The 72,089-nt window shown below is 48.0% G+C and overlaps 2 protein-coding genes across 3 annotated transcripts; one reads left to right on the forward strand and one right to left on the reverse strand.

The window, feature by feature from the left end:
- Positions 1 to 2,615: 2,615 nt before the first annotated feature.
- SVBP (small vasohibin binding protein) lies at positions 2,616 to 21,528 on the reverse strand. 2 transcript variants are annotated; one of them, XM_061568113.1, is made up of 3 exons: positions 21,348 to 21,528; positions 11,486 to 11,632; positions 2,616 to 7,660 (listed from the first exon to the last, which is right to left on the reverse strand). In XM_061568113.1, exons 1-3 carry the CDS (start codon positions 21,360 to 21,362, stop codon positions 7,514 to 7,516), a joined length of 309 nt encoding a protein of 102 aa, XP_061424097.1. In that variant the 5' UTR covers positions 21,363 to 21,528; the 3' UTR covers positions 2,616 to 7,513. The 2 variants fall into 2 exon arrangements, with proteins under 2 accessions (XP_061424097.1, XP_061424096.1); XM_061568112.1 differs by having other exon boundaries at positions 11,486 to 11,638.
- Positions 21,529 to 24,215: 2,687 nt separating this feature from the next.
- On the forward strand, positions 24,216 to 36,856 carry LOC133352429 (uncharacterized). The gene is made up of 8 exons (XM_061568070.1): positions 24,216 to 24,321; positions 25,022 to 25,102; positions 26,908 to 27,017; positions 28,345 to 28,944; positions 29,640 to 29,808; positions 30,858 to 31,016; positions 34,844 to 35,012; positions 36,337 to 36,856. Exons 2-7 carry the CDS (start codon positions 25,044 to 25,046, stop codon positions 34,995 to 34,997), a joined length of 1,251 nt encoding a protein of 416 aa, XP_061424054.1. The 5' UTR covers positions 24,216 to 24,321; positions 25,022 to 25,043; the 3' UTR covers positions 34,998 to 35,012; positions 36,337 to 36,856.
- The last annotated feature ends 35,233 nt before the right edge of the window (positions 36,857 to 72,089 follow it).

Raw genomic sequence — 72,089 nt, forward strand, 5'->3', positions numbered from 1 at the left:
ATGCTCATCTCTCACATTAACATAGCCACCTCCACGCATTAACATGCATCTCTCACATTAACTAGCCACCTCCACGCATTAACATGCTAATCTCTCACATTAACGAGCCACCTCCACGCATTAACATGCTCATCTCTCACATTAACATAGCCACCTCCACGCATTAACATGCATCTCTCACATTAACAGAGCCCTCCACGCATTAACATGCTCATCTCTCACATTAACATAGCCACCTCCACGCATTAACATGCATCTCTCACATTAACAGAGCCACCTCCACGCATTAACATGCTCATCTCTCACATTAACATAGCCACCTCCACGCATTAACATGCTAATCTCTCACATTAACAGAGCCACCTCCACGCATTAACATGCTAATCTCTCACATTAACATAGCCACCTCCACGCATTAACATGCTCATCTCTCACATTAACATAGCCACCTCCACGCATTAACATGCTCATCTCTCACATTAACATAGCCACCTCCACGCATTAACATGCTCATCTCTCACATTAACATAGCCACCTCCACGCATTAACATGCTAATCTCTCACATTAACATAGCCACCTCCACGCATTAACATGCTCATCTCTCACATTAACATAGCCACCTCCATGCATTAACATGCTCATCTCTCACATTAACATAGCCACCTCCACGCATTAACATGATAATCTCTCACATTAACAGAGCCACCTCCACGCATTAACATGCTCATCTTTCACATTAACATAGCCACCTCCACGCATTAACATGCGCATCTCTCACATTAACAGAGCACCTCCACGCATTAACATGCTAATCTCTCACATTAACAGAGCCACCTCCACGCATTAACATGCTCATCTCTCACATTAACATAGCCATCTCCACGCCCAATTGGAGGCCCCTCTCTGATCTTACATCAACATGCTAATCTCTCACATTAACATAGCCACCTCCACGCATTAACATGCTCATCTCTCACATTAACATAGCCACCTCCACGCATTAACATGCTAATCTCTCACATTAACAGAGCCACCTCCACGCATTAACATGCTCATCTCTCACATTAACAGAGCCACCTCCACGCATTAACATGCTCATCTCTCACATTAACAAAACCACCTCCACGCATTAACATGCTCATCTCTCACATTAACAGAGCCACCTCCACGCATTAACATGCTCATCTCTCACATTAACAGAGCCACCTCCACGCATTAACATGCTCATCTCTCACATTAACAGAGCCACCTCCACGCATTAACATGCTCATCTCTCACATTAACAGAGCCACCTCCACGCATTAAGATGCTCATCTCTCACATTAACAGAGCCACCTCCACGCATTAACATGCTCATCTCTCACATTAACATAGCCACCTCCACGCATTAACATGCTAATCTCTCACATTAACTGAGCCACCTCCACGCATTAACACGCTAATCTCTCACATTAACAGAGCCACCTCCACGCATTAACATGCTAATCTCTCACATTAACATAGCCACCTCCACGCATTAACATGCTCATCTCTCACATTAACATAGCCACCTCCACGCATTAACATGCTAATCTCTCACATTAACAGAGCCACCTCCACGCATTAACATGCTCATCTCTCACATTAACTGAGCCACCTCCATGCATTAACATGCTAATCTCTCACATTAACTGAGCCACCTCCACGCATTAACATGCTAATCTCTCACATTAACTGAGCCACCTCCACGCATTAACATGCTAATCTCTCACATTAACAGAGCCACCTCCACGCATTAACATGCTCATCTCTCACATTAACTGAGCCACCTCCACGCATTAACATGCTAATCTCTCACATTAACATAGCCACCTCCACGCATTAACATGCTAATCTCTCACATTAACATAGCCACCTCCACGCATTAACATGCTAATCTCTCACATTAACATAGCCACCTCCACGCATTAACATGCTAATGTATCACATTAACATGCTAATTTCTCACAATAACATCACTCGCCCCGCCCACTTCGCTTATGACCCTTGGGCTACACCCATTTTGAACCTTTCAAAACATTCTGTCTCAGCAGCTGGCCCTCTCTAGGTCGGCGCACGAATGTGGCTGTGTTGGTGTGAGAAATTTAAGCTGTTAATGTAAAAGCGTAGAGCCGAAAATAACTTCGCAAGGTGGCAGGATGGGACAAACTTAGCAATCATTGGAAGGACGTGATCAACCAGTTTAAGTCATAACTAGCTGGGCTACGCCCATTTTAAACCTTTATAAAGAGTTTGCCTTTAGAGGCTAACCCCCCTTTTTCTGATGACGAACGCTTGTGTTGCGATCAAAAAGTCGTGGTTTTTATTTATTTTGTTATTTTCTTTGAACCTATCCACGTGACTTCACCGAAAAACCTTAAATATTATAATTATCATCCAGCTTTCTATTGGAGTAAGAGGATCAAATTATATGATAAAAAATGGTACATTTTTGGACTGCTCCCCCGTCATGATACTGTGGAATTTCCATGCGTGGTTCTGGACCGACCCAAATAGATCACTCCAATATTTATTTGTGTGCACACTCTGACCTCTGGATATTTCATGGAATTAAAAACAAAAACGCATGAATGTATTTATAAACAGTTCAAGATTGTCATTTGTTTTATTTAAACCGTTACAATTGAGATTTAAACAGAAACAGTTCAGTTCAAGACTCGTGTCAATACAGAAGTCACACGCAGTGGGTTGCTGCACGAGTGGTAGGATAAAAAGAGACACAAACACCCCTATTCCAAATGGTACGCACCAAACTCACGCAGGCGCTTGGGTAACTAACTATGGATCGGTACATTTTACCTCATTTAGAGGAGGTGCTTTTTTTGCTTTTATCAATGTTTCACGACAACGAAGTTATCTTAAAAACAGGCAATACAAAAAATCGGGCACTTCCTTTTTAGAAACGAAATGTTTTTTTGATACAGTAGTGGAAGTTATTATTTAGTGTTACAGCTTGCACGTAAACAGTGGCAATGTCAGTACATGTGTATCGCCAACAAAACAACAAGACAACACAACCAACAATATATGCTTGGTAATAGAAACATTAACAAATGCCGATGGCTGCGAGTAGCGTCTTCTTCAGCGACAGCACTTTGATCGTTTGTTGATTATTTAGCGGCAGTAAGTAGCAAACAGCCCCTTTGTGTCTCACGCTAGAACAAAACAATGTCCTCGAAGTTAGATCCGAGATTGAAATCTTGCAAGAAATACTACGAGGCACAGTGGTAGGAGAGGGTTTTAACTAACTATAAACATTTTTTTGTTATTTTACCAAGTAAAAACCCACTGAGCTGTATAGCTCTTTTTCAAAAGAGAGCTGGACACAAATGATAGCTCAACGAAGCGGCTTATCATGCGGACATTTAAAGCAGGAGCCAAATACTCGAAAATGCACGTTTCCACTTCAAATCCCAGTCGGGGGTCAACACGGCCTCTCATCCCTTGGGGCGGGGTCAATACAATTAATACCATGAGAGATTAAGTAAACAGTGGTTGTCTTTCGATTTAAAGCTTTCGTGATTGCAGGGATTAATCTTCTTGGTTCTTTCGGTAAAGTCACGTAGAAGGGAAGTAATAAAATAATAAAAATAAAACATAATAAAATTATTCTCACGACGTTTCGGCCACAACGCAAGCAGCCGTCCTCAGGTGAAGAACAGGTCTGTCGGGAAGACAGCGTCTGAATGAAACACCACCAGGCTTAGAGCGTGTATTTAGGCTGGGTTGGAGGGGGAAGAGCGCCTTGACAAAATAATTTGCATATCAAGAGAAATTTACCATATTTATGGGAAATGCAGATATGCGATTAGTCACTACTTGTGAAATGCGTAGGTGGGCGGGGGGTTTTAAAGGCTGCTTGCGTTGTGGCCGAAACGTCGTGAGAATGATTTTATTGTTTTATTTTTATTATTTTATTATTTCCCTTCTACGTCACTTTACCGAAAGAACCAAGAAGATGAAAAAGTGGTTGTCTTAACAAGACTCACCACCACCCTGGCCCACACCTCGCCACAGAAATGTTGAATTTCCACCACTGGCTGAGGAATGCGAGCGGGCGACGACCTACCGCCCCGTGCTGAAATCGGGTGTGGAAAGCACTTTTAACTTTGCGAATTACGTTTCACGCCCTTGGGAAACTTTTAAACAACTACAATTATTTGCCTCACTCTGGACGAGCGAGAGAACGACCCGGAGATGCGAGGATGAGGAACCACCGACGATCGGCGAAGGCGGCGGCGGCGGCAGCAGCAGCCACCAACAATTGCCTAAGCTCTGCGGTCCTCTACTTAGCAAAACGTTACCGGCAAACGAATGAGTGTTTATACATGTGGGAGCAAACCGGAGAGCCCGGAGAAAACCCATGAATCAAGGGGGGGGGGGGGGGTTCGACAACACTATCCCACACAGATGGAACAGGTGGAGTCCGCATTTGCTGCATCTTATTCTCCGACGTCAATTCCTCGAAGCTCGCGGGGAAGCCGCGCACCATTTGCGCGGGGATCCGACCCTTGCTGCCGCCTCTAACGGACGCTGGCTTGAAGAGCCTTGAATAGGAGCCACCAACAGCTACGACGAATCGACGCGCCAACTGCGTGCAAAGCTGATAGGTCGGCGGCCGAGGAGGGAGAAGAGACCGGAGGCCAGATGGCGTCACAGTCACCAACTCCGTCCCTTGGAGACGGCGTGGTGACTGTGCAACAGCTGTGGATCTGCCAGCAGGAAGTGATGGCGAGTTGTGGCGATGTAAACAGCGCTGGCCACGACGGTGCCCTCTTAACCTTGCCGCCTTTGATTGTCGAGTCTTTAAAAATGCATCCAAGTTTTTTTTAATGAATCCCATTGAGTAATGTTGCTACTGTAGAACCCTATACTGGGTATCCAGGGGCGTTGGGGCTCCGCGGTGGCGAGATGTTCACTACCTCGCCCGGTATACAGGAGGTCGTGGGTTCCATCCCGACCCCGACACATGTTGTATACTTGGAGTTTGGATGTTCTCCCCGTGGTCGCGTAGATTTTCCTCCGGCTCCTCCGGCTTTTCCCACCATATTTTTAATCAACATCACGCGTTTAAGAGTATTTTGCTGCTGTAAATGTTTCACTTCGTTGAGCTATCATTTGTGCCCAGGTCGCCTTACGTGGTGAAAAATTTAATACGATAAAAAATAGCTTATCCGACGAAAACCTGTGATCAAATCATTCAAAATCTGAATCTAAACTGCACCCGCACAAATGGTGGCGGCTGATGCGGCGAGCTGATGATGCGCAAATGGCAATTAAAAAACTCCCCATAATATACGTTTTTTGGGTTATATAGCGAAAACAAACCTATATTATGGATGATATTGGTTGCAAAAACCTACGTGTTAAACTGAAAAACTCCTCGCTGTGCGACTGTGGTCACCACCCAGAAATTGAACCGTGGGAACGTACCCCTGACTCGATTCCAGATTCACAACAAATAAGTATAACCCGTAAAAACAAAGTTTTTCACTCTAAATCCTTTATATGCGTGGCGGCTAGAGTCCTCTCGTCCTCTGGCTTGAGATGGCTGCCACCTATGGGTCAGATGATTGCAGTATTAAACAATTGGTAATTAAATATTTAATTTGTTTTCCCTAAACAGTGTAAAATTTTGGAATTTTTTTTCACGAACATTAATTGTCACGCACAACGAGTCTGTGTGCAAAATGTCAGCTCGATTGGATCACGGGAAGTGGGTTAAAAAACGACCGAAAGGTTTGCACGGTCGTAAGCAAGCAAGCAAGCACGCAAGCACGCAAGCAAGCAAGCAAGCACGCAAGCGAACTTAATATAAAGGATTAAAAAACGAAGGAGACGGCATCGTCAGAAGCGACGATGCACCACTCCGCGACTCCCGACGCGATTATCTGACTCAACAACCACCACCTCATGTTTTCATCAGCTGAGTGGTTCGTGGGCCTAACAAGTTTGAGAAACACCACTCCTTACATCAATGTGTCAGCCGTACGAAGATGAAACTTGACATCTGCCCGATCAGATTTAGCAAGCCAAGCAGGGTTTTTTTTAAAGCCTGGATAGTGCTTTGATGAGTGGTCGCCATGCATAACAGGTGTTATAGGTTACATGGTGGGCAGCAGAAGGCAGTGCAGCAAAATTCATGGTTGGGCTGTGCGTGTAAAATATACACGGGACGGCAACAACTATTCGAAACATTTTCTACGCGACTTAACTGAAAGAACCAAAGAATATAACTCTTCGAAAGCGGACTAAATATTGCGTAGTGCTGTTTCATCGTGCAACTCACGACCTTAACGATGCGATATCGAATCCCATTGAGGTGTTACAACTGAGGCCATCATCCACCCTGTAGATTTTAAAAATAATAGCCACCACTAAAGATGAAAGTGGTCAACAAAGCAGGCATTCTTCTGTGCACTGACTGGCTCATCATCACCCCATTGTAGCTTGGAATTTTTCCGTGACATTGACTCAGGGCCGCGGGTTGATATGAGCACCACCGCCCATGGATCGTTGACTTTTTTAGCTCAAAGACATGGACACAGTTCCAACAAAAAGTGGGTGGCCAAGTTACCCGTCAAAAGGTAAACAACCACGATACAATAAGGAAATGGATACGAGCGATCGTTAAGAATAACGGCCATGACCAGCGCAACGGATGACAAGGCCGCTTTGTATTCACGCAGCAATCTAGAAGCCCTCTCTTACCGCGTTGCAGTCGGTCGCAACGTCACGGCACGATTTCCGCGTCGAGGATCGATCCGCTTCCCGCCTCTGTTGTACCCTCATTATTTTTAACAGTGCGTGTCGATTGTTCCAATCACACAATTGGGATTGTACATAATAGCAAATATCACCGTGCCACCCCTCCACCAACGGTACTGGCAGACTGATGCCCCAAGGTGACTCTTGCAAATGAGACTCATCCTGGCCTCTTGCGTTCTCACCTGGTTAAATTTGAATAAACCTGGAAGCTTGAAATTTGTTCCGTCTCGTTTGTTCCAATGGCTTCGACGTGTGTCCGTGTATAATTTGCATCGACCGATTACCCTGCACATAATCCGATTGCCGTATTACGGAGCTTAAGAAAAATTGGGTAGAACGAAGTGTAAAGTCGTCGATCAATACCGATTATTCGACCCGCTATGAATGCATGAGATCGCGCGTGTAACAACCAATGCTTTTTTTGCTTCGCGCCAAGTTCTGCACGACAGGCTCACGTCACCCCAGCAGCAGCAGCAGCAGCCACTGGAGGCGCTACCATTTGACATCAAAAGAACAATCTCGCAAATCGAACCGCGTCCGTGAATTGCGCCGATTGTTCTGACGCCAAGTTAAGAATCTCGATTTCGACCGCCGGGTCGCTTGCACGTGGCTCTCGGTGAGGGCGATAGTGGGGGGGGAGGAGGGAAGTGGGGGGCGGGGGGGGTGTGAGAGGTGTAAGGGGTTGCTCTTTCTTGGTGGCCGCAATCAGACGCGGCACGCGGCGATGATGTCGCCGTCGTGCGCCTCCGTGCCGCCTTCCTCCCCGTTGGCGATCTGCTGGTGCATCTGGCGGCAGAACTCCTCAAACTGCTGCTGCTCCAGTTCTGTCATCACCTTGTTGAGCGCGTAGATCTGTGTGCCCGCACCGCGCCAGCGCAAGCAGCAATCGGCAGGGGCCAGCGATGAGTTTCGAAAGTAAACATTTACGATTTTTTGGATTCTCATATTTTGGAGGAAATTTTTTGACTTTCTATGCATGCTTCATTTACGCGCGATGAAGGGGTCATTGCCCAAAACGTCACCAAGTATATATTTTATTTTAACGCCGCAGCGTTGGTGACGGACGTGTTGTGTTTTTTTTTCGTCAATTGTGCTTGTGCACCACTGCCAATGCAGCAACACCATCACCAAATCGTTTGTTCAGATTTTTTCATAATTTGCATTACCTCATCACTTAATGTCTTCGTGCCAACAATAGTGACATCACTCAATGCCGAGCGGCAGGCAAAGTGTGGAAGTGATATCATGAAAGCGACGTCAATTCCCGTGACTTCACCACAGCAACACCACTTCCTGTGTCGTTCATTTGTTTAGATCAATCCGAGCACATTTATTTCTACGGATCATGCGGCGTTTCATATCGAGGCTCGATTTTCGGATTGAATGTGTGTAAGTTGAACTTCTCTCGCACCGTACGTAGCCAAACCGTGCTAATTGGAGGTGTGGGGGAAGGACAAAAAAAACAAAAAATTATGCCAAAATCAGGAACACGTCCATAGCTGTCAACCCATACGGTTCACCCATATTCTTGTACAGGGAAATTTAATTTTCAGGTCCATACGGCGTACAGACGTTTCAATACGGGCACATTTGTTTTGCCTATTTGTTTGTGTTTCTCCCTTGTGATGGGACTTTGTTGGATGAACGTTGAGATTTATAAGGGCACAGAGTGACCAATAAGGTCTGAATTGGTCTGTAATGAAGGAAGGCACGGATAAGGGATTGACAGGTACGCACATCCTGAGCGGAGACCGCCGCGTCAGAGCTGTCGAGGGCGCATGCCTCTATATCTGCGGCGGGCGCTTTCGAAGCAGGGGTTGATGGGATTATTATTTACAATAATCCATCACAACTCGTACCAATAGGGCACGTTGTGGCGGCATTTCTGTTTCCTGTCGCTGCAGGGAGTAATGAGCGTTTGCTTGCGATATTTATTAATCCGTGATACGCGCCCCACCAGCGCCCCCAGAAAAGCTGCTTAACTGACGTGCGTGGTGGCACATTAGAAAGCTATGAATTATGCATGAAATTTTAATTTCACGTGGGATAATACGGAGAGCAATTTTACCGCACAGCTTGAGTTTGCATGGCAGCTTTCCAAAGATCCCCCTGGAGAAACTTTGTTGGGTTGTAAGACCAAGTTAATGCAAAAAAGTAGCGGATTTTTTTTTCCCAGTTGCTCAAAGTAGCATTGCATACCCAAGGTCATAGTCATTAAACGTTGCACAGCATTCTGCGAAACTGCTCAGTCGCGATTCACAAAGCAGAAGGCAGTGTGGGAAAATCCATCGTTGTATTGTTCTTCTATGCATCCACATCTATTGACAGACAACCAAAAAAACCTGGAAAATATACACCAATAAAACTGTCTTAAATGAAATATAAATACAACAGCCCAAGTTTCGGACAATGAGGCCTTCTTTGTGGCACTATGAGAAAGTCCCCAGAAGGGTTATAGCCCAAAACGTCGCTTATGTATTTCAATTTTTTTAAGGCCACACTGTTTATTTTGTTAATTGGGCTTGTGCATCACTACCAACGCTGCAGCAGCATCAACAATTAGTTCCACATCCTTAAACCTGCCACACACACATACAGCTGATCAGTGAGGTTTCTTGAGTAAACAAAACTGGCTAATTAGTTACAATGGTGTGTTGGAGAATAAATCCACATTTACAATTCGAGTACGACGTTTCGCTGGTGATTACAACCAGCCTGGTCAGGCGACAACCAGAATTTCTGTGATCTAAGCCAAAAAAAAACCTTTATTATGGATACGATTGGTCGTGAAAGCCTACGTGTTAAACTGACTAACATCTACGCTCACCTCGCCAACCTCTGCATTGACCAGCTTGGTGAAGTATGCTCAAACGACCCTCGCAACCCATGCAGGCATCAAGGAGGCCATCATCCAGCAGTGGATTGACAATAAGGATGCACAGGCAAACGTAATATTGTAGGTATGATTAACGTGAGTTGTATCTGTGGTGATTGTTACATTGGGGAAACGAAACGTCATATCTCTGATCGTGTCCGCGAGCACAAGTCAGATCTGAAACGCGGCAAAATTGAGTCTTCCGCCGTTGCCGATCATTGCTACAACGCTGTGGGCTCTCATGATATTGTCTTTTCCGAGACCAAGGTGCTCTGCAAACCTTCTGGCTACCATCAAAAGTTTGTACACGAAGCCATCCAGATATACAAACACAGACATAACTTCAACCGTGATGATGGGTACAAACTGAGTAATCATTGGAAAGATGTTATTAACCATGTAAAAAAGATTTAACTACACATATTTGTACCATCTTATCTGACAGGTACTATTCTACTTTACCGAGTGTTGACATCCCCAGCGTTTAACAGTACTGCTTTCTTTTTTTATTTTGATTATCAGCCAACACCGGCCACAACCCCGAGTCGAGGTGCACCAATTGTTCTCTTTTAGTCCCGTCCCCCCCACCATTCCATTCCCTGGCTACCACATTCAGATAAGCCCCTCCCCCCCTCCCCCTTAACTTGTATTTAAGAGCTTGTCTCTTGGATTTTTTCCTCACTTGATACAGTAAATTTAGCTGTGACGGTCCCACCTAATGACGGAGACTTGTGTTGCCTCCGAAACGTCGGGATTTATTATATTATTTTTTATAATTTATTTTTATTTTTCATTAATTTTTTACCTACGTGACTTTACCGAAAAAACCTAAGAGTATGAATCCTTGCAGTCACGAAAGCTTCAAATCTAGAATGATTAACGTGCTCTATGTGGCCGTGCAACCCAAACGGTGGTGGCCATATCGCAAGCCACGCCACCGTAGTCTGTTGTTCCTTCAGCGGAGGAGGAGCAAAATTACACGGCCTCTAAGACTGCTGAAAGCCTTATCGTGGCTATCAGACCTTGCCATTGGCAAATTAGCTCCTGGACGTGTTGTCCATAGACAAGACAAATCATAGAATGTGGTCCGAAGAAGGGTGACTGTCTGGAACGTCTATTATATTTGTTCATTTAGAAAACTAAACTATTTTTTATGTTACCAGGTAAGGCCCACTGAGCTGTATAGGCACTTTTCCAGAAGCGACCAGGCCACAAATCAAAGCTGAATGAAGTGGCTTATCATGTGGAAATGTATAGCAGCCAAATACTCTAAACACATGTTGATTCTAAATGTGGAGGGGAAAACTGGAGGGCCTTGAGAAAAATCCACATGACCACCACGAGGAGAGACCCATTCAAACTGCAAATATACATGAGTCAGGGTCAGGATTGAACCTACGACCTTCTGTATACCTGGCGAGGTAGTTAGCATCTCTTCTAGATTTTAAGCTTTCGTGACTGCAAGGATTCATATTCTTAGGTTTTTTCGGTAAAGTCACGTAGGTAAAAAATGAAAATTAATAAAAGTAAAATAAAATAAAAATAAAATAAAAATCACGAAGTTTCGGAGGCAACACAATCTTCCGTCTTCAGGTGGAACCGTCACAGCACGCTTGCTGAAGACGGAAGCTTGTGTTGCCTCCGAAACGTCGTGATTTTAATTTTTTATTTTACTTTTATTAATTTAAATTTAAATTTTTTACCTACTTGACTTTACCGAAAAAAAAACCTAAGAATATAGTTAGCATCGCGCCACCGTGTCGAGATTGTGCCGTACGGGAGCGGATGTAGAGAAAACTAACCTCGGCTCTCTGCCGCGCCTTGGTCTCCTGCAGTGCCGTCTTTTGCTGCTTGTTTTTGTCCAATTTGTTGCCGGCCTCTTTCGGGGTCCTCGGCTTGTCCCTCTTGGTGGCCGAGTCCAGTGAGCCGGGCTTCGGTTTACTCGCCGACTGGTTCTTGAAAGGAACGCGACGGGGTGGAGGAGGAGGGGGGGGGGACGCACACCACGAGGCTGCCATTTTACTACAAAGCGTTAAAAAATTTACCCGTAAAAACAAAGTTTTTCACTATAAATCCTTTATATGCGTGGCGGCTAGAGTCCTCTCGTCGTCTGGCTTGAGATGGCTGCCACCTATGGGTCAGATGATTGCCTGCCACCATTAAGCAATTGGTATTTTCGTATTTTCACGAAAATACATTGTCACGCACAACGAGTCTGTGTGCAAAATGTCAGCTCGATTGGATCACGGGAAGTGGGTTAAAAAACGACCGAAAGATTTGCACGGTCATAAGCAAGCAAGCACGCAAGTGAACTGAATATAAAGGATTTAAAAACAAAACGAAATTGCCAGGTAAGGCTGACTGAAGTGACCTGGCCAAAAATGATAGCTCAACGAAGTGGCTTATCACGTGGAAATGTATAGCAGCCACTCTAAACATATGTTGATTCTAAGTGTGGAGGGAAAAACCGGAAGACCTGGAGAAAAATTCACGCGACCACGGGGAGAGAGACATGCAAACTCCAAATATACAGGTGTCAGGGATGGGGATCGAACCCAAGATCTCCTGCATACCAGGTGAGGTAGTTAACATCTTGCCACTGTGGCGCCCTTGCACTGAAACCATTGCATAGCAATGGATAAAACCAACAACAGCAATTGGTGATATCTATGGGTTCCTTTTTTGTCAGTATCTAATTGATGAGGACACAACATAAGAATAGGCTTTACCCTTTCTGGCAATACAAGAAAAAAGGTCCAATAGATAGATCGCCTCAACCCGAGCCATTAATACTTTAATACTTGCTTTGCCTTTGTACTGTTCATCTTTTGGCGTTCTCAGGTCTAACACTGGTGAAACAAGGTAATGCAATAAGGCTTTCTCTGGTGTGCGTCAATCGGTTTCAATGACAATGCCGTTTATTATAATCGGAGCGTGTTTGTTTGCATGATTTCCCACAAGTATGTGTCGCTAATGCAGGTGTGATGCCTTGCAATAGTTGTCAGTATTTGGTGTTTGAGAATCTTAACACATCCTGTTTCATTGCCAGAAAGGGTAAAGCCTATTCTTATGTTTTGTTGTACGGTTCCAAAGAAGTTCAACATATACACGCACACGTACAGAAGCTGCATTGGTATTTGCACCGTGACGTAGCAACGGTTTGGGGAGGCGTTCATCGAGCAGTGGGTCGATCATGGCTCACGACGATTGATATTTCCAGTTGCGAGGGGTGGAGTTTCAAAGAACCAGACTCAATATTGAAAGCCCAAAATAAAAAAATCAACATCATTATCTCCTCAGTGTCTGTTGATCTTCTTCCGCACCGTTCATAGCCGGCCGTGCAAATTGGAAGTGCGGGAAAAGAGTGCTAGGGAGGGAATGGACCCTGCCATAGGAATGAGGAGTTTTCCCCAACGTTACATTGTCTTCGACAGAAATAATAAAGATGACGCAATTTGTGACGCACACAATATATTTCACGGGCATAAATGATCGTGGCCCCTGGGAGGCACGGAGCCAAGCTCGGCGTCGATCAAAATCTGGACTTATTAAGTGTCTTTAAAAAGTCGGTGAAGATTGAATGTTGCTGCAAATATGCAGTGTGACGGTGATGGCCGGCTTCTGACGGAAAAACGACGCTTGGCAGGGACGGTCCTTAGGATAGAGCGTAGGAGGTTGTGAGTCGCGATATTGAGAGTTCTACCATGAGTTGTAGTGCAGGGGGACAGGAGCGGAGAGATATACCGGTGCTGCCACGCAGAGAAACGACGCCTGGCAGTGACGGTCCTTGGTGTCGAGCGGAGGAGGTTGTGACTCGCGCTATTGCGGAGACTTCTCCCGTGAGCTGTAGTGCGAAGTGACGGGCATGATGATACGGTGGACGATCGAAAGTCTAGGCTCGGCGAGTGCTGCGCAATGGCCATTTGAGCAGGGAGACACGTTTGACTCATTGTCATCATCATCATATTTTACTGTTATTACCAAGGGTCATTATTAAGATCAGGGACCTCCTCGCATATAACTACTCTTTCTAATCTATTTAAGCATGGCACAAGGGCTGGATTTATAGCCGAAGGGACATACCCTCGAGGGGATCGATATTCGGAATTCCCAAGTGCGGTTTAATTAACTTAATGACCATAAATATCATGATTGATCTCTCTCATTATCAGTAACAAGTAGTTCAATCAACATTCGAGATGATCGCACATATACGCGTGGGTGGACCCGCATATTGAGTGGCGTTCAATGACCAGGCAGCCTGCCACCGAACCACATAAGCGAAGGTTCAATTCCCGATAGAGGCATGTGGGGGTTCAATTACAGCAGCTGTGATATAGCATTTAGGAGCCGGGGTTGGTGGGTCATGTAGTGATATTTTAAATCGGTGTCAAGACTTTCAACAACTCAGCAGAGCAGAGGCTAGTAGATAGCAGCAGAGCAAGCAGGGTGCTGACATCAGTATCGACCTTTGGGTGTTATACCCGTGTGTGTGAGATTTCTCTCGGTACTCTGGTTTCCTATCACATGCCAACAAAGAAACTGGCCCAACATTTCAAAACAGTATCCTATTGAAAATGGTTATTTTTGGCTCACCGAGACTTTTCTCTGAGTAGGAAATCACTCTTTAGAGTGAAAATACTTTTCAGACGTTTGTCAATCCGCTGCTGGATGCAGTCCTCCCCATTATGCTGTGTTGGTCATTGTGGCCATACTCCATCATACTGGTCGGTCTTCGTCTTTCTCTCGTAGGGATTAACAGCAGAAGATTACAGATGTACTAATAGGGGTTTTCCCCTTTTTTTCTGGCAACAAAACTGACACCTTTTGCAAGGAATCGTGCTTACATTAACCACAATACTTGCAGTCAGATGCAAACAAAAAACAATACTATGATAATTTATGCATTGTCTTTGAAACTGATTAGTCCTTTTGGCGTCATCTGGTCGAACACCATGAGACTAGGCTCTAAAGAAAGCTGTCTCTGGTGTGGACCAATCAGTTTCAAAGACAATGCATAAATTATCAGAGTATTGTTTTTTGTTTGCATTTGACTGCAAGTATTGTGGTTAATGTAAGCATGATTCCTTGCAAAAGGTGTCAGTTTTGTTGCCAGAAAAAAGGGGAAAAACCCTATTAGTATATTTTGGTACTGGCAAAGGAGGTCCCATGATGTAGCTGCTCACCCCGAGCTCTCATTACTCTGGTAGTGCGTTGTCTTTGAACTGTGCGCCTCTTGGCGTCATCTGGTCGAACACCATATGAGACTAGGCTCTAAAGAAATCTGTCTCTGGTGTGGACCAATCAGTTTCAAAGACAATGCATACATTATCAGAGTATTGTTTTTTGTTTGCATTTGACTGCAAGTATTGTGGTTAATGTAAGCATGACTCCTTGCAAAAGGTGTCAGTTTTGTTGCCAGAAAAAAGGGGAAATACCCTATTAGTATATTTTGGTACTGGAAAAGGAGGTCCCATGATGATTACAGATGTAATTTAGATTTGTTATCCACTCAATTGTCTGCTCAAACGCAGAGTGGATTTCGTCCATTCCTCCTTTAAAGGAGTGAAAACAGCAGCAACAGCAGCGGAGTGTTTACGATGCGGTCCATGCTTTGGCATTCGTGGCCGCACTCACAGGTTCGCCGAATCTTTGATGCACCACTTGTGCATCAGGTGGCCGCATCGGCCACGTGGCCCGGTCCCGATTCGGTTGATGCTCGACCATTGGTGGCGTGGAAGGTTGGAACTGGTCCGTGTGGCTTGACGATGTTTCAGGTTTCATTTGTGTAACCGGGTGGCGAGAACTCAAAGAGACCAGGCCGAGTCTCATTCGCAAGAGTGACCTGGGTCACCACTGTGAATGAGTTTCTTGCATCAACTTATTTATTTAGAACTGCTTACTTGTCTTTAGTTTGCTGTGGTCCCTCCCCCACCCACAACTCCGATTAGCGCAACTGGCTATGTACGGTGCTGCTAAAGAAGTTCAACGTACTTATATTTATAACAGGTTCCCATGTTGACCTAAGATTTAGGGGTTTCGCAGCCAATTAGGATTCAAAATTTGATACATTTGAACAATCACAGTCTCCGACGCTAAACACTTGTAAACGTAACAATCCATTTTTTTGGCTGCGTCGGGTCGCAGAGCGTGTTAGCGACACACATTTGGCCAGATCATCTCATGGTTAAATCAAGTTGCAAACGAGATGTTTTTTAAAATCTCAAAATGGATTTTTTCACGTGAATTTTTTTTTTAAGAAGCGAAATACCAACAAGTTAAATAAAGAACATGGCAATTATTCTCAGTACGAAAGGATGCCATACGCAACGAATGAACCTCAAAATAAAAATAGTAAACCTTAATTGTAACTAACATTGGCTAAATAATAAGGGTAAACGATAATTAAAATACCATGAGCAATTCACCCGGAATAGGCCCGATCTCGTCAGATCTCAGGAAGATAAGCAGGGTTGATCCTGGATAGTGCTTAGATCGACTGACCCACCTCTGTGCATAACAGATGTTATAGGCGGCTTAGTTAGGGGCTAAGCTGTGGGCAATGTCAGTGTTCATCTTCTTGGTTCTTTCGGTAAAGTCACGTAGAAGGAAAATAATAAAATAATACAAATAAAACATAATAAAATAATTCTCACGATGTTTCCGCCACAACGCAAGCAGCCGTCCTCAGGTGAAGAACAGGTCTGTCGAGAAGACAGAGTCTGAATGACAGAGTCATTCATATATCTTCACCTGAGGACGGCTGCTTGCGTTGTGGCCCGAAACGTCGTGAGAATTATTTTATTATGTTTTATTTGTATTATTTTCCTTCTACGTGACTTTACCGAAAGAACCAAGAAGATGAATCCCTGCAGTCACGAAAGCTTTAAATCGAAATGTCAGTGTTGTTCTGTGCGTCTAAAGCTCCCCACCTCCACAAGACGAGCCACGGGAAATTAAAAGCAATGCCAACAGTTATGCCATTACAGCCTTGAGTACACCAATAGAGAGACACGCATCATAAAGATACGTAATGATGGAGATAAGAGACTCATGGAGATCAGATACATAGATACACATATAGATCAGAATATGTATTCATGCTGGAGGAATCCGATGAGCCATGAAGCTCTCTCTTGTTTTTACAGATGTCCAGTAGGTGCGGGTCAGAACGTCACAACAATACAATAACACGATAGTAGGGTCAAGTACAAGAAAGGTAAACAGATCACCCAAGCACATATACAACTAAACCATCCCCATCCTCCCAGGCAAAGCCCACTGAGGTATTAACTTATTTTCCAGAAGCGACACGAAGAGATACATCAAAGACAAATCCCACAGTGGATTGTGGCCATGCAACCCAAATATACTGGTAGGAACCTCCTGGTTACGCCAGCCCACAGGGGATTATTGTGTCCGTCGTGCAGGGAGGGGGGCTGGGTGAGGGAGGGGCTGGGTGAGGGAGGGGAGGGTGGGGAGGGGCTGGGTGGGGAGGGTTGGAAGGGGCTGGGTGGGGGATGGGAGGGGTGGGGCTGGTCACCCCGTGGTGCCCTTATAAAACTCAACGTAACCAACTCAACGTCTAACCTACTCACGCCGGCTTGTGCCCGCCCTCACAGTCGGGCATATTTGCGGAATACACCACGCCGCCGTTGACCCTGGCCATTGACCGAGCAACCCAACGTTCCTGCCAGCTTCCTCGCGTGAGTAGGTTAAACGTTGAGTTTTATAAGGGCACCATGGGGTCACCAGCCCCTCCCTCCCCACCCAGCCCCTCCCTCCCCACCCAGCCCCTCCCTCCCCACCCAGCCCCTCCCTCCCCACCCAGCCCCTCCCTCCCCACCCAGCCCCACCCTCCCCACCCAGCCCCACCCTCCCCACCCAGCCCCACCCTCCCCACCCAGCCCCACCCTCCCCACCCAGCCCCACCCTCCCCACCCAGCCCCACCCTCCCCACCCAGCCCCACCCTCCCCACCCAGCCCCACCCTCCCCACCCAGCCCCACCCTCCCCACCCAGCCCCACCCTCCCCACCCAGCCCCACCCTCCCCACCCAGCCCCACCCAGCCCCACCCTCCCCACCCAGCCCCACCCTCCCCACCCAGCCCCACCCTCCCCACCCAGCCCCACCCTCCCCACCCAGCCCCACCCTCCCCACCCAGCCCCACCCTCCCCACCCAGCCCCACCCTCCCCACCCAGCCCCACCCTCCCCACCCAGCCCCACCCTCCCCACCCAGCCCCACCCTCCCCACCCAGCCCCACCCTCCCCACCCAGCCCCACCCTCCCCACCCAGCCCCACCCTCCCCACCCAGCCCCACCCTCCCCACCCAGCCCCACCCTCCCCACCCAGCCCCACCCTCCCCACCCAGCCCCCACCCTCCCCACCCAGCCCCACCCTCCCCACCCAGCCCCACCCTCCCCACCCCAGCCCCACCCTCCCCACCCAGCCCCCACCCTCCCCACCCAGCCCCCACCCTCCCCACCCAAGCCCCACCCTCCCCAACCCAGCCCCACCCTCCCCACCCAGCCCCACCCTCCCCACCCAGCCCAACCTCCCCACCCAGCCCCACCATCCCACCCAGCCCCACCTCCCCACCCAGCCCCACCCTCCCCACCCAGCCCCACCCTCCCCACCCAGCCCCACCAGCCCCACCCTCCCCACCCAGCCCCACCCTCCCCACCCAGCCCCCCCATCCCCACCAGCCCACCTCACCCAGCCCCAGCCCTCCCACCCAGCCCCCACCCTCCCCACCCAGGCCCCACCCTGCCCCCACCCAGCCCCACCCTCCCCACCCAGCCCCACCCTCCCACCCAGCCCCACCCTCCCACCCAGCCCCACCCTCCCCACCCAGCCCCACCCTCCCCACCCAGCCCCACCCTCCCCACCCAGCCCCACCCTCCCCACCCAGCCCCACCCTCCCCACCCAGCCCCACCCTCCCCACCCAGCCCCACCCTCCCCACCCAGCCCCACCCTCCCCACCCAGCCCCACCCTCCCCACCCAGCCCCACCCTCCCCACCCAGCCCCACCCTCCCCACCCAGCCCCACCCTCCCCACCCAGCCCCACCCTCCCCACCCAGCCCCACCCTCCCCACCCAGCCCCACCCTCCCCACCCAGCCCCACCCTCCCCACCCAGCCCCACCATCCCCACCCAGCCCCACCCTCCCAACCCCTCCCCAACAGCCCCACCCTCCCCACCCAGCCCCTCCCCACCCAGCCCCTCCCTGCACGACGGACGGACACAATAATCCCCTGTGGGCTGGTGTAACACCACGAGGTTCCTACCAGTATAATCGGAAACTAGCACACATTTGCACACACGTCAACCCCTTATCAGTGAAACTTAATTTAGAGCTTTCGTGACCGCAGGAATTATTCTTTGGTTCTTTCGGTAAAGTCACGTATAAAGATAAACTAATAAATTAAATTAAATACTAGCATACGACGTTTCGATTGCAACACAAGCAATCATCATCAGGTATAAAAGAAAGAGCAACAAAAATCTAGTATACTTAGAAATGTAATGTAATACAACAGAGAGTCGGATAACATAACAGTCAACACCCTATCTGGTTGATTACGTTCTTCCTGAGAATGCTAAATTTGAGAGAGAGATTAAACACAGAACCAGAAACATAGACTGTGATATCTGTCTGCTTATATGTCTGTCTATGTTTCTGGTTCTGTGTTTAATCCCTTATCAGTGCCCTACCTTTTTAGACCAATTCAGACCTTAATGGTTATACCCCGTGCCCTTATACATATCAACGTTCATCCTACAAAGTCCCATCACAAGGTGAGAGAAACACAACACAAATAGACAATGTTGTTGTTGTTGTTGCCCGCATTGAAACGGCTATACGCCGTATGGACCTGAAAACTCAATGTCTCTGTACAAGAATACGGGGTAGGCTGTATTGGTTGTGACAGGTATGGTACTGTGTAGTGTATAGTAATGTAGTGTATAGTGTAGTGTAAAGTAATGTAGTGTATAGTGTAGTGTAAAGTAATGTAGTGTATAGTGTAGTGTATAGTAATGTGGTGTATAGTGTATAGTAATGTGGTGTATAGTAGTGTAGTGTATAGTGTAGTGTATAGTAATGTAGTGTATAGTGTAGTGTATAATAATGTAGTGTATATAAATGTAGTGTATATTAACGTAGTGTATATTAATGTAGTGTATAGTAATGTAGTGTATAGTAATGTAGTGTAGTGTATAGTAATGTGGTGTATAGTAGTGTAGTGTATAGTAATGTAGTGTATAGTGTAGTGTATAGTAATGTGGTGTATAGTAATGTAGTGTATAGTGTAGTGTATAGTAGAGTGTATAGTAATGTGGTGTATAGTGTAGTGTATAGTAATGTGGTGTATAGTAGTGTAGTGTATAGTAGTGTAGTGTATAGTAGTGGTGTATAGTAGTGTAGTGTATAGTAATGGTGTATAGTGTAGTGTATAGTAATGTAGTGTATAGTAATGTAGTGTATAGTGTAGTGTATAGTAATGTAGTGTAGTGTATAGTGTAGTGTATAGTAATCTAGTGTAGTGTATAGTGTAGTGTATAGTAATGTAGTGTATAGTCATGTAGTGTATAGTGTAGTGTATAGTAATGTAGTGAGTGTCTAGTAGTGTAGTGTATATTGTAGTGTATAGTGTGGTGTATAGTAGTGTGGTGTATAGTAGTGTAGTGTATAGTAATGTGGTGTATAGTGTAGTGTATAGTAATGTAGTGTAGTGTATAGTAATGTGGTGTATAGTGTAGTGTATAGTAATGTGGTGTATAGTGTAGTGTATAGTAATGTGGTGTATAGTGTAGTGTATAGCAATGGGGTGTATAGTGTAGTGTATAGTAATGTAGTGTATAGTGTAGTGTATAGTAATGTGGTGTATAGTAGTGTAGTGTATAGTAATGTGGTGTATAGTAGTGTAGTGTATAGTAATGTGGTGTATAGTGTAGTGTATAGTGTAGTGTATAGTAATGTAGTGTAAAGTAATGTAGTGTATAGTGTAGTGTATAGTAATGTGGTGTATAGTGTAGTGTATAGTAGTGTGGTGTATAGTAATGTAGTGTATAGTAGTGTAGTGTATAGTAATATAGTGTAGTGTATAGTAATGTGGTGTATAGTAGTGTAGTGTATAGTAATGTGGTGTATAGTAGTGTAGTGTATAGTAATGTAGTGTATAGTAGTGTAGTGTATAGTAGTGTAGTGTATAGTAATATAGTGTAGTGTATAGTGTAGTGTATAGTAGTGTAGTGTATAGTAATGTGGTGTATAGTGTAGTGTATAGTAGTGTAGTGTATAGTCATGTGGTGTATAGTAGTGTTTCAGATACCTGTCAACCCCTTATCAGTGCCCCACCTAATTACAGACCAATTAAGACCTTATTGGTCATCCCGTTCCCTTATAAATCTCAACGTTCATCCTACAAAAGTCCCCATCACAAGGCGAGAAACACATCACAAAGACACATTTTTTAACCCGTATTGAAACGGCTGTATGCAGTATGGACCTGAAAACTCAATTTCCCTGTACAAGAATACGGGGTTAAAACCGTATGGGTTGTAAGAGGCATCATACGCTTGGCGTGAAGCAGCAGCAATACAAATACACAAAGTTACATGCAAAAAGCCACCACAATCAAACGGAACGCACGCACGCACCTTCGACTCGTTCATCTTGCGAGCACCCGTTGACGATAAACAATTAAAAGTAGTAATAATAATAGCGTGGTTTTTCTTGTTCTTAAATAATTTTTTTTTATCGCTCGCGGCGTTAATATCGCGCTTAAACGAGGCGTTCTTTAGCGATATTTAAAGCGGCGATAAAACCCTACAATAGATAGGCGCGTACAGAGGCGAGCTTAGTTCTATATTTCGCAGTCCGCTTAAGCATTGCCTGGCCAGCATCGGCGCTTCCCATTGGATCGTTGGTTGGGACGAGCACGTGACCCGTCGTCCGTGCCAGCCAATCACGTGCCGGAGGGGGGGGGGGGCATGGTGAGGGGGGGGGGTTTGTGAGAGGGGGGGGGGCAATCGTGTCACGTGATACCGCGTGGGGGGAGGGCGGAGGGGTATTACCACGTGACCAGAGTAACGGGACTGGACACGCCCGTCGGTGTGGCCACGTGACGAGACGTTTCAAAATATTCATTTAGACCTGTTCTTCACCTGAGGACGGCTGCTTGCGTTGTGGCCGAAACGTCGTGAGAATTTTTTTATTATGTTTTATTTTTATTATTTTATTATTTCCCTTCTACGTGACTTTACCGAAAGAACCAAGAAGATTAATCCCTGCAATCACGAACGCTTTAAATCGATGAGCTATAAAGATGAGCTATAAAGCTCTTTCCCACACATGTCCACAGATATCCAGCCCCGTGGCTGCCCTTCAACTGCCCCAACTGACAACCACGTGACTGCCCGTCAATTGCCCCAACTGACAGCCCCGTGGCTGCCCTTCAACTGCCCCAACTGACAACCACGTGACTGCCCGTCAATTGCCCCAACTGACAGCCCCGTGGCTGCCCTTCAACTGCCCCAACTGACAACCACGTGACTGCCCTTCAACTGCCCCAACTGACAGCCCCGTGACTGCCCTTCAACTGCCCCAACTGACAGCCCCGTGACTGCCCATCAACTGCCCCAACTGACAGCCCCGTGGCTGCCCTTCAACTGCCCCAACTGACAGCCCCGTGACTGCCCTTCAACTGCCCCAACTGACAGCCCCGTGACTGCCCATCAACTGCCCCAACTGACAGCCCCGTGACTGCCCTTCAACTGCCCCAACTGACAACCACGTGACTGCCCGTCAATTGCCCCAACTGACAGCCCCGTGGCTGCCCTTCAACTGCCCCAACTGACAACCACGTGACTGCCCTTCAACTGCCCCAACTGACAGCCCCGTGACTGCCCTTCAACTGCCCCAACTGACAACCACGTGACTGCCCTTCAACTGCACCAACTGACAGCCACATGACTGCCCATCAACTGCCCCAACTGACAGCCCCGTGGCTGCCCTTCAACTGCCCCAACTGATAACCACGTGACTGCCCTTCAACTGCCCCAACTGACAACCACGTGACTGCCCATCAACTGCCCCAACTGACAGCCCCGTGGCTGCCCTTCAACTGCCCCAACTGATAACCACGTGACTGCCCTTCAACTGCCCCAACTGACAACCCCGTGGCTGCCCTTCAACTGCCCCAACTGACAACCCCGTGGCTGCCCTTCAACTGCCCCAACTGACAGCCCCGTGACTGCCCTTCAACTGCCCCAACTGACAACCACGTGACTGTCCTTCAACTGCCCCAACTGACTGCTCCGTGACTGCCCTTCAACTGCCCCAACTGACAACCACGTGACTGTCCTTCAACTGCCCCAACTGACAGCCACGTGGCTGCCCATCAACTGCCCCAACTGACAGCCCCGTGGCTGCCCTTCAACTGCCCCAGCTGGCAACCCCGTGACTGCCCTTCAACTGCCCCAACTGACAGCCACGTGGCTGCCCATCAACTGCCCCAACTGACAGCCCCGTGGATGCCCTTCAACTGCCCCAACTGACAGCCCCGTGACTGCCCGTCAACTGCCCCAACTCACAACCACGTGACTGTCCTTCAACTGCCCCAACTCACAGCCCCGTGGCTGCCCTTCAACTGCCCCAACCGACAACCCAGTGACTGCCCGTCAACTGCCCCAACTCACAACCACGTGACTGCCCTTCAACTGCCCCAACTGACAGCCCCTCGACTGCCCTTCAACTGCCCCAACTGACAGCCCCGTGGCTGCCTGCCGATCACACTCCCAAGTCAGAGCCACGAGCTGCAGGGCTGGGGCTCTGTCCACTCAGTGGCGCTGTGAACGCTCTCACTCGGCACCGCGAGTCCCGGGGGTTTCATCCCTGCAGTCTCCCGTCGTGGTGGCCACGTCCCTTGTTCACACAGCCTCTCAATTCCTTCACACGCGAGGTAATGTCATCATTAAGGATCGGTGTTTCACTACGCAAAGACCCCCCCGTAACACATTCCTGCGGAGGGAGCTGGTAGGAACGTTGGGTTGCTCGGTCAATGGCCAGGGTCAACGGCGGCGTGGTGTATTCCGCAAATATGCCCGACTGTGAGGGCGGGCACAAGCCGGCGTGAGTAGGTTAAACGTTGAGTTTTATAAGGGCACCACGGGGTGACCAGCCCCTCCCCACCCAGCCCCCACCCAGCCCCACCCTCCCCACCCAGCCCCTCCCCTCCCCACCCAGCCCCACCCTCCCCACCCACCCACCCTCCCCACCCAGCCCCACCCTCCCCACCCAGCCCCTCCCTGCACGACGGACGGACACAATAATCCCCTGTGGGCTGGTGTAACCAGGAGGTTCCTACCAGTAATATAGCCAGACTGTCGGCACAACTCACGAGGGGGTGGGTGGGCCAGCACCACTCCCGGCCGCCTTTGTCTCTCCCGTGGCAATGTTTACACACCGCACTAGGTACTAATTTGAGGCTGAGTCGATCTAGGGGAGGCCCAGGACAGGTTGGGATTGTTCGTCACTGGTGGTGGCCGTGAGCGTGAATCGAACTCGGGTCGCCGGGTTCGTGGTGCAGCGCGCTAACCGCTACACCACCGCTCCCCACCTACAGAGATACAAGTACGCACACACACATGAACACAGACAGCTACATACACATAGATACAACATTGTGAGTGTACTGTGTGTGCGTGCACCGTGTGGGTACTGTGTGTGTGGACGTAGAGCATATACGCAGAAGGCCCATTGCCCGAAACATCGTCCATTGCACCGTTTCCCTTCTAAGGCCACACACATCTACGTACACGCGCCCCGACTTAAAACACAACGCAAGTTGCAACGTGCACGGCTAAATCTCGACTTAAAGCTTTCGTGAGTGCAAGAATTCATATTCTTTGGGTCTTTCGGTAGAGTCACGTAAATAGGTTCAAATTAATAAAATAAACAAAAAAAACTACGACGTTTCGATCACTTGTGTTGTGATTTTTGTTGTTTATTTTTCTTAATTTGAACCTATTTACGTGACTTTACCTGCACGACTTGTGTTGCCTCCGAAACGTCGTGATCTTTATTATATTTTTTATTAATTTTGATGTTTTACCTACGTGACTTTACCGAAAAAACCTAAGAATATTTATTTACCCGCACGGTTACTTTCTCACTCGGAAACACTCGATTCGATTCGCATTCGATAACACCAGAATCGACCATCGATTACACATTTCGGAATCGATTGCGGGCCCGGCGCACGTGACGCGTTAAGGACCAATCGGCGCCACCCCCCTTTCCCATCTCCCCCCCACCTCTTCGTCTCCCATAGCAACCACGACGGCGTCCCAAAGATGTCGGCTCGCGGATCACGCTCGGCGTTCGTTCTGCACGGATTCAAGGCCGCCCTCAGGTCTTCCCACCACCCACCCCCACAACTTTGTGTTTGTTTACGGCGCGTTGTTTTGTTGTTGTTTAAATCACGAAAGATTAAGCAGCCGCGGCCGGGAAAGCGTCGAGTTGTTTAAAATGTAAAATTTTAAGTCAGGGGGAGGAGGGGCATCCGAGGGGTTGCTAGGCAACCCGCGAGTTGTTGCCTAGCAACGCGAACAGCAAGTGCCTGCAGATCGAAGTATTTTGTTTTAATCTTCGGATATCGATGGGGTTTTGGTGTAGAATTGGCGAACAGAGTTACGAGCTCGTACACGTTCGGAGCGGATGAACTCTTTATGAAAGATTAAGAATCGCGTGGCGCCGTTGCGGATATGCTATAGGCCGCCGTAATCAATGCTAATGACGATCATTATTGATCTTCTTGGTTCTTTCGGTAAAGTCACGTAGAAGGGAAATAATAAATAAAAAAATCATAATGAAATACAATTGTATTTTATTACGTAATAGTTTTATTATGATGAGACACTGGAGTGTCGAAATAATAATATTAATAATAAAAATAAACATAAGAAAATACAATTGTATTTTATTATGTTTTATTTTTATTATTTTATTATATCCCTTCTACGTGACTTTACGTGACTTTACCGAAAGAACCAAGAAGATGAATCCCTGCAGTCACGAAAGCTTTAAATCGAGAGCATTATTATGTTGTGTATTGCAGTTGGGCGCAGCATAATCGTTCGCTTCGTCAACGTGACACATTTTTTACTGTTTGGCCGTGTCGGGTGGTGGAGGGTTACGACACATTTATAAATAACGCGATCTGACCCAAAAACCTTGATTATGAATAATATCACTTTGTAAATGTGCATCGAAACCGAGACCCCGTGGCGTAACGAAGATCGGCAATTCACCAGCAATGATTCGAGGCAGGCTGACTGCTGATGAGACACTGGAGTGTCGAAACCGGCCCCGCGTTTGCGTGCTCGTCTTTAATCTGTGCTGCTCAAACTACGCACCCCCAAGAAAAAGGTCCGTGCGGCTGATGGGATGAGTGGAGGGGACATTCGTGCCTGCTTACAGTATTTTATTTCGTTAAAACATTAATTGTACAAACATGTCAAATGTGAGAACCTCCTGAAAACTCGTCTTGACGTTCAGTGAGGTTGATCTAAACAAATAAAGGACATTAGCTTTTATTGTTATTTGTTAATACCTAACTTCTCATCTATTCCCATTCGCCTCGGCTGAGTCAACAGGGATTTAAACTTGCGACCCGCTGATAGTGAGTTGTGGTCTTAAAGCATTGAACTTTGTACATTTTAGTGATTGTGTTGTAGATTTGTAAACGTTTCCTTTCGATTATATTTGTTTTGAGACATTTTTCAAACGTGTTGATTTGAGATATGTTTTTAGTTACCTTCGTAAGCATGCAAAAATTCTTCAAAAATTCATTATTTTAAACTTATATTTTGTTATCTCGTTCGTATCATTTCTCTTTTATTTTCTCCATGCAGTTTTTTTGTTGCCCTAAATGTAACATTGGCATATGCTTTACATACATATTAAGTAATTGGTTCACACTGGCAACGTTCGGTGCACGATTGCCAGCTTGTGTACGAATTGCCATCGATGAATCAGTGCATCGTTAGATGCCCACTACGTACTTTGCACTCCGGGTTTTTTCTTCAAAAAGCGACTTTTAATTATCTCCCGCCTTTGAATTGAAATAAAACACTGCCTCAGTGCTACTGCGCTTAGCAAAGAATGTTGGCTCCTTATCACTCTGACTTGTAGTTTCGTCCCCTGTGCCACTGCTAGAGACAAGCCAGGTGACTACCTCACCAACTCTCAGAGGACTTCAACGTCCTCTTTCCTCAGCCAGAGCCCGAGCTTCTCAGCTGGGAACATGAGGCCAAAGAGTGTCCCAGGTATGCCTACTGCTGGTATGCGATGCAATAAAATAAAATGCAACACAGCAAATAACATGAATAAATTACATTTGCAAAAGCGCCTTTCTCAAGGAGCTGTACATCACACGTGCATATCTAATACAACTCTCGTCTTACCCATGTTGAGGTCCAGCCTCAAGACCTTCCTCTCTTCTCTTGTATGACTGCTTACAAATATATCATAACGAGAAGTGGCCGGGTGGCACAAAAATCAGAGCCTTGAGTTTGCACCGCTGAGATCCTGGATTTGAATCCAGGCAGTTGCCTTTGATTAAACTGAGTTTGCAAGTGTAGTGAGTTGATGGTCACCGATAACCGCACAAAAACAATCACGTGAGATATTTTTCATAAAATTGGGGAATATGAATACACAAGTATAGGCCTCCTCCTTTCCGTGATATGTATGTCCCATATACATATCAGTTGCATCCAGACATTCGAGAGCCAAATTGTATTTTAGATATGCACTTCCGGTTGTGTTTTCCAGTTTTGACATACAACCGGTGTTTCCACTGTGCTGTGCTAACAAACCGGTGAACTGAGCTTGAATTATAACCACGACTCAAATGGGTGCTGAGTGATACCTGGACTGGTGCAAGGTGCCCTCGCTTCAACCCATGTCAGTTGAAAAATTAGCATTTGTGCAGTGTGCAAACATGAGCACTGGTGGGGCCAAGCTGACCTAACATTGTGCAGCCCACAACCAACCATCTCTCTTGTTTGCTGTGTCACAACCTTAATCGGTGCTTTTGAACAGCACTTGCCCAGACCTTGCCCCAAAATTCTGAATAGCTATACGGGGGAGGTTTGTCTTTGTGTGTGTAGCAGCGTGCTCCTTCCCAATCACTCTAACCCAGGGGTTGGCAACCTTCGGCTCCAGGAGCCGCATGTGGTGGCTCTTTGACTTCCCCGTGGCAGCTCTTTGGCTGCCCCTTTGCGGGCAGCCGTTAAAAAAAAAACCCGTAAACCTTAAACAAAATTTTCCGTAAAGATAATTGATGAAATGTGGCATGGAATGGGTCACTATGGAATGTCTTGGTGACGACATAATGTACAGTAAAACTCTATTGTTAAAGAATAACTCGGGGGGAAAAAACACTAAATAGATGCAATTTATTCCATCACATATTTTGCTTATTGAAATTAGAATGTTTGTCATCTGCTGTATACCTGCTGTATTTGTGTAAATGTGTACAAGTAGCTCTGCGTGTGATGTGGCTCTCGACCTATCTTGGTCAAGACAAACACAAAACAAGATGGCTCTTCTTCTTTGAAAGGTCCTGACCCTTGCTCTAACCTCATGCAGCAGGCTCCTCGGCAGTGCATGGCCACGGCGACAGCCCCACGCTGGACGAGCTGGAGCTGAGCCTACACAACTTGAAGCTCCAGGTGAGTGACCTCCGTTCTAGCCTGGATGTCGACTTCACCTCGGACAAGGCCGCTGGAGAAACCCGCAAGACCCGACAGTGGTCCTTGTTGCCGGATCCGGAGCCCGGCATGGGCGCTTTTGAAGACGACAGTGGCGACGCCTGGTTTCTCAGTCCGAGACGCCGCTCCAGGTTTTCCTTGGACGGCAGTGCAACCACCATCACCACTACCGGCCTGGGGCTGCACCGCGAGGCGTTCCCGGTGCAGATCGGCGCTCCGCACGTCGTCGGCGTGCCCTCGCTGCTGCCGCCGGCGATCCCCGTGCGGGGCAGGTCACCCGTGCGGACGGTGGCGACGGTGGTGCTGGAGGAGGTGGCGAGGGCTCGCCGCTCGCGCTCGCTCGAGCGCTGGGTCGCGGACGGGAGAGGCGCGCGGAGGAGCGGGATGGCCCGCTCGCGGTCGCAGTCGCCGAAGCCGGCGTGGAGGCCTAGCTCGGCAAAACCCGACCTCAGCTCACGGCCGCCGCCGCCGCTGCGGTGTACGTCACACTCGCTGGCGTGTGCAGCGCTCGGTCATTTGCATGACATTTTTATTTACAAAAAGATTTGTCTGCTCATTTTTTATTCCAATTGTGCTCAGTGGTCACAACGCCTATATGGAGCTTGGATCAGTGGTGTAGTGTGGTTGAATCAGAATCAGAATACTTATTCATACTGGAGGAATCCGATGAGGTAATAAGCTCTTTTTGATGGATGTTCAGTAGTGAAAATTATAGTCAAAGAAAAAAAAATCACTTTAAAAATATATACAGATATATTTTTTATCTACGAGATAAGGCCCACTGAACTATTAGCTTATTTTTCAGAAGCGACCTGGCCACAAATGATAGCTCAACGAAATGGCTCATCATGTCGAAATCCATGGCAAAATTATCGAAATAACCTAGACGCATGATTCTAAATGTGGAGGGGAAAACCGGAGGACCTAGGGAAAAAAAAATCCATGGTTGGCATGGGCACTGGTGCAAGCAGTGCCATGGGTCTCACCAGTGTCTCAAGTTTCCCCTCATCTCCATAGCACGACACCCGGGCCCCACCGTCCTGTGTGCCCCGGTGCAGCTACACCACCTGCAAACTTGAAAGCTACGTCACCGTTATACCGTAGACGGTGGCTCCGCCCGTTAAATCGAACGTTGCGGCGACAAGCGAGCTTCCGCCCACCTTTTGCGTGCAGCGCGCAGGAGCGGAGCGAGGGGGAGGAGTGACGAGGAGGGACGGCTGTCGGAGGACGAGCGTGGCCGGCGGCCCTGGCGGGGCCTGCGGTCGTCCCTGCGGTCGCTTTCCGCCGAGCACAGTCCAAGGCCCGCTTCTCGGGGTCCCACGGCGCTGGACGTGAGCGAAAGGTGCGTCCCACTCGCAGAGATGCCGCAACGCCGAGTGGAGGCCTGTGTTGATGACACAGGTAGAGAGGCATGGATGTGGCCATAGGAACACAGACAAAGATCCCTCTCATAGCCTTAACAAGACTGTTGGGGCAAGTGCGGTTAGCGAGCACCTATGAAGGCTGCCATGGCACACGGGGGGGTGGGTGGTCAGCACCACGCCCAGCCGCCTTTGTTTCCATGTGGCGATGTTTACACACCACACCAGGTAATCATTTGAGGCTTAGTCGACATAGGGGAGGCCCAGGACCGGTTCAGATAATCGTCAGTGATGTTAGCCGTGAGCGGGAATTGATCTCGGGTCCCTGGGTTTGTAGCACAGCACGCAAACCGCGACACTACCGCTCCCATAGGAACACACACGGACACGACCAGAGATGAGAGAAACCTGGAGAGATGTAAAGAGACACGCTACCTGGAGAGAGGAAAAAACAAAGACAAAGAGAGACAGACATGAATAGAGTCGTGAAGAGACACAGACACACCGAGAGATACGAAGAAAAAACAGAGAGTGACACGGAAAGACATGGAGAGTGATGCAAAGAGAAACATGGGCAAAGACACATGAAGAGAGACCCGGACAGGGATAGAGACAGAAAGAAACATGCAGAGCAAGAGAGATACAATAGAGACGCACGCAGAGTTACATGGAGTTACACGAGGAAATATACACGTGAAGAGGAGCAAATGCAGAAGCACGGAGAGAAACACAAAGAGGAAAGAAGAGAAACAGTCTCATAGAGAGACAGGCACAACGAGAGACCTGGAGAGAAATACGCACAATAACAAGGAAAGAGACGGAAATGGAGAATCCTGGGACCCTAGCTACAACCCTTAATGCTATCCCTATGCTTAAAACCCGACTTCATCCCCAACCCTAACTTCAACACGGAATCTAATGGATCCCAAGCCATAGCTCTCACCCATTTCATAATTGTTAACCCCTTGCCCTATGTTAAACTTCTCTGACTCGAACCCTGTCCCTGCCGCTACCCCCTCCCCCTCGCCAGGTTTGTTGGTTCTCTGGGAGGCCACTTGGGGGGCACGTCTCCGTACGGGGAGGCTCTGCACCGCCTGCGCCGGCAGCGTCTGCGGGTGGAGGAGGATCTGCTGCTGGAGCTCAAGCGGAAGCTGGAACTGGAGAGGACGCGTGGGCCCCGGCCTAAGTGGTGCGTGTCGCCCCGTGGCCTCTCGCTCAGTGAGAGTCACGGTGCCATGAGGTGTGGTCCCATGTGGACGCGATAAACAAAACAAAGGCCTCGAGGTGTGAAATGAAGATGCAGCCCAAATAACAAAGACCTCACTTGCCGTGTAGCCGCGGTGGCGAGATGTTAACCCATTCTTTTTCCGATGACGTACGTGTCCGTAATCGGGTTTTCTTCTGATTCCGTTTTGATTTATGTACGTGTACGTCATCGAAATGCAATCGATTCCAAACGGAATAAAATCGATTCCGAACGGAATCGGAAGTGCCATGCGGGAGGGCGTGTGGCACAGAGTGACGCCAGCTATCGTAGAGTGTGGCCGATTCACTACAGTTCTCTGAGGGGAGTACAGAACAATGTCTTTAAAAACAGCAGCGCTACGCCTCTCTAAATAAAATTAACGCTAACCGCTTGCGCGTTCCACCCTGAAACCTGCAGACATCTCTGAACAAGAAAAGATTGACTACCTCCTCCTGGTATACAGGAGGTCGTGGGTTCAATCCCGACCCTGATGCCTGTATATTGGAGTTTGCATGTTCTCCCCGTGGTCGCGTGGGATTTCTTTCCGGGTCCTCCTGGTTTTCCCTCCACATTTAGAGTCGACATGCTTTTAGAGTATTTGGCTGTTATAAATTTCCACGTGGTAAGCTACTTCGCTGAGCTGTTATTTGTGATGGCCAGGTCGCTTATGAAAAGAGCTACATAGCTCAGTGGGCCTTACCTGGTAAATTAAAAATTGTTAAATAGATACCGACTCAGCTGGTGTATAATGTCATCGTGCATTGAGTAATTGATTAAAATTGATCCTTGCGATGCATGCGTAATATCATGCATATGATACTTGATCACTTAATGCTTTAAGCAAATGTATGATAATTTATAATTTAATCCAGGTTAGGCCACATAATCATCTGGCCAAATATCTTGCTGTGAAACCCTCCACCACCCAAAATAGCGAGTTAAATTGTCACGCATACAAAGTGTTTAATGCGCTAATTATTGTTTCAGCTGACCGGTAAGTTGAAGAACAATTTGCACGATCAAATTTAGCTCAGAACACACATCCTTGCTAAATATGGTTGTAAGAATACATTTTTCGAATGAATTGCTAAAATCCTTTGACTTGCGAGGTGGGTGAATCGTTATATCCCTGCCATCTAGTGTTGGGTAAGAGAGTAGGTCTTCTTAAACATGTACAACAATAACATTTCATGTCGATAGCATCTTTCAACGATCGCACTTAAATACGGAGTGACTATCAAAGCAGACTAATATGATGTATAATCAAATAAAAAAAAACACCTCATTGCTCCTAAATTATATGTTAGCAAGAGTCTCATTAAACAGATACGTCTTCAGCCGCGATTTAAAATCATCGTGGAATCGTCAACGCTTACTGTGGGCGGTAAGGAGTTCCATAGGTTGGGAGGATGAAATGCAAACGCTCTTATCACCCTGAGTGTATGTTGTGAACCAAGGGAACGGTAATAGTCTAGAGTCTTAAACAGAGTAAACAGCTTGGGATATAAAGAGACAGGAGTTCAGTCAGGTGAGAGGGAGCGGGACCATCTCGTGGTTTCAAAGTTAAACACAACACCTTGAAATCTACTCGAAAACGACACAGGAGCCAGTGTGACGAGGCCAGGGTTGGAGTAATGTGGACAGATTTCTAAGATGTTGTTAAAAACCCGGGTAGCGACATTCTGTACAAGCTGCAGTTGGGACAATGCTTCTCGCAGACATTCCGATAAAGAGAGCATCGCGGTAATCAACTTGAGGTAAAGTTAAAGAGTGCATTCACTACTCTTTGGTTAAATTTTGATTTAAAGCTTTCGTGACTTCCAGGGATTCATATTCTTGGTTCTTTCGGTAAAGTCACGTAGAAGGGAAATAATAAAATAATATAAATATGAAACAATAAAAATTATCACGACGTTTCCACTGCAAGACAAGCAATCATCATCAGGTGTGAAATCTACAGCAAAAAAAAAATCACACCTGATGATGATTGCTTGTGTTGCAGTCCAAACGTCATGAGAAATTTTATTGTTTTATATTTGTATTATTTTATTATTTCCCTTCTACGTGACTTTACCGAAAGCACCAAGAATACTCTTTGGTTCTTTCGGTAAAGTCACGTAGGTATAAAATATAAAATAAATTGAATCACGACGTTTCGATTGCAACACAAGCAATCATCATCAGTTGTGAAAACTACAGCAAGAAAATGTTTAGCTGAAGTGGGAAAAAAATAAATCTTGCTGTAGTTTTCACACCTGATGACGATTGCTTGTGTTGCAATCGAAACGTCGTGATTTAATCTATTTTATACTTTATACCTACGTGAGTTTACCGAAAGAACCAAAGGGTATGGATCCCTGCAGTCACGAAAACTTCAAATCTAGAATGCATTAACTTCTCGCCTTCAGAAGAGGGGAGCGGGTGAGAGAGACAAAGGGGAGTCTGAGAGTGGCAATGTGTCTGAGCTGTATAAAAAAGAGAACCTGGTAACATTACAGATATGGGGCTCAAAGGAAAGGTTGGAATCAAAAATAACTCTTAAGGCTTTGACTAGCGTCTATTTTTGGTGCAGTGACAAAGCCACAGATGTCAATTTTGGGAAAGTTCAGGTTGTGGAGCTGATGTCTGGATCCCCGGTATAATAACCTTGTTGTCTGTATGTAGTATTTCGTGTCAAACTACTTGCTGTGAGAGTTCTGAATGGAAGTTCCATGTCGACAATAATGCGATATCTGTAGCAGCACAATTGCAATCCACTGTTTGGCGAATGTTGTGCTCTTAAATGGCTTTGGATTTTTTTTCCAGAGGATGAGAACTTATTGCATTTCATGAGACTGATAGCCGGGCGTGGTGGCCGTATCTGTAATACTCCGCTTGAGAAGCAAGGGTTTGTTTATTTCATGCAGATTTTCTGAAATTTCCTGCCATCTGGCCAGGGGAAGGAAGTACAGCAAGTTGGTTCGTGAACGAGCCAGTGCATGATGTGCTCATTCCCGGGTAACGGGGAAATTTCGGTCAACTTGACCGGAACACCCTGGGTTTAAAAAAATAAATTGACCCAACATTCCAAGGCAGGTCCCCCCTGAAAGGGAGTCTTGGGACTCTCCGGGATATTTGAATGACACACTGACATCTCTGCAAACTCTGATAAGACAATGCTCACTATCTTCGGCTGATTGGTACTTTATCAAGAGCTTTTAACCCAACCCCACACATATTTCCGCATATATATTTAAAACTTGCTATACACCTCAAGTGTACATGCATGGGATTAGTTTCAATGACAGGAAGAAGAATACACGGATTAGAGAACACATGCAACATACAGGCGTAATGCTGACCATTGAAGAAAGTGGCCAGGACGCATCGCTAGGAGGAGTGATGGCTACGGGTAAAGATTAACCATGGAGCTGTAGCTTTGTACCTACAACACCTGACAAGCCCTGGTGGTCTCCCATCAAGCTACTAACCAGGCTCAAAGCTGATTAGCTTTCAACCATAGAACGGTCACTGCACTGCACGCTTTCACATACGCTTCTGTAGCCGTCTGGAACACTCTTCCGATATTAGGAAGCCACTGAAACGGTGCACTTTTAAATCTAAATTGAAAACTTATTTCTTTAGAAATGCTTTTTGTGTTTAGTGTGTTGTCCTTCCTCCCCGCACCTACAGTTAGCACGGTTGGTTACATACGGTACGAAAGAAGTCCAACATACGTACATTCGACAGGATCGGGCGTATTCAATGTATTTTTTTTTATGTAATGACAGGTACGAGATGAGGGGTCCTCAGTTCCACTACGAAGCCAGGAAGAACAACGACCACTTGCGGAGCAGCGCCGAGTGGCAGAGGATCTATGACTACAGGAACCAGCTGCTCTCTGCCTCGCATACTTTCAGGGAAGGCCTGGCTAACAGGCCCTAGCGCCCATTGCCCAAGGTTTGTTTTTGCCGAGGAGGCGTTCGAAATTGTTACGCAGTCGTCTTGCAAGCTTCGTCGTGGCGTGCCTGCACATTATCGCATCTTCTGCGGAAACTTGTTCTGCATCTGTCGTGGCTGTCGCTGTCAAGGACCAGTGTGTGCCTTCTCAAATGTCATTTTTGTTTGTCTTTTATCCGATTACGTTTAAAAACGTTCACTCGGCATCGTGTCACGAAACGAAGGAATTTCAATCTGGAACCTTTGCTGTAGTGCAGGTTAAATGATGCCCACTTGAAGGTGATATCAGACAACCATTTATGAGATTCTTTAATTTGCCTCTTGTCCATTAGGCATGCAGCAATGCATCGATTAGTGTAATAAAGTTAAGCCTTGGCTCATGCACATGGTAATGCATCAGGCGATAATATGCTGGTGTTAAACTTAGGTTAATGGAGCGAACAGAACTGTTACATTCCTCAGTATCTGGAACGCCACCCCACTGCACACTCGCAGCAATCTTCACCGACTGTTAAGAGCCACTCAAAGGCCCTACCTCTTTCGTGCCCCAACTGGCTTTCCAGTGACACTGAACTTGGCTGTGAGCATCACAATCACGGTCGTTCACGATGCCCCTGAAATATTGCGTGCGTAACAAATTGCACTTTTGTCACTATTACAACCGAGGCAAACTAAAACGAGAAACGATATAATTGAGGCGGCACAAAGAAGCCAAAGAAGAAGAATCCGTTGTTGAATCGAATGCCGATCCTGAATTTTGACAGTGCGTCGAGTAGCCAGGGTGGGGTGATTCACTGCATGCTTATTATCCACACTAGCGGCACCGCACATTCTCATGTGTCCTGCAATGTACATAATAATATAAATTAACCTTTGCTAGGTGCATTTCATTCGTAGATCCAAATGTGCCGTGTAATTAAAATAAGAAATAATCAGAAGCAGGGTAAACGGCCAAAACTAGGGGGTTCTTCCTCTTTCGTATGGCATGGGTGAGGGGGGGGGGCAGCAACAGTTTGTATAGATGTCATCGTTGAATGTTAAGGTCCTTCAACCAATACAAGGTGGTAGTCGATGCTGTATGGATTGCAGCGATACCGCCAGGGTGTGTGCGTGGATGGCGCAACTCGTCTCTGATGCGGTTGACAGTTTTGGCTTCGCCACAGTCATAGTTTGGGGGTAAAGGGTAGTTTAAGGAGGTGAGTTTTCAAGACAGACTTAAATCTACCTAACAATTCTGATGACATGCCATTTGAATCCCAAATCGTAGTACTCAAGACAGTTGGATGTATACTTAATTTATCATTAATTGCGTGTGTGTGTGCAGTTATTGCTGATCCGGGCAAAGACCTAGCTACACCTGAAAACCCGGTTGAAATTATGGATCATCGCCGCCAGCTGTTGTCCATCCACTGCTGGATCAAGGTCTCTCCCCACGCTGCCGACATCCTTCCCGGTCCTGCAATGTAACGATCCCATCAAGTGCCTGCAGGAGGGCCGACCTCACGGCTCCGTCTCTCCCCGGTGGACGTCCTCTCGTTCAAGTTTCCTCTTTTGGCTGCCACCCATCCTTGTCATCCGTCTCAACCATCGCTCCAAATTGCGACGACCTCCCGGCCTGGCCCGCTGACTTACTTCTTCTTTCGTACTTCTTTGGACTTCTTTCGTACCGTATGTAGCCAATCGTGCTAACTGTAGGTGCGGGGAGGAAGGATAACACACTAAACACATAAAACATTTCTAAAGAAATGAGTTTTCAATTTAGATTTAAAACAGTCAACATCGTGGGTGCCTTGCTTGTGCTTGTTCTGCAATCTGCCTCTCGGCGGTGTGATTCCACTCACTGATTCCGCATGCTATCACAGGTACTGTACACTTGATTGCAATCATGGGTAGTTGCCTGGACTTCAACCCAGGATCTCCATGGTGTTAGTTCAGCGCTTTGACTTGGAATTCACCCTCCGAGGCACAGCCACGTGGGACTGCTGTGAACATTGATTCTGGCTCTGACATCTAGAGTGAGGCCTATACGCTGGGCCCGTCTGTACTCCGTGCAGCTGCCTCACCGCAGAACGAAGCACGTCCCCCTCATTTCTAACTCTCATTAACCGTGTCCGTCTGTAGCAGGGGGGTGATGGTAACTCTCGGAGAGATAATCCAATTCAAATTACATTTTAGGATGAAGTTGTGTTGCCATTAGGGACTTATACAACAGAAAACCAGCCAAATTGATCAAAAGTTGCACGAATCCTGAAGATAAAAAAAACCCCCCAGAAATAATGGCCATGCTATCACCGGCTCCCCACGATGTCATTTCAAGTGGCATTAATTATTCTGCGGTGCCCAAGATAACGTTATTGGAGGTAATTCAATCCTTCCGATGGCAAAAATGCGTGTCGGAAAGCATTTTCAGAAAACACGCGTACGCATGATTTTTCTTCTTCGTTCTCTCTGGCACACAAAGCTCACGCTTTTGTAATTCCCTCGCTTGGTCTGCCTCTACTGCCTCGCATTATTAACTGACTCGGTTCACGAAGCTTTTAAAATCTCACCTTACAATTTTACTTGAATTCTATTGAAGTTAAGGGGAGAGAAGACCCCCTTAGCATTAACGTACAAGCATAGCATGAACAAAGGCTCTTTAAGTTTCCCTGGAAGAGCAAAAACTGACCACTTTCATCATTTATATATAAAAGCAGACTCATGTTTTATTTTGAGCATGCACTTTTCTCGAAAGTAGTCAATCTCTCTGCCATCTGCGAAGAAGGACCATTGCCTCAAACATAAGCCTGTTATATATATTTTTGTCGGTTATAAACAAGTGTTTATGGCGAAATGTGTTCAACCTCTTTAATCTTTCAACCTCTTCACCACCTCTTATTCGTCACGTTGCTTGCTCGCTTGAATTGTTACGCCACGCAAGCCTGCTTGCCGCCTACCTACTGTGGACAGAAAATTAAAACACCACGAGTATGCATGGATTCTGTAACGCGTTCCAACGTACGCGTTTGTCCTCGGATCTGAGCCATCTCGGTCAGTCAACCCATGGCACCTGCTGGGTCTGTCCCGTGACCTCCTGCCAGCGGGCGTTCGACACTTCACGTGACCTTAATGTGCACACAGCCTGGCAAAAGTGCCGTGGTGACGTCACCACCACTTAGTGGCGAATGGTGGTTGTTGTTAATTGGCTACCGTGCTACATTTCAAGCCGCACAATCAGACGATGTCACACCGCGCCAGATAACGTTACGTAATGACGTCATCGGGAGGGTATCCACACTCGCCTTGTCCGTTAAGTCGAAACCTCTTTGCGTTGTTTTTTTTTGTGTCCAGATTTTTTTGAGCAACCCCCTTTGTCAAATTTGCCCAAATTTTTGGTCGAGGGCAATTTCCCCACAGCAACACAACTCCACGCTTGAGTAGTTTCGGTTCACATTGGATGATCTTCATGGGAGTGATCGTGAACCCCCTTTGCCTAATGCACAGACGGACCGGAGCAAATGCATTTACACTTCGAACCTCGGCCGGAATTGCGTGACAGCGCGCCTTGCCGCGTCGATTCCACGCAACGTCACAGTAGCCGATTCAACCGGCTGTAGAAGCACTGCGGAATTACTGCGAGTGGGAGAGGCGCACCAGCAACCCCACCCCTCCCTCCCCCCGACCCGAGCTGCTGTGGCTACTTTATCCCCCCTGGTGGCAGTGTTGGACCCTCATCGACTCCGTTGCCACGCGGCCTCAGACACCGCGGCGCAAAAACATCTCCACGAATGCGTGGCTCGTTCAAAGTGCCGCACCGCCCAATTCACCGCAGACCGAAACCCCCCCCCCCGCCGGCTCCCCCCTATTCATCCGTTGAGGACATCTCAGCCGTGGCCGATGGAATCGCCAGGAGGGCCATTGGCTTGTGAAACGCGACCATCCGCGTTGCCGTCCAGGTTTTTTTGTTTGTCCCGCGGGCGTTGGGCATTGTTGCCATTGAATGAATTTCGTTGTTGTTGTTGCCTGAGTACAGCCTCGCCGCCTGGTGGGTTTTGGCTGACTCGCTGAAATGTGACCAGAGGTCGCAAACGGGTTTTGATTCCTTACCCGTACCCGGCCGGGTACGGGTACCCGTTCCCTACCCGTACCCTACCCGAAATGAGTGACAAACGGTTACTCACCAGTGACTCACGGCCTACCCGTACCCGGCCGCACCAGGGTCGCAAACGAGTACCCGTACCTGGCCGGGTACGGGTAGCCGGGTATCGGGTAGGGTACGGGTATTGGGTACCCGGTTGCGACCTCTGAATGTGACACACGAGTGCTATGGTGTGGCAGTGTTGACACTGCCTGAAACCAGCGGTGGCAAACCCATTTTTTTTCCAAACACTCAGGGCCGCAACAGCAACCACAACGACAACAACAACAACAGACATCCGACCGCTTTTCGCCACGGCGCTTGTGCACCTTCCAGAAATGGCAGGAAACTCGAGGTGCACCTTTGACCGCTCACACACGAACACACGAACACACGCGTCGTCAGCGTAATCCAATAATAACGCGAAAAATAACGCACATGTCAACTTGGGTTGCCACCTGAGGTTCCAATAACCGGGATGTAATGGGAAGGAGAACATTTTATTATAATACCGGAAAAATGGGGAGAACTACATGTGAATTTATCGTCTCGAGTGGTGTATATTATTATTATGCAGCTTACAAAACGCAAGACTTTCAATGTGCTGGGAAGAGCTACATATTTCCCAGGACAGTCGCTACCTCAACAAGGAAACATTCCTGGGAAAATGTGGACTGGTGGCAACCCTAGTGTCGACCGAGTATGAAGTGTCCCTTGTAGTCAGAGAGGTGGTGACTAAGATTATTAAAGTTAGAAACGCGGTTTTATCAGGTCGAACATATTTCCCTCTCGTCGTACCCCTGCCCTAGACTCAACACACACACATACACACATTTATTTTATTTTCTGTAAATTACATTCCATCTGTGCCATCGCCATCATGACAAATCGAAGTAAATATTTTATTTCGGACGCTGACGGTGAGCAGTGCACCGCGTTGCTTCAAGGCAATGGCTCTCCCCCTGATAGGCGTTAGCGGTGGTCACTCAGCCATCGACGGGAGCCGATGGTGTCGCTCCTCGCCAGCTCCCGTGGCGGGGATAGACGCGGTGCGCATCGCGGAGTGTGATGATCCGCGTTGCAGCACCATGCCCGGTGTTGGGGTTTTCCTCCCTTGCGCCTTGAGCCCGCGTACGGCGGGGGATTTGTTTCGGCTCTGACCTCGACACTCGAAGGCGAGCTATGCGCCCCCGATGGGTCAAGGTGGCGGTGTTGGATGAGGTCCTCTCCATTGAGGAGACTGAAGTAAACTATATAACTAAACAGTTTTTATTTTACCAGGTAAGGCTCACTGAACTATGTCGTTATTTTTCAGAAGCGACCTGGCCACGAATGGTAGCTCAAGCGAAGTGGCTTATCGTCGTGTGGAAATGTATAGCGGCCGTAATACTCTAAACGCGTTATTCTAAAAGTGGAGGGAAAAACCGGGAGGAGCCGGAGAAAAATGCACACGACCACGGGGAGAATTCATAAACTCAAAATATACAGCAGCAGGCGTCAGGTTGGCATAGAACCCACGACCTCCTGTATACCAGGCGAGGTAGTGAACATCTCCTAGCCACCGCGGTGCCCCAACCAGTGCCGGCTGTCACGGCGACGTTTGTGATGAAGTCGGAGCACTTGATCTGACTTCAAAACGTCGACGGCGCGTATGGTAAGCCTCGGGACGCTTGGTGTCGGACAACGAGTACGTAAGAGAGTGGACACTCGGCTCTTTCTCCACTCTTGAAGACACTCCACGCGATTGTGAGTGAGGGAGTGCTCTAGCGGAGAACAGCCCGACCAAATGCTGTACCTTTAATGTGATTTCAAAGATGGCCACGTAATTTATTGTGATTTCTGAACATGATTATGCTATAGGTTGTTTACTTACATTTCATTGCAAACAATTGTTACTTGATGGCACCAAAGATACCGCGAGTGTGTTTGCAAAGTGTTTATGTTTGTGGTTTAAATGGCATTGATTAATATTGTACGTGATTTGTACTTTTTTTTACCAGTGCTAAAGTTGCATATATTCAATTAATCTTGTGTTATTAATCGATGACCATTTGGTTGCTGCTACTGCACAACAACAAAAAACCCTGTGCCATTTTACAACGCTCCGGAATTGTGCTTGTGTAAACGAAAGTGTGTCGCGTTAACGTGTATATTCTCCGATACAAATGGTAAAGTTGCGTGTGATGCTCAAATTTAAATGACGCGTGAACACTTTACGCGTTTATAAACGGGTTCATTAACGCTTTACGGAAACACGTTGCCTGTCGTCATTCACAAAATTGGGCTTAAAGTCTTAAAGTAACTTTATTGTCAAGTGTGTTACATGCATGACATACAACACAGATGAAATTACAGTCCTCTCTCTTGGTCTCACGGTGCAACCAAGCAATTAAAAAATTAATCACAATTAACAGACATAAATAAACAATTAACAATCGGCGATCAACACAAGATAAATAATCAAAAATGTAATAAACTTAAAATAAACTACAGTCAAGAAGTTTTAAAATGTAAAATCTTATTTAAATAAAGTATTTAAAGAAATAAGATATTTATACCAGTGTGGTAGTGCGATGTAGTGCAATGTGCAGTCCAGAGATCAGGATGTACGAGTGAATGTGTGTGTGGGGGATGGGGTCAGGGGGCAAAGGGGGGTGGGTGGGCAGAGGGGGGGAGTGATGGTAGAGCAGGGAGGGAGTTGAGTCTCCTGACAGCCTGGTGAAAGAAACTGTCTTTGAGCCTGCTGGTCCTGGCTGGAAGACTCCGCAGTCTCCTCCCTGACGGCAGCAGACTGAAGAGGCTGTGAGATGGGTGGGTGGGATCACCTGCAATCTTGATTGCTTTGCTGGTGATGCGGGTGTTATAAATGTCCAGAAGAGGGGGGAGAGAGACACCAATGATCCTCTCAGCTGCTCTCACTATGCGCTGCAGAGTCTTGCGGCAGGACACGGTGCAGGTGCCGTACCACACGGTGATGCAGCTCGTCAAGATGCCCTCAACGGTGCCTCTGTAGAAGGTGTGCATGATGGGGGGCGGGGCTCCTGCTCTTCTCAGTTTGCGGAGAAAATACAGGCGCTGTTGGGCTTTTTTGGCCAGTGATGCAGTGTTGTGACTCCACGACAGGTCTTCAGAGATGTGCACACCCAGGAACTTGGTGCATTTCACCCTCTCTACTGCAGCACCGTTGATGGTTAGCGGAGTATGCTGGGTGTGCACTCTCCTGAAGTCCACGACAATCTCCTTCGTCTTCTCAACATTCAGGTGGAGATTGTTGTCCTTGCACCACGTGGCCAGCCTGCTCACCTCACTCCTGTAGTTTGTCTCATCACCGTTTTTGATGGCACCCACCACAGTTGTGTCATCCGCAAACTTAATGAAGAGGTTGGAGCTGAATGATGGTGTGCAGTCGTGGGTCAGCAAAGTGAAGAGGAGGGGACTCAGCACACATCCTTGGGGGACCCCTGTGTTCAGTGTGATGGTGCTAGAGGTGTTGCTGCCAACTCGAACTGCCTGTGGTCTCCCTATCAGGAAGTCCAATAGCCAGTTGCACAGGGAGGTGTTGAGCCCCAGGTGGTCTAGTTTGTGGATGAGCTGCTGGGGAATGATTGTGTTGAATGCTGAGCTAAAGTCGATGAACAGCATTCTGACGTAGGAGTCTTTAGTCTCCAGATGGGTGAGAGCTGAGTGGAGGGTAGCGGAAATGGCGTCATCGGTTGAGCGGTTAGACCGATACGCAAACTGGAAAGGGTCCAGGGCGGGGGGAAGGACAGACTTGATGTGTTGTAGGACTAGCCGCTCGAAGCACTTCATAAGGATGGGAGTGAGTGCGACCGGGCGGTAGTCATTGTGGCAGGAGGGAGATGACTTCTTCGGGACCGGGATGATGGTGGTAGCTTTGAGGCACGTGGGTACAACAGCCTGTCTCAGCGAGGTGTTAAAGATGTCGGTGAAGACATCTGTGAGCTCCTCCGCACAGTCTCTCAGGACACGACCCGGAATGTTGTCAGGGCCCTGGGCTTTCCTTGGGTTCGTCCTTCTGAGGGATCTCCTCACGCTATCTGGGGATAGCGTCAGCACCTGATCACCGGGAGGTGGTGGAGTCTTCTGTGCTATAGGGGGCGGGGGTAGAGCTGGAGGAGGATGGAAGAGGGCACGTGACTGAGGTGTTGTGGTGGCACGCACAGGTTATTATTACTCCAATAATTGTTTTTACGTTCCCGGGTAAGGCCCACTGAGCTATGTAGCTCTTCCTGATTTGAAGCTTTCGTGACTGCAGGAATCCATACTTTGGTTCTTTCGGAACTGCTGGACGTTCGGTAATTCAACTGCTGGATTATTTTTTCCGCCTGAGGACGGCCGCTTGTGTTGCGATCGAAACGTCGTGATATATTATTTTTTGTTTATTTTATTTTTCTACCTACGTGACTTTACCTAAAGAACCAAAGCGTATATAGCTCTTTTATTTTTCAGAAGCGACCTGGCCCATCACAAATGATCGCTCAACGAAGTGGTTTATCGCGTGGACATTTATAGCAGCCAAATACTCCGAAACACGTGTTGATTATAAACGTGGAGGGAAAAACCGGAGGACCCGGAGAAAATGCCCCACGATCACAGGGAGAACACGCAAACTCCAAATATCCAGCAGGCGTCAGGGTCGGTATCGAAGCCACTATCTTTTGGGCACCAGGCGAGGTAGTTAACGGCTCGCCATGATGGCGCCCCAACCAAGGGGAAGAGAAGACCGAAAGCCAGACGGAGGTGGTGGGGCAGATGATGATGAGCTTGCAGAAGGGCGGTCATTGGAGGTCGACTCAATGACAGTTGACGAATCTAGCAGAAGGAAGCAAGCAATGGCGAGACCTTGCACCAGCAGCATTGGCCACGATCGGTGACGCATATAGGGTGATTGGCATGGGCCCTGATGCAAGGGATGAGATGTGATGCCTCTCCCCCCCGACCCCCATGTCCAATTTACTACTTCTGCATAGCCCCGGTGTCTGGGCCCCTTGCGGCCCCCTTGCAGCCCCCGCGCAGTTGCACCGCCTGCACACGCTCGGGCGGTTGCGCCACGGGTCACGATCTCTTCTCCACCCTGAACCGTAATTCCCTCCGCGCATTCGCAACAAACAAATTATGCCATCAATGTGTCACGCGCTCACGCGCACGCGGTGCATTGATTCCCGCACCCTATGTTTTATATTGTCTTGTAAAAAAAAAAAAGACGGAGGGTGCAGTTTTTTGTTCCACCATTACAGCCTTCTCATATTCGTTTCATCAGAAAGAAAGTCTTAAGGTATATTTAAGGATCACGCGTAAATCCCCCCACGCGGTCTCCCTGAGCGGTAAGATACTCTGAAATCTCGAGATCCCCGGAGGACGGGTCGACGAGAGAAGAAATGCAATCTCATCCTTGTTATGAGCGGCGGGGGGGGGGGGGGGTCGTGTAAGTCGCGAGCGCCTTCATTAGGAGAGGGAGGGGGGGTAGCTCGCTCACGAATGATTGATGCTCGGCGTGATTAACGACCGTGATGGTTATGGCCTCTGCTCGCAGCGGTCTCTCGGCCCAGAGTGCTGATGAGAGTGGAGATTTACAGTGAGCGAGGCATGTTGTTTCGTTGTTGGTGGTGGTTGTGGTGGTGTTTTTTTGAGATGATTGAATTCGTTGCGTTTGGGAATTGAAAAAAAAGGCAAGACGGCGACAGGGGAGTGGCGGCTTTCTCTCCATTGTGCACTGCTTTGAGCCGGCGGTGGACATTCCACATTCCTCTCACAGGGACTGCCAGTCTCTTCCCGGACGTGACAATTGTTGGAATAATTCTAGATTTGAAGTTTTCGTGACTGCAAGGGTCCATACTCTTTGGTTTTTTCGGTAAAATCACGTAGGTTAAAAAAAGGAAGTAATAATAAATTAAATCACGACGTTTCGGAGGCAACCGTCACAGCAAAATTACTGTAATTTTGCTGTGACGGTGCCACCTGAAGACGGAAACTCGTGTTGCCTCTGAAACGTCGTAATTTAATTTATTTTTATTTCCTTTTGTTTACCTACGTAACTTTACCGAAAAAACAGAGTAAATGTTGGACTTCCAACGACGGTGTTACAGTAAGAAGCTGGCTTTGAGTGCAAGCGCGGTTCTGGTACGAGCTACCCACGCTTAGATTACAACGGGTGACAAACACAAAGGGAAAATCCTGATACAAGTGGACAACTCCGGGTACAAGTGAAAGAAGACGCTGGGCCCTTTTCTTTATCCACGAGTTCAACACCTCCATTCCTCGCTCTCTATCTCTCCCGCAACGCCCACGAACTCCGCCACCGGCTCCCTCTTTTAACCTCTTCCTGTCTCCGCCCTTCGTCTCCACCAATCGTCATCCTCTCTTCTTACCCTCACCTGGCCTAACCTTCCCACCTGACTCTAACCCACCCATCCACTCACCCACTCACTCACCCACCCATCCACTCACCCACTCACTCAGCCACCCATCCACTCACCCACTCACCCACCCATCCACTCACTCACCCATCCATCCACTCACCCACTCACTCACCCAGTCACTCACCCACTCACTCACCCACTCACTCACCCACTCACTCACCCACTCACTCACCCACTCACTCACCCACTCACCCACCCATCCACTCACCCAATCACTCACCCACTCACCCACCCATCCACTCACCCACTCACCCACTCACTCACCCACTCACTCACCCACTCACCCACCCATCCACTCACCCGCTCACCCACCGGCTCCCTCTTTTAACCTCTTCCTGGCTCCGCCCTTCGTCTCCACCAATCGTCATCCTCTCTTCTTACCCTCACCTGGCCTAACCTTCCCACCTGACTCTAACCCACCCATCCACTCACCCACTCACTCACCCACCCATCCACTCACCCACTCACTCACCCACCCATCCACTCACCCACTCACCCACCCATCCACTCACTCACCCATCCATCCACTCACCCACTCACTCACCCACTCACTCACCCACTCACTCACCCACTCACTCACCCACTCACTCAGCCACCCATCCACTCACCCACTCACCCACCCATCCACTCACTCACCCATCCATCCACTCACCCACTCACTCACCCACTCACTCACCCACTCACTCACCCACTCACTCACCCACTCACTCACCCACTCACTCACCCACTCACTCACCCACTCACCCACCCATCCACTCACCCAATCACTCACCCACTCACCCACCCATCCACTCACCCACTCACCCACTCACTCACCCACTCACTCACCCACTCACCCACCCATCCACTCACCCGCTCACCCACCGGCTCCCTCTTTTAACCTCTTCCTGGCTCCGCCCTTCGTCTCCACCAATCGTCATCCTCTCTTCTTACCCTCACCTGGCCTAACCTTCCCACCTGACTCTAACCCACCCATCCACTCACCCACTCACTCACCCACCCATCCACTCACCCACTCACTCAGCCACCCATCCACTCACCCACTCACCCACCCATCCACTCACTCACCCATCCATCCACTCACCCACTCACTCACCCACTCACTCACCCACTCACTCACCCACTCACTCACCCACTCACTCAGCCACCCATCCACTCACCCACTCACCCACCCATCCACTCACTCACCCATCCATCCACTCACCCACTCACTCACCCACTCACTCACCCACTCACTCACCCACTCACTCACCCACTCACTCACCCACTCACTCACCCACTCACTCACCCACTCACCCACCCATCCACTCACCCAATCACTCACCCACTCACCCACCCATCCACTCACCCACTCACCCACTCACTCACCCACTCACTCACCCACTCACCCACCCATCCACTCACCCGCTCACCCACCGGCTCCCTCTTTTAACCTCTTCCTGGCTCCGCCCTTCGTCTCCACCAATCGTCATCCTCTCTTCTTACCCTCACCTGGCCTAACCTTCCCACCTGACTCTAACCCACCCATCCACTCACCCACTCACTCACCCACCCATCCACTCACCCACTCACTCAGCCACCCATCCACTCACCCACTCACCCACCCATCCACTCACTCACCCATCCATCCACTCACCCACTCACTCACCCACTCACTCACCCACTCACTCACCCACTCACTCACCCACTCACTCAGCCACCCATCCACTCACCCACTCACCCACCCATCCACTCACTCACCCATCCATCCACTCACCCACTCACTCACCCACTCACTCACCCACTCACTCACCCACTCACTCACCCACTCACTCACCCACTCACTCACCCACTCACTCACCCACTCACCCACCCATCCACTCACCCAATCACTCACCCACTCACCCACCCATCCACTCACCCACTCACCCACTCACTCACCCACTCACTCACCCACTCACCCACCCATCCACTCACCCGCTCACCCACCGGCTCCCTCTTTTAACCTCTTCCTGGCTCCGCCCTTCGTCTCCACCAATCGTCATCCTCTCTTCTTACCCTCACCTGGCCTAACCTTCCCACCTGACTCTAACCCACCCATCCACTCACCCACTCACTCACCCACCCATCCACTCACCCACTCACTCAGCCACCCATCCACTCACCCACTCACCCACCCATCCACTCACTCACCCATCCATCCACTCACCCACTCACTCACCCACTCACTCACCCACTCACTCACCCACTCACTCACCCACTCACTCAGCCACCCATCCACTCACCCACTCACCCACCCATCCACTCACTCACCCATCCATCCACTCACCCACTCACTCACCCACTCACTCACCCACTCACTCACCCACTCACTCACCCACTCACTCACCCACTCACTCACCCACTCACTCACCCACTCACCCACCCATCCACTCACCCAATCACTCACCCACTCACCCACCCATCCACTCACCCACTCACCCACTCACTCACCCACTCACTCACCCACTCACCCACCCATCCACTCACCCGCTCACCCACCGGCTCCCTCTTTTAACCTCTTCCTGGCTCCGCCCTTCGTCTCCACCAATCGTCATCCTCTCTTCTTACCCTCACCTGGCCTAACCTTCCCACCTGACTCTAACCCACCCATCCACTCACCCACTCACTCACCCACCCATCCACTCACCCACTCACTCAGCCACCCATCCACTCACCCACTCACCCACCCATCCACTCACTCACCCATCCATCCACTCACCCACTCACTCACCCACTCACTCACCCACTCACTCACCCACTCACTCACCCACTCACTCAGCCACCCATCCACTCACCCACTCACCCACCCATCCACTCACTCACCCATCCATCCACTCACCCACTCACTCACCCACTCACTCACCCACTCACTCACCCACTCACTCACCCACTCACTCACCCACTCACTCACCCACTCACTCACCCACTCACCCACCCATCCACTCACCCAATCACTCACCCACTCACCCACCCATCCACTCACCCACTCACCCACTCACTCACCCACTCACTCACCCACTCACCCACCCATCCACTCACCCGCTCACCCACCGGCTCCCTCTTTTAACCTCTTCCTGGCTCCGCCCTTCGTCTCCACCAATCGTCATCCTCTCTTCTTACCCTCACCTGGCCTAACCTTCCCACCTGACTCTAACCCACCCATCCACTCACCCACTCACTCACCCACCCATCCACTCACCCACTCACTCAGCCACCCATCCACTCACCCACTCACCCACCCATCCACTCACTCACCCATCCATCCACTCACCCACTCACTCACCCACTCACTCACCCACTCACTCACCCACTCACTCACCCACTCACTCACCCACTCACTCACCCACTCACTCACCCACTCACCCACCCATCCACTCACCCAATCACTCACCCACTCACCCACCCATCCACTCACCCACTCACCCACTCACTCACCCACTCACTCACCCACTCACCCACCCATCCACTCACCCGCTCACCCACCGGCTCCCTCTTTTAACCTCTTCCTGGCTCCGCCCTTCGTCTCCACCAATCGTCATCCTCTCTTCTTACCCTCACCTGGCCTAACCGTCCTACCTGACGCCCATCCAACCCTCCAGCTCTTTTCCCTGTTGAATATTACGGCCAAGCCTCTTGCTTCCCGTGCCCTAACCCATCAGAGCGTGGAGTGTTTGCTCCCTCCTTCTTGATTACTCTGTCCCAGGTATCGCGTGGGACAGTCACTACACAAGCACCACACATGGCCTAGCTTCCAAACGGTTTGATAGAGACACGAACCTGAAAACTGGCAATTGTGAATTGGGTGTGTTTCTTTCGCGCCTCCCAGCTAGATATGAGCAAGCGGAATGATCAGTCCCTCCAGAAAAACGCGGAGTTTTTTGGTGATTGTTGCGGGCAAAAATCGTTGATTATGCGGCACGTTTTCTTAAAAAATGCGATGGAATATGCGGGATATTTATGCAATTTTATGCGATTAAATTGCGGGAACTTGCAAAAATTGCGGTTTGATGAAAAAGAGAAAAAAAAGTGATTCCCCCAACACCCTATTCACTAGGCTACTACTTTAATGTAAAGAGTAATTTCTTATTACTTCCTATGATAAGCAAGCATACTACATCACAGAAAGCGCTGGGAATATTTAAGTTCTCATCTTGTTTTATTTCAGACCTTAACAAACAGATGGCTCAAACTTACAAAACATTGAGTCGAACAAGTTCTGTAGCTTTACAAAATGAATATGCTACAACTTCTGTAAAAATGAATAAATTAAATATTAAAAAATAAAATGTGTGCTTCCTGTTTTACAGAGGTAGCTATACAAAACAGACATCTTCTGTTAAAATAAGTGTTTTCAGTGCACAGTAACGTAAGCAATACAGTAACAGTACAGTCTTACAGTAATGTAAATTTACATACTACTAACAAAAAAGTGCAATCTTACAACTGTAAAGTTGCATAAACTCCTGAATAAAACTAACTACGTAGCCTCTAACACTTCATAACGTTCCCATGGCAACAGGGGAAATGGCTGCGCTTGTGTGAAGTAAACGCAACATTTTTCAACTTTCTGCTAAGATATATGTGACTTTTTGCAACGAAAATGCGGGGATTATGAAATCATGCAAGCCCGCATATTTTGCGCGCGGAAATCTGCAATTTATGCGGCGAAAGTGCGGCGTATTTGAAAAAACGCGCCCCCCGCATAAATATGCGGACTTTGGCTGATTTTGCGTGGAATCTTGCGATCGCATAATCGCGTTTTTCTGGAGGGACTGAATGATGATAATGTGGAGTGAGAGTGGACACATGCAAGGTGATGATGCAGGTGATGATTCCGTCGACGATGGTGATGGCGAGGGTACATCGTATGATGGTTCAGTCTAATTGCGATGATGACGATAATGGGGCTGAAATTACCCAAGGTACATCACAGGGGTCACGTGTTAGTCCATGGTCGAGGGGTGACAGTGATTGTAACGATGACGATGATAACGTGCTATATTATCACATGAAGTAGGGATGTGATGTTAGTGATACGCGTATTATGCTCACTTGAGTCTCAAATACCCATTTTACAGAAGGTCCTGACAGGTTTTTTCAGGAAAGGGCGCTGCTCCTATGTGCAATCTCAATTGAGTGGTGTGCTGTGTAGGTAACTGTGTTGGCATTGGGATGTTAGGTCAGTTCCATTGTGGCGAGATTTTATCTGCCTGGCTGTGGTATGCATGACGGAGTGTGTTTGATCCTGACCTTGACGCCTGCTGCTGTATATTTGGAGTTTGCATGTCTCTCTTTCTCCCTGTGGTCGCGTGGGTTTTTCTCCGGGTCTTCTGATGTTTCCCTCCACATTTAGAATCAACATCACGCATTTAGAGTTATTGCCTGCTATACATTTCCACTTTGACGATAAGCCACTTCGTTGAGCTATCATTTGTGGCCAGGTCGCATCTGAAAAAGAGCCGTATAGCTCAGTGGGCCTTACCTGGTAAAATAAAAAATAGTTTATATACTCTTTGGTTCTTTCGGTAAAGTCACGTAGGTATAAAATAAAATAAATCACGACGTTTCGGGCGCAACTCAAGCGTCCATCATCACGGGCGCCACCCTGCCTCAACAAAAGCGAATTATATGACATCGATTAAGATCATGACATGGTTTTCATGATCAACGATACTTCACGCGAGTCTCATAATATTCGGAAGTGATAATACGATGACGATTATGAATGATGATCATTGTGCCCAACATCAACATACACCTTTACAAGGTTTTCGTGTACAGGTTGATGCTTAACTGACGATGATTAAGACGGGTGGTAGTGTAGCCAGCAATGTTTGATGTATTGCCATTACACCATTGAGAAAACACCCCTCCCTGGCTCTCAGTGCCGTCGAAAATTTACAAATTAATTATCCAAGCAGAGGTAGAAAATTAAACACTTTAAAAAAAATATTCAGCCCGCCCTTGTTTTTCTGCCAGTTAATCTTCTCGCTGAATTGACTTGCTTTTGGTTCAGATGAATAAATGATGCGTCGCTAAAGGCTGTGGTTTTGTTGTTGTTGTTGTTTGTCAGTCGCTTCACAAATTACTCGATTGGGATTACGCACGCGGCCGCCTGTCGCTGCCCCCTACTGGCAGACTAATTCCGGTTCGCGAAGTCGTCTCGTAACCCGCAGGGGGGCAGCTCGCTGTCACTGTGTGGAAGAGAGAGAGAGAGATGCCAAATGTGTTGACGAGATGTGATGTAAAACCAGGGGGCGACGCACCACCAATGTCATTGAACCACAGAGTCACGCTAGCCGTCACTGCAGCCTCTGGATATAGTCCAATCAGCGTCATGTCACGTTCTGTGGAGTACCGCCTCTTTTTGGGCGATTTCACTCCGGCTGAGAATCGCCCCGAGTGGTCCCATAGACTTACATTCAAAGATGTTTTTTTTCGACCGGGGGGCGCTCCAATGCATTCTCTATGGCTTCCGGGAGGGCTCGCCCTAACGTGCTTACGTCATCATACGTGCTTACGTCATCATACGTAAGCACGTTGCATCCAACAATATAATTTGTTGCCACCTAGTGAAATCTTTAATAAAATAAACTTGAGTGGTTTGTTTTAACAGTGAGTATAGAAACAAACAAGATGTATTGTAAGAGTCACTTTATTTTTCATTAATATTAAAGAAGTGAAGTTGCCTTTACATGCTTAAGCTGTTAATTTATCCATTGCATGGGTGGACCTTATCCTTATCAATCATCCAGACATTTGCCCCCCCTGAGAGATTTTGCAGGAGCCGCCACTGTGTAAAACCACTCATACGCTCCATCGTACGGGGAGTAAAATAAGTTCAACGTAAATATCATCATCTAAATTACCACCGTCATTAATCGGAGATGGAGTGATACTTACCCTTAGGTTTTTTTCGGTAAAGTCACGTAGATAAAAAAAATAAAAATAGAAATAAAATAATAAATCACGACGTTTTGGAGGCAACACAAGTCTCCGTCATCAGGCAGGACCGTCACAGCTAAATTTACTGTATCAAGTGAGGCAAAATTCCAAGAGACAAGCTCTTAAATACAACTTAAGGGGGGAGGGGGGAGGGGCTTATCTGAATGTGGTGGCCAATCAATGGGACGTGTTGGGGGGGTGGGCGGGGGTAAAAGAGAACAATAGGTGCACTTGTTGTTGTACCCGTTGTTGGTTGACAATCCAAATACAAAAATGAGAGTACTGTTAAACGCTGGGGATGCCAACACTCGGTAAAGTAGAATAGTACCTGTCAAATAAGATGGTCCAAATATGTGTAGTTAAATCTTTTTTACATGGTTAATAACATCTTTCCAATGATTATTCAGTTTGTACCCATCATCACGGTTGGAGTGATACTGTAAGCTCGTATGCGGGATTATGTGGATGGTGTGGTGGGGGGAGAGGTGTCCATTCAGCAGTGGATAGACCACGACTCGTGATGATGGTGTGGGCAGGCTTTCACCCAGCAGTTGATGACACAGGTCAACACACTTTTTTCTGCCATAAGGTATTCCAACGGTTTTAAGGTAATTTCGGGGTGCTGATTCCAAATCCGGCATTAGTTTTTTGTCTATCACATCAGGTTTTTGAGATATCGAATATTGAATTTTCAATAAAAACTGCAGAAGAAAAAAATAAAATAAATGTGGATATCTACATAAAATTATATTATAAACACACTATCCTAAAAATACAGCACCATATTTTATCACTGAAGCAGTCACTGACTCGCAACAACTTGCAATCATAAGTGACAGAGTTAATTTCGGGTAAAATCAATGAAAATGGGGTATGCCGATAGCATAAAAATGATGTGATAGAGAAAATCTGAGATCAGATTTGGAATCGGCACCCTGAAATTAGTCTAAAACAGCTGCAAAAGTCCAGGCCAGAAAAAAATGTATTTTTTTTTGTTGACCAGTGTAATTAGCCGGTGTCGATGCTAATTGGTGATGAAGTCTGAAAAGTATTGTGTTGGATAGGACGTGGTTTTCTGTTGGCGTGCACGTTGTACACAATTACATTTGAGCAATAACGTTTTTTTATTTCTTATAAATCACAGTGGGGTGACAGCCGCTTTGTCAGAGACAGCCCTTGACCTGTGGAATTGGGTTCATTAAGCAATCATTTTGGGTGTTGCGTCTTTCAAAATGAATTTCAACTCAAAATAAGCCTACGAACAATTCGCCATGGCACTCTGGTAACCCCGGCACACCCAATCCTGTAGGGGCCAGCACTGCACGCCAAGCGTGGTGCCACGCAGCGCTGTCAACCAGCGCTCACCGAGCCTCTGTAGGGCCAGCACAGCACAGTGACATCCTGCCGATGCCACTACATCTGGGTTGAAGGCAGAGGTCGCAAACGGGTTTTGATTCCTTACCCGTACCCGTACCCGGCCACACCAGGGTCGCAATCGGGTACCCGTACCCTACCCGATACCCGGCTACCCGTACCCGGCCGGGTATCGGGTAGGATACGGGTACGGGTACCCGATTGCGACCTCTGGGATGAAGCCATGTTGCAGGCGCGGGTGGGTTGATTCTAGGAACTTGAATTGTGAGAAGAGACAAGACGTTGGGAAATGAGTGACAAACGGTGACTCACCAGTGACTCACGGCCTACCCATACCCGGCCGCACCAGGGTCGCAAACGGGTACCCGTACCCGGCCAGGTACGGGTAGCCGGGTATTGGGTAGGGTACGGGAATCGGGTACCCGATTGCGACCTCTGGTTCAAGGCTGTGTAGCCCAATTGCTTAATTGCCACTGGTGTTCAATATTGTACCAACATTCTTTGACTCGACTGTAAGACTATAGAGGGGTGGGGGGGGGAGCCCTTCAAAAAGGGAAGTGGGTTTGGGGAAGAAGGGGGTGGGGGGGGGCTTAGCCCCCACTCCCCCCTCCCCCGCGATGCTAGAGGGTCGAATAAGCCACTCTGGTGATGCTAATTTCGAACATTAACGTTCAATCAATGTGCAGCCCAAGGCACCATTAAGGTCATTAGTGTCCATTGTTGATTCGTGATGCCCCACATTCAGGCTGCGTTAGGGCACTGGGAGTTCGCTTCGAATGCTTGTGCTTCAATTCCTCTGCTTTGTTCTGTTCCCGCAAAATATGGCGTAGTAGTAGTCGGCTTTTGCCACCAATATTATCCATACGAGAGGTTGTTTTTTGGGTTAGATGGCGTAAATATGAATGCGTCGTTAAACCCGCCACCACCCCGACACATCCAGTTAGTGAGGTTTGTCACGTACACAAAACGTGCCGATTCGTTACTAGTGTAGTGACTGACTTAGAGACGTAACTTCTTGGAGGCAATTCTCTAATTAAACACCGAGCACACTTTGTACACTTTATACAATACACACCCGACACTGTTACACGTTCTCTGTGTCTCTCGCGTATACGCAAATCTACACTGGTTGCTAGCCTACACACAACGCTAGCCGTCTGACACTGACGGTGCTGGACCGAGACAGCCAACTACATCTAGCAGCGCAATTGTCAAGGGGAGGCGACAGCGACGAAGGCACGAGACGACAGCGGCGATGGCGACGATCTTCAGCAGCAACGACGACGACGACAGGGATCCCACTCCAAACGACAGCCTCGAGCTCCCGCTCGGGGTCCCCTTTTATCCTCCCAGCGTGGCCCCGCTGCACCTGGGCCACGCCCCCCTTCTGGAACCTACTAGCGGGGCTCTCGACGCGTCCCTTCCGTAACCTTTCCCCTAGATCCCTCTCGGGTCTATCACGTGACCTGCTGTCAGTCAGGGCTGCTTCAAGCTACAGATCCCTTGCCCTGCCAGCAGCCAACACGATGCTACGTAGTCACCAATTCTATGTCACTACACGAGCACAGCACACCGGTTGTGTTGGAGAGTAAACCCACAACATTTACAATTACTACCGTATTTTCCCGCATATAACCCGCAGACGCATATACCCCGTAAAAATTGCGTTTTGTGTAAAACAAATTTCAGATAGCCCGCACCTCCATATAACACATAACTGGTAGATAAGTAAGTACAGTTTTAGCACTGGTAGATTGTGCACTGCGCAGACAATAGCGGCACTACGGTAACGCCGTTGCCTCGCCCCCAACCCCCCACCTCTCTCTCCCCCCCAGCTCTCCCGTCGCCCACTTCAAACATTGTCGTTTTATTGTACGAACAATTCGAATAATTTTAAACGTGACAACATGTGCAATTTTAGTGTGAGTGGTTTATTCAGCAGTGCTTTAGTCAAAGGTAAGTGTTGCATAGTCGATAGTCCTTCCATGAAAAAGTTTAACGAGTTATGACGTCACACGTGTCAAATATTGTTGGGATAGCCCGCACCTCCATATACCCCGCAGGGTCTTGTTTTGTTTGTAAAAAGTGGTATACCCCGCGGGTTATATGCGGGAAAATACGGTAATTGGCTGTGTTGGGTTGCGGCGGGTTTAACGACGCATTTATATTTTCGCGATCTAACTCAAAACCCCCCCAAAAAACCTCTATTATGGAGTTGATATAATAATACAATGTATAGCTCCTTTGATATACACTTCATTGCCCCGTTATTGCAATCACACAGCGTTCTCGCAGTTGCTGCGACTGATAAGAGGCAAACATTCCGCCCATGTAAGCACTCATTAATTGGCCGCAAACACCCGTGATACACAGAGGAGCGCAGAGCTTGGGCAAACGTTGGCGCCGGCTCGTCTGTGGTTCCTCTACGCAAGCTCTGAGTCGTTCTAAAATTAAGATCTCTGAGTCGTCCTCCATCCCTCCCTGCACAGCTGCAAATTATAGCTCAACAAAGTGGCTTAGAACCCAGCGCCTTCTTGATGTGAGGCTACACGTGTTACTCCTAGCGCCATCCTTGCCTCTACGAAAGCTAATTGCATGACATTGAATCTCGATTTAAAGCTTTCGTGACTGCAGGGATTCATCTTCTTGGTTCTTTCGGTAAAGTCACGTAGAATGGAAATAATAGGTCTGTCGAAAAGACAGAGTCTGTCTTCTCGACAGACCTGTTCTTCACCTGAGGACGGCTGCTTGGGTTGTGGCCGAAACGTCGTGAGAATTATTTTATTATGTTTTATTTTTATTAATTTATTATTTCCATTCTACGTGACTTTACCGAAAGAACCAAGAAGATGCATGACATTGATGAAGATGATGATGACGACAATGATTGTGCCACGGTTTGCGTGGCTACAAAAATGACAGGCCAACAAGGTGACGCATCATCGACGCGCTTCATCTCCCCGGCCAAGGGCTCCCCCTCCCTCCATTACCCCACCCCCTCCCTTACTGAGTGGGCCCAAACACCGCCTCCCCACCTGCTCGCCTTGCCTGGCCCACAGAAGTTGGCAGACAGAAGTTGTACGAAGGACAAAACACCGCAAGGGCAAATGGTCATTTGGCTTCAGGTCCGAGTTCGTTCATCCCGGTTTGGAGCCAGCTGTGGATTTCACACCTGATGACGATTGCTTGTGTTGCAGTCGAAACGTCGTGATAATTTTATTGTTTTATATTTTTATTATTGTATTATTTTCCTTCTACGTGACTTTACCGAAAGAACCAAGAATATGACTTAGCCCACTTTTCACCCGGTCTCTATGTATCTCTATGAGACTCTATGCACCTCTGTGTATTTCTATCACTATCTATGTATCTCTATCAGCCTCTATGTATCTCTGTGTATTTCTATCAGTATCGATGTATCTCTAAGAGTCTTTATGTATCTCTATGTGACTATCTCTATCAGTATCTACGCATCTCTATAAGTCTCTGTATCTCCATGAGTCTCTGTGAGACCCTATGTATCTCTATGAGACTTCATGTATCTCTATAAGTATCTATGCATCTCTATGAGTCTCTGTGTATCCTTGTGAGTCTCTATGTGTCTCTACGTATCCCTATAAGACGATCTATATCTATGTATCGCTATGAGCCACGATGTTAGTTTATTAAGTTTGTTGAGCCAACTGGCCAGGATTTGGGCAAAACTGAGTTCACTCTTCACCCAGTCAACTGGAGATCAGCACCACAGACTGACTCAGTGTTTCTAACCTACTATAAACCTAAAGTATCTAACCGACCGTGTAAAAAAAAAAAATCGAAGTTCAGAGACGAACAATGCACAGATGGCCCCATTAAGATGTGCCGCCGGAGCTAATTGAGCCCGGCACGCCGGGCCGAGACCTTTGCCTTGGATTTGAATCTGTACAGAGCCCCCCCCTTGCTGCCGAAGCACGCAATTGCAGGGCCTGCGCCTTACACAACAAAGGCTCATTCCGAGCAGCGTGCTTCAGCCGCACCGAACCTCACAAAAATAAAATTCAGGACCTACCTTGGCTCCTCCCACCCTCAACCAGTATATATACAAGGACTGTGTTCTTGGAATTTATCTCACTTGATACAGCTATCGTGCTGTGACGGTTCCACCTGAAGACGGAAGCTTGTGTTGCCTCTGAAATGTCGTGATTTTTTATTTTATTTAACTTTTATTAATTTTAATTTTTTACCTACGTGACTTTACCGAAAAAAACCTATGAATATGAATCCTTGCAGTCACAAAAGCTTCAAATCTAGAATTGACCCGCAAACTCTTTAAGCCGAAGTCACACGAAGCGGACGAGATGGGGGGGGGGGGGGTGAACTGAAGTAGCGGACACGCACATTGATTTTGGCTTGAAAGCGTGGCCTTTTTGGAGGAAGGCATCCACCGCCGCGTTGAACGATGATGTATGGTGAGCGAGAAAGTGAAGGGTGGGAGCGTTGTGTTATTGCAATGGGTTGGTTTGGTTTGGCTGGAACGGGTGTGTCATTGGGAAGGCGTGGGTATCTGTGGATGGTTGATTGGGTAACGATACCGGGGGGGGGGGGGTGGTGGGGGGCACGGGTTTGTGATAAAGGAGAGAGTGGAGGATAATTGGAGGGGTTGTAAATTTGGGAGGAGTGGAGAGCAGAGGAGCGCTACCAGGATGTGGAGGGGGTTGGAGGTAAGAGGATGAGCAGCAGGTTTTAAGTAGCAGGGAGTAAAATTGTAGATTGAAAAGAATAGAGCTGCCTTTGATGAATCTTTACGTGCTTTTAAAGGATGGTGAAGCGTTCACACACACACATACACTCTCACTTCGGTCGTAGTCAGCCGGCTGTATTGTTTTGTGAGTGTCGGGTAACAATAGCAAAGAATCGCCGGTAATCATGATTTGAAGCTTTCGTGACCGCAGGAATTCATACTCTGTGGTTCTTTCGGTAAAGTCACGTACGTATGTAGATCGCGACGTTCCGTCAGCAGTTCTGCTGCTGTATTTGTGTCACCTGATGACGGTTGCTTGTGTTGCGATCGAAACGTCGTGATCTATTTACTTTCTATCTGCGTGACTTTGCCGAAAGAACCAAAGAGTATCATCGCCAGGAAGTTTGGACGTTGTATTCCCGTGGTTATTATTTAGTAGAGTTAGACCGTGCAGACCAGGGGTCGAACGGGGGCATGTCCACCATCAATACGGGGGCATGTCCACCATCAATACGGGGGCATGTCCACCATCAATACGGGGGCATGTCCACCATCAATACGGGGGCATGTCCGCCATCAATACGGGGGCATGTCCACCATCAATACGGGGGCATGTCCACCATCAATACGGGGGCATGTCCACCATCACTACGGGGCATGTCCGCCATCAATACGGGGGCATGTCCACCATCAATACGGGGGCATGTCCACCATCACTACGGGGGCATGTCCACCATCACTACGGGGGCATGTCCACCATCAATACGGGGGCATGTCCACCATCAATACGGGGGCATGTCCACCATCAATACGGGGGCATGTCCACCATTAGTGCCACCTCGCCTGTGACTCAGCGTGGCTGTGATGAGCTGTGTCCCCATGGGCAGTCACGAAGAAAAATGAGAACAGCCCGAAAAAAATTTACCCGTAAAAACAAAGTTTTTCACTATAAATCCTTTATATGCGTGGCGGCTAGAGTCCTCTCGTCCTCTGGCTTGATATGGCTGCCACCTATGGGTCAGGTGATTGCATTGCACCATTAAGCAATTGGTAATTAAATATAATATTTTTGTCCTAACAAGTGTAAAATTTTGGAAAGAATTTTCACGAACATTAATTGTCACGCACCACGAGTCTGCGTGGAAAATGTCAGCTCGATTGGATCACAGGAAGTGGGTTAAAAAACGACCGAAATATTTGCACGGTCGTAAGCAAGCAAGCGAACTTAATATAAAGGATTTTAAAAAAACCCCACACAGCTTTATTTATTTATTTTGGTGCGAGAAAATAAACCGAAACAAACGAACGGAGATAAATTTTTATAAATTGAAAAGTTGGCTCTCTGACTGCAAGGTGATGTTTGCTTGTTGTTGTTGTTGTTTCGTCAGGCCGCGTCTCCATCACAGCAACGGGTCCTCACGTTTTCAAGGACGACTGTTGCCTTGGACACCGTTTCCGTAGCAACAGCCAATCGGGGGGGAAGATCGTTGACAACTTAAAACAGGTCTGCAATTTGGCTGATTTGGGAAATAATTAAGCTAAACTAAACAATTCATTTTGTTTACCCTCTAAGGGCAACTGAGCTACGGAACTTTTTTTTCTGGCCACAGATGACAGCTCAAAGAAGTGGCTTGTCATCGCGTGGAAATGTACAGCAGCCAACTACTCTGGAAACGCGCGTTTCTAAATGTGGAGAGGAAAAATCCGGAGGACCCGGAGAAAAATCCACGCGACCACGGGGAGAGAGAGAGAGAGAGAAACACCGCAAACTCCAAATATACAGCAGCAGCCGGCGTCGGGGTCGGGGTCGAACCAACGACCTCCTGTAGACCACGCGAGGTTGTTAACATCTCCTAGCCACTGTGGATTGAATCGCCACCCTCGCGAGCACGGTCGTGTCTGTTTATTTATTAATTGTGTATTATTGTTTTTAATCCACATGTTTACCCCCGAAAGCCTCACTAAGTCTCAACGCGCTTTTTCAGGAGGGTCTTGCCAAGTTTTTGCAGTCGGAAGGCAATGTTGTTGTTGCTGCTGTGTGTAACCCCCAGATGAGTAATTTTGTTGTTGTTGGCCGATACCCAAATACGTAGTATGCGTGCATGTGCGTGTGTCCGTGTGTTTAGCCAACAGCGGTAGTGTGGTGGTTAGCGCGCTGCGCTACGAACCTGGCGACCCGCGTTCGATTCCCGCTCACGGCCAATACCAGTGGCGATAATTTTAACCGGTCCTGGACCTCCCCTAGGTAGACTCAGACTAAAATGAGTACCTGGTGCGGTGTGTAAACATTGCCACTAGGGTAAAACAAAGGCGGCCGGGCGTGGTTCTGGCCACCAACCCCCTCGTGTGCCGTGCCGGCCTTCATGGGTGCTCGCTAATAGCACTTGCCCCTACAGTCTGTTGAGGCTATATGGGGGATCTTTGTAACCTTAATAGGGTGCTCGCTAACAGCACTTGCCCCTACAGTCTGTTGAGGCTATATGGGGGATCTTGAAACCTTAATAGGTGCTCGCTAACAGCACTTGCCCCTACAGTCTGTTGAGGCTATATGGAGGATCTTGAAACCTTAATAGGTGCTCGCTAACAGCACTTGCCCCTACAGTCTGTTGAGGCTATATGGGGAATCTTGAAACCTTAATAGGTGCTCGCTAACAGCACTTGCCCCTACAGTCTGTTGAGGCTATATGGGGGATCTTGAAACCTTAATAGGTGCTCGCTAACAGCACTTGCCCCTACAGTCTGTTGAGGCTATATGGGGAATCTTGAAACCTTAATAGGTGCTCGCTAACAGCACTTGCCCCTACAGTCTGTTGAGGCTATATGGGGGATCTTGAAACCTTAATAGGTGCTCGCTAAAAGCACTTGCACCTACAGTCTGTTGAGGCTATATGGGGAATCTTGAAACCTTAATAGGTGCTCGCTAAAAGCACTTGCACCTACAGTCTGTTGAGGCTATATGGGGGATCTTGAAACCTTAATAGGTGTTCGCTAACAGCACTTGCACCTACAGTCTGTTGAGGCTATATGGGGGATCTTGAAACCTTAATAGGTGCTCGCTAACAGCACTTGCCCCTACAGTCTGTTGAGGCTATATGGGGAATCTTGAAACCTTAATAGGTGCTCGCTAAAAGCACTTGCCCCTAAAGTCTGTTGAGGCTATATGGGGAATCTTGAAACCTTAATAGGTGCTCGCTAACAGCACTTGCCCCTACAGTCTGTTGAAACCTTAATAGGTGTTCGCTAACAGCACTTGCACCTACAGTCTGTTGAGGCTATATGGGGAATCTTGAAACCTTAATAGGTGCTCGCTAAAAGCACTTGCCCCTACAGTCTGTTGAGGCTATATGGGGGATCTTGAAACCTTAATAGGTGTTCGCTAACAGCACTTGCCCCTACAGTCTGTTACAGGCTATACAGAAGGGGCGCTCGGTTGGAGAATCGAGGCCCCGGCATGCCTTGAGACACGAGTGTTACTGGACACGTGTGAAGAAGAGCTCCGTAGCTCATCGGATTCCTCCAGCGGAAACGTTTCTGTTACAACCGCCGCCACCCCTTTGGCAATGGCACGCGCGCGCGCGCGCAATGGACCTTGAGCGTCTTTCGCGCGTGCCATGCGTAGCTGGGCACTGCGCATAGGAGGGGTCAGGGCAGATGGCACGGAAGGCGAATATTCATCCGAATGACTGCGGATCTCTCCACCGCTGGTTTCATCGCTCCATCTCCTCGGGTGACGTTACTGGTGAGGAAGGGGCGGGCGGGGGGTGGGGGTGGGAAACCCCCAATGGAACAATCACTCACACGGCTTCCGTCGTATGATGATGATGATAACGACGACAATTGGGATATAATTGGGTGATAAATTAGAGTGGGGTTTGGCGTCGCAGCTGGGAGAAATTGTTGCCGCCGTTCGGAAGGGCAACGCTGCGCCACTCGTCGTTGTCGGCGTCCCTCGAGCCCGTGGTGGAAATTCCATGTTTCCGTGCCGAGGACCCGGCTATCCATGGCGTGACCACGTTTGACTTGCAGCGAGGGTTGTCGCGACGCGGCGATAATCGTGTCGTTCGGTTTTGTAAAAAAAATAAAAATGTCACCGTCATATCGTGATTTACACTTTTGCTCATGTGAGAGAGGCGGCAGGGATGGCGGAGTGTTCTCGCGGCGAGAAGCATCTGGGTTCGATCCCTGACTCTGGAAACTCGCTGTGTGGGATTTGTATGACTTCGTTGGGGCCTACACGAAGGCAGCAATCGAACCTTGCTGCTGCTATATTTTTAGGTTTTTTCGGTTAAAGTCACGTAGGTAAAAAATTGAAATTAAAATTAACAAAAGTAAAATAAATAAATAAAAACCACGACGTTTCGGAGGCAACACAAGCTTCCGTCTTCAGTTGGAACCGTCACAGCCACGACAGCTGTATCAAGTAAAGAGAGAAGTTCTGGAACATTTCCTGCAGAGTTTGCGAACGAACTGTTGCGCGTTATAATTTTCTTGCCCGCTATCTCTTTCGTTAGTTCGTTAGTTCACCTTTGTAAATAATTGAACAACAACAGTAACAGCAATGCATTAATTCCACCGTCTTCTCCGCTCCCACCCTCCCACCAATGTTCCATCGAATCCCAATGCGCTGACGGAGTAAATATAAGTGACAGTCACAGCTATCAATAGATAATGAGGCCCCTTTTTGGTTGCCTTAAACCAGCGCCGTGCTACGGCTGCGCTGAGATTGACAGGTCCAGAGGTGCGAGAGCCAGGGGCACGACCCCGAGCAATCCATCCATGCCCAAACCCTGCTTAGCATGCGGCGTCTCACAAGATCGGAATCCTTTTCCGAGCGATTTGGCCGTAGGCTACACGTGTCGTCATCATCGTCATCATCGCCGTCACCGCCGTGATCTGGCTCAAGGTTCTCTCTTCCCCCATTGGTCACCAACCTCTGGATGCCACGGCAATTTCCGTCTCTTTGATCCATTTTCAGGGTCCTAGCAATGTTCATGTCAGGGCTATGCGACGCTTTCGGCCACTGTTGTTGAGCAGTGACATAGCCAACACGGTGGCGTGTGGCGTGGTATCGACAAGGCTCGATTGAATGCAACTCGCTACTCTACGGGACGTCTGGCAAAAGTAACTTGACCAAGACGCAGCGTGTGCAACATTCTCCGGCGCCTGTGGTGACGGCTCCGTCCAGTGCTCCCACTCGTTACGCACAAAGTGCTCGCCACGAATGAACCACAACGCCTGGCTGATCTCGTCAAGGAGTCTGAACCATCGCGAGAACTCCGGTCGTCCTATAACAGCAGCTGATTTTGGCTGCCGGCCTTCGAATAAAGGCGGCGGCCACCGCATCGCGCGCTTTCAAATGCGCTTCTGCGGCCGTCTGGAACGCTCTTTCTTCCGATATTAGGAAACCGCTGGGAGCTGTGCACTTTTAAATGGAGATTCAAAAACTGACTTCTCTATAACCGCTGTTTGTGTTTAGTTTGTTGTCCTTCCCTCGCACCTCCGATTTGCACGGTTGGCTACGTACGGTGCGAAAGAAGTTCAACATAGGTACATACATAATCCTGCCCTTCACCCTGCACACCACGTGTTCCCACCCATCACAACCTCCTCCTCCAGATTAGGTCTACGATGCTTTCCTGTCACGTTCCGTTCCAAATATGTTATTATTTTTGGAGACAGCTAATTTGAAGGCAAGTTGCGGCGCTAATAATGACAACATGCCGCTTCGTGGGCTTCTGCTTGTTTGCTCAGCGAGCCTCCAGATAACAGAGCATTTGCGTTTGCGTCGGCGTCTCGATGGACGGATTGCTGCTCGAGCCCGTGGTGGCGGTGGTGGTGGAGTGGTTACAGCTCACGGGAGAGGCGGCTCTCCTCCCCTCCCGTGCCGGATTATCCTGGTCGTACAAGTAGCTGCACGTGTAGTGGCTGCACGTGTAGTGGCTGCACGTGTAGTGGCTGCACGTGTAGTGGCTGCACGTGTAGTGGCTGCACGTGTAGCGGCTGCACGTGTAGCGGCTACACGTGTAGTGGCTGCACGTGTAGTAGTAGCTACACGTGTAGTGGCTGCACGTGTAGTAGCTACACGTGCAGCCACTACACGTGTAGTGGCTACACGTGCAGCCACTACACGTGTAGTGGCTGCACGTGTAGTGGCTACACGTGCAGCCACTACACGTGTAGTGGCTGCACGTGTAGTAGCTGCACGTGTAGTGGCTGCACGTGTAGTAGCTACACGTGCAGCCACTACACGTGTAGTGGCTACAAGTGTAGTAGCTGCACGTGTAGTGGCTGCACGTGTAGTAGCTACACGTGCAGCCACTACACGTGTAGTGGCTACAAGTGTAGTAGCTGCACGTGTAGTGGCTGCACGTGTAGTGGCTGCACGTGTAGTAGCTGCACGTGTAGTAGCTGCACGTGTAGTAGCTGCACGTGTAGTAGCTACACGTGGAGTAGCTACGACAGCCACACTTTCAAGGGCCCCGCGCTAAACGCTTTCAAGCTATCAATTCCGATTCAGTGATTCTGCACTTGCTCTATTACTATAGTACTATACCGCCTTCAACTTTTATGAACGACTGGGGGGTTAAGGTTCGCGATTTGTCGTATTATCTGGCTGTATAGCTAATGAAAAAAATACACTAACTTCACTATGCAAGTTAATATATGTATGTGGTTTAATATTTATGTTTATTTAAAAATGTTAGGGCCCCTTTATAACTTATGCTACAGGCTCCGCACTAGCTTCGTCCGGCACTGGTCCCCGACGGCTGTGGATGCTGTAGAGCAGTGGCTCGCAACAGAGGGGTGGTGGTGGTGGGGGGGGATACACGTGCCGACACTCGGGGGGGGGGGGGGTACACGTACGGGGACCCCTGGTTGTGTACACGTGGGCAGTGATTCATAAATGTCCGTGAAATTGTATCACACGCGCGATTCACTGGTGAATAATCACGTATGGGTCTGGCGGTGTAAAATAACCGGGGTAAAATGTAAAAATGTTAAATCCACATGGTTAACTTCCAACGATATGAAAGACTTAAAGCTTTCGTGACTGCAGGGATTCATCTTCTTGGTTCTTTCGGTAAAGTCACGTAGAAGGGAAATAATAAAATAATAAAAATAAAACATAATAAAATAATTCTCACGACGTTTCGGCCACAACGCAAGCAGCCGTCCTCAGGTGAAGAAACAGGTCTGTCGGAAAGACAGCGTCTGAATGAAACGTCGTGAGAATTATTTTATTATGTTTTATTTTTATTATTTTATTATTTCCCTTCTACGTGATGACTTTACCGAAAGAACCAAGAAGAAGATATGAAAGACCTTTCTAAACTCGTCCATCGTAAGCAATGTTGGGCTTACAAGAGTAACCAGCGAGAAGCGAACGAATTACGCCACGCCTGTAGAGCCTCCCCCCCTCGGCATTTGCAGTTTCCATTCGCTGGCAGTGACTCAGCGAGCGAAGAAACCGCAGCTCGCGCAATGGACAATCGGTTAAAATGTCGATGTTCATTATTCGTACATTTTATTTCTCAAAAGTATGTTGGGTCAGGTAAGTGGGGTTTATAATTCGGTTGAAACTAAATTCAACACGTGGGGGGGGGGGGGGGGGTACAGAAGCACGTCAAGGTTCAGAACCACTGATGTAGAGCTTGATACAGCTGTCGTGGCTGTGACGGTACAACCTGAAGACGGAAGCTTGTGTTGCCTCCGAAACGTCGTGATTTTTATTTGATTTTACTTTTTAATGTTTTTACCTACGTGACTTTACAGAAAAAACCTAAGGATATTAATCATTGCAGTCACGAAAGCTTCAAATCTAGAATGCTGTAGAGCTACCGCTGTGATTTTCCATCGATGTGGTTGAGCCAGATGAGTGCGTCTGGAGCGGTGCATCATCGCCGCTGTGACGATGCCACCTTCATATCAATCTCTGTGTGAGTCTATGGGTCTCAGTGTGAGTTTATGGGTCTCAGTGTGAAACTCGAGATTTCTGTGTGAGTCTATGGGTGCCTGAATCCATATATATCTGTGTTATATGCTTAGGTTGTTTCGGTAAAGTCACGTAGGTAAAAAATTTAAATTAATAAAATTAAAAAATATGTATATATACAAGGACTGTTTTCTTGGAATTTATCTTACTTGATGCAGCAGTCGTGCTGTGACGGTTCCACCTGAAGACGGAAGCTTGTGTTGCCTCCGAAACGTCGTAATTTTTTTTATTTTATTGCTGTATATATATACACGGACTGTTTTCTTGGAATTCCTCTTACTTGATACAGCTATCGTGCTGTGACGGTTCCTCCTGAAGACGGAAGCTTGTGTTGCCTCCGAAACGTCGTGATTTTTATTTTATTTTTATTGTACTTTTATTAATTTAAATGTAAATTTTTTACCTACGTGACTTTACCGAAAAAAACCTAAGAATATGAATCCTTGCAGTCACGAAAGCTTCAAATCTAGAATATCTGTGTTAGTCTAAGGGGTCTCTATGCAAATCTATGGGTCTCAGTGTGAATATCTACATCTCTGTGTGAGTCCATGGGTGTCTATGTAATGATATGGACCCCAGTGTGAAGTTCGAGATCTCTCTGCGAGTCTATTGGTCTCTATGTGAGTCTATGGGTCTCTGTGTAAGTCTATGGGTCTCTATGTAAGTCTATGGGTCTCTATGTAAGTCTATGGGTCTCTGTGTGAGTCTATGGGTCTCTATGTAAGTCTTTGGGTCTCTATGTAAGTATATGGGTCTCTATGTAAGTCTATGGGTCTCTATGTGAGTCTATGGGTCTCTGTGTAAGTCTATGGGTCTCTATGTAAGTCTATGGGTCTCTATGTAAGTCTATGGGTCTCTGTGTGAGTCTATGGGTCTCTATGTAAGTCTTTGGGTCTCTATGTAAGTCTATGGGTCTCTATGTAAGTCTATGGGTCTCTGTGTGAGTCTATGGGTCTCTATGTAAGTCTATGGGTCTCTATGTAAGTCTATGGGTCTCTATGTAAGTCTATGGGTCTCTGTATGAGTCTATGGGTCTCAGTGTGAGTCTATGGGTCTCTATGTAAGTCTATGGGTCTCTATATAAGTCTACGGGTCTCTGTGTGAGTCTATGGGTCTCAGTGTGAGTCTATGGCTCTCTATGTAAGTCTATGGGTCTCTATGTAAGTCTATGGGTCTCTGTGTGAGTCTATGGGTCTCAGTGTGAGTCTATGGGTCTCTATGTAAGTCTATGGGTCTCTATGTAAGTCTATGGGTCTGTGTGTGAGTCTATGGGTCTCAGTGTGAGTCTATGGGTCTCTATGTAAGTCTATGGGTCTCTATGTAAGTCTATGGGTCTCTGTGTGAGTCTATGGGTCTCAGTGTGAGTCTATAGGTCTCTATGTAAGTCTATGGGTCTCTATGTAAGTCTATGGGTCTCTGTGTGAGTCTATGGGTCTCAGGGTGAGTCTATGGGTCTCTATGTAAGTCTATGAGTCTCTATGTAAGTCTATAGGTCTCTGTGTGAGTCTATGGGTCTCAGTCTGAGTCTATGGGTCTCTATGTAAGTCTATGGGTCTCTATGTAAGTCTATGGGTCTCTGTGTGAGTCTATGGGTCTCAGTGTGAGTCTATGGGTCTCTATGTAAGTCTATGGGTCTCTATGTATGTCTATGGGTCTCTGTGTGAGTCTATGGGTCTCAGTGTGAGTCTATGGGTCTCTATGTAAGTATATTGGTCTCTATGTAAGTCTATGGGTCTCTGTGTGAGTCTATGGGTCTCGGTGTGAGTCTATGGGTCTCTATGTAAGTCTATGGGTCTCTATGTAAGTCTATGGGTCTCTATGTAAGTCTATGGGTCTCTGTGTGAGTCTATGGGTCTCAGTGTGAGTCTATGGGTCTCTATGTAAGTCTATGAGTCTCTATGTAAGTCTATAGGTCTCTGTGTGAGTCTATGGGTCTCAGTGTGAGTCTATGGGTCTCTATGTAAGTCTATGGGTCTCTATGTAAGTCTATGGGTCTCTGTGTGAGTCTATGGGTCTCAGTGTGAGTCTATGGGTCTCTATGTAAGTCTATGGGTCTCTATGTAAGTCTATGGGTCTCTGTGTGAGTCTATGGGTCTCAGTGTGAGTCTATGGGTCTCTATGTAAGTCTATGAGTCTCTATGTAAGTCTATAGGTCTCTGTGTGAGTCTATGGGTCTCAGTGTGAGTCTATGGGTCTCTATGTAAGTCTATGGGTCTCTATGTAAGTCTATGGGTCTCTGTGTGAGTCTATGGGTCTCAGTGTGAGTCTATGGGTCTCTATGTAAGTCTATGGGTCTCTATGTAAGTCTATAGGTAGTGTTAATCTCTGGATCTCCGTCTTCTTCTGCGCACGTGCGATGTTGATGGAGAGCAAACGCTGTGATTTTACATCTACACGGTCGAGCCAGACGATTGCGCCTGCAAGCAGCGGAGTGGCGAATCAAGCCAGAAATCGAACCTAGGCCCCTCCTGCTGTGCGGTGCCGCCACCAAACCTGCCGCTCTTAAAATATCGTTTTGTGATATTTTTTATGTCGTTATCATCATAATCACGATCGTCATCGGCATTTATACAGTAAATTTAGCTGTGACGGTCCCACCTGATGACGGATACTTGCGTTGCCTCCGAAACGTCGTGATTTATTATTTTATTTCTATTATTATTTCTATTATTTTTATTATTTCCTTTTATTTTTTACCTACGTGACTTTACCGAAAAAACCGAATGGTATTGTTTGAAAGTTAACCTTTAACTTTGACGACTCCCCTGCGACTCCGTTCCCATACGCCTGTGACTTTATGGATTTAATGACCGGTTAGCAATGATTAGTGGAGGGGTTGGTGGGGTGGGTGGGTGGGGGGGAGGGTCAGGCGATTGGTGCCAACGGGAAAAGTCGTGAATGATTGTCGTGAAATGAGAGGCCAGCGGCGATGACGTTTGATCGCTCGCCGTGTGACCTTTTGGGACCTTTTGGGACCTCCTCGAGGCGAACTTTCCACGTGACGCCTCAAAACCCAAACGCCACCTGGGTTCAAGTCACTTCGTTGAGCTATCATTTGTGATAGCCAGGTCGCTTTTGAAAAAAAACATACAGGGACTCCTCTGCTTACGAACATTCGACTTACGAGCTTTCAGAGATACGAACAAGCGTGTCTGTATGTCCAGTTGCCTGTTCGGACCGAGAGTCGTAAGTTCAACCACCACGCAACAGATGGCGGTGGTGGCATCTACATCTGCAGAACGTGAAGAATCAGTGGCATCTACATCTGCAGAACGTGAAGAATCAGTGGCATCTACATCTGCAGAACGTGAAGAATCAGTGGCATCTACATCTGCAGAACGTGAAGAATCAGTGGCATCTACATCTGCAGAACGTGAAGAATCAGTGGCATCTACATCTGCAGAACGTGAAGAATCAGTGGCATCTACATCTGAAGAACGTAAAGAATCAGTGTCATCTCCATCTACTGAACGTGAAGAATCAGTGGCATCTACATCTGCAGAACGTGAAGAATCAGTGGCATCTACATCTGCAGAACGTGAAGAATCAGTGGCATCTACATCTGCAGAACGTGAAGAATCAGTGGCATCTACATCTGCAGAACGTGAAGAATCAGTGGCATCTACATCTGCAGAACGTGAAGAATCAGTGGCATCTACATCTGAAGAACGTAAAGAATCAGTGTCATCTACATCTGAAGAACGTGAAGAATCAGTGTCATCTCCATCTACTGAACGTGAAGGACCAGTGGCATCTACATCTGCAGAACATGAAGAATCAGTGGCATCTACATCTGCAGAACGTGAAGAACCAGTGGCATCTACATCTGCAGAACGTGAAGAACCAGTGGCATCTACATCTGCAGAACGTGAAGAACCAGTGGCATTTACATCTGAAGAACGTGAAGAATCAGTGTCATCTCCATCTACTGAACGTGAAGGACCAGTGGCATCTACATCTGCAGAACGTGAAGAATCAGTGGCATCTACATCTGAAGAACGTGAAGAATCAGTGTCATCTCCATCTACTGAACGTGAAGAACCAGTGGCATCTACATCTGCAGAATATGAAGAACCAGTGGCATCTACATCTACAGAACGTGAAGAACCAGTGGCATCTACATCTGCAGAACGTGAAGAACCAGTGGCATCTACATATGCAGAACGTGAAGAACCAGTGGCATCTACATCTACAGAACGTGAAGAACCAGTGGCATCTACATCTACAGAACGTGAAGAATCAGTGTTTAGTGTACATCCCGTACAAGTTTGAAATCGAAGGAGAAAAGTTGGACTTACAAACACATCGACTTACGAACAGACCCCTGAAACCTAACTCGTTCGTAAGTAGAGGAGTCCCTGTATAGCTCAGTGGGCCTTACCTGGTAAAAATAAAATCTTAAGTATTAGTTTACGTATTAACCGGGACCAGCGCTGCTTAGCTTCTGAGAACCTGCGAGTTCAGACTCGTTCGTTGACTTGCCCGTCACGACTTCCTGTGGTTGGGAGACGAACTGCGCACTGTGGTGGCGGCCACGCTGCTGCACGTGGCTGCTGGCGGTAATCCATCGCTGTGGAGGCAGCAGTGAAGGGGGGGGGGGATGACTGCCACACACACGCAGATGTTGTTGTTTGTGGAATTCCCTTCACCGTGGGCGTCGAGAAGGTGCCTGGTTCGCCAGGAGACGGCGGTGCAGCAAAAAATAAGTGGACCCCACCTATTGCAGCTGTATGGGATAGAGTGTTTCCCCCTCGCACGTGTGAGTTTTCTCCGGGCGCTCCCGTTTCCTCCCCACGTGGTATAAACACTCATTAATTGGCCGATAACGCCGTAATACATAGAGGATGGCAGAGCTTGGGCAATTGTTGGTAGCGTTGGCTCGCCGCCTGGCTGCTGCTGCTGCCTCGTCTGTGGTTACTCTTCCTTGTGCCTCTGAGTCGTCCTCTCTCTCTGAGCCCTCTTCTCTCTCTCTCTGAGTCGTCCTCTCTCTCTCCGAGTCGTCCTTTCTCTCTCTGAGTCGTTCTCTCTCTGAGTCGTCCTCTCTCTCTGAGTCGTTCTCTCTCTCTCTCTCTGAGTCGTCCTCTCTCTCTGAGTTGTCCTCTCTCTCTCTGAATCGTCCTCTCTCTCTGAGTCGTGCTCTCTCTCTCCAAGTCCTCCTCTCTCTCTGAGTCGTCCTCTCTCTGAGTTGTCCTCTCTCTCTGAGTCGTCCTCTCTCGCTCTCTGAGTCGTCCCCTCTCTCTTTCTGAGTCGTCCTCTCTCTCCGAGTCGTCCTCTCTCTCTGAGTCCTCTTCTCTCTCTCTGAGTTGTCCTCTCTCTCTGAGTCGTCCTCTCTCGCTCTCTGAGTCGTCCTCTCTCTCTTTCTGAGTCGTCCTCTCTCTCTGAGTCGTGCTCTCTCTCCGAGTCCTCCTCTCTCTCTGAGTCGTCCTCTCTCTGAGTCGTCCTCTCTCTCTCTGAGTGATCCTTTCTC

Source organism: Lethenteron reissneri, chromosome 40 (assembly GCF_015708825.2).
Source record: "Lethenteron reissneri isolate LAM-NWPU_2019-01 chromosome 40, ASM1570882v1, whole genome shotgun sequence".
In the NCBI taxonomy this organism is placed as follows: Eukaryota; Metazoa; Chordata; class Hyperoartia; order Petromyzontiformes; family Petromyzontidae; genus Lethenteron; species Lethenteron reissneri.

Coding starts and splice junctions, on each gene's coding strand:
- LOC133352429 (XM_061568070.1), top strand. CDS start 25,044: ATGTCGGCTCGCGGATCACGCTCGGCGTTCGTTCTGCACGGATTCAAG. Junction 28,945..29,639: donor GCCGCCGCCGCCGCTGCGGT/GTACGTCACACT, acceptor TTTTGCGTGCAG/CGCGCAGGAGCGGAGCGAGG. Junction 31,017..34,843: donor CGTGGGCCCCGGCCTAAGTG/GTGCGTGTCGCC, acceptor ATGTAATGACAG/GTACGAGATGAGGGGTCCTC.
- SVBP (XM_061568112.1), bottom strand. Junction 7,661..11,485: donor AGGCGCGGCAGAGAGCCGAG/GTTAGTTTTCTC, acceptor GCGGGCACACAG/ATCTACGCGCTCAACAAGGT.